A 70,629-nucleotide genomic window follows, 5' to 3' on the forward strand; every position below is an offset into this window, starting at 1 on the left:
TGAAAAGGAGAGAGAAATCCCTGAGACCACACTGATAGCAGCTGTGTTCAGAGTTACTTAGGAAATACCCACTAACTTAATTCCCTTTATCATTTCAAAAAGAAGATAGAATTGAGTGTTGAAAGAGGAGTGCAAGGGCTAATTGTTTTACAGATATAAATAACATGAGGTCCAGACCATTCTGTAAATACGACTTCCAGTTTTGCCTGATTTAATAGCGTTCCTTTACTCGTGGTGGTGTAACAAGATGGTTCAGCACACGGCCAAGGTATTTAGTGAAATGCTGTCACCTCTGTACCACTTTTGAAGGGCTGTGTGCTGAGAAGGAGCCTTCACAAGCTGCTGCACTAACAATGTGCTGAGCTGCTCTCAGAGGAGAGTGCCAGATATCAGTGAAGTCAGCAGGTTGTAGCGTGGCTTCCATTCGTGGTCTTTTTCTTGCCTGCTGTCCCAGCATTTTAATTCAGTACTGGGGACTAATCCTAGCTAGCAGCTAATTATTGCAAGCTTCAGAAAGGTGTAATTTTTCTGATGACCTGCCCTGAGCAAATACTGAACTTCTAACAAGCCAATTAACGAATCATCAGTGCAATTAATGGTTTCCTTTTACTTAGGACCTTTAAAAATCTGGATAAAGAGATATACCTCTCTGTGCTGCAGTGGTTTGTGAAGTGTCATAATTCAGCACTAACTCTTAGCATAAGCAAATCTCTGGCTCCTCTTAAAGCTCTGGAAAATCAGACTGCAGTTACTGCAGCCACCAGCAAAGGATGCATTGGTGCATATATAGCAGAGGTTATTGGTGAGGGAGATGCCTCCTCCCCATAAGAGGAGAAGTTCCTTCATAGCTTGGTTCTTCAAGCTGGGAATGGGATACTACAGTTTTGATGCCCACTTGCCTTTGCTATCCCTTCCTTCTGGCAAAACAAGTGCTCTTCAGGATTTATACAGTCTGAGACTAGGGCCATGAGAGATCTTTAACCTCTCAGACTGATGCAGTGCTCCTGCTGATCAGCCCAGCATTTTAGAGGACAAAATGGAAGCACTTTATTTATCATCCTAAACACATGTATCATCAATATTTACTTCATTATTGATGTTTATTTACCAATATCTTTAAGCACATATTTTCTTTTGTTTTTGTTTATTTTTTAAAAGAGTTTTCTCCCTTCTGGTATTTACTTTGTTGATAATTTTTCAAGCTATTTATGCTTCTTCAGTTTTCAATTTGACAGACTGAGATAGCCAAACTCTCCGGGTGCCCTCCCACTTTCAAGGTGCCTCTTCTCTTCTACTGAAGATTTCCTTTTTATGGGTATTCTTGAATTCAGCTTAACAAGGTCAACCCCATCCCTTGTAGAATGGCACTTGTTCTTCCACCTCTCTGATGTTAATTTCTGTCCTGTTATATATATCCTGTTATCTGTTTGCTTTTTTAATTTATTTTATTTTGACCGTTATATCTGTAGGAGATCAAAATCATCCCATCAGTCTACATGTCTTATATCCACAGCAAAAACTGTTCATATCCCATTGGTAGATGATCTTGCACTGTCTCGTGCCAGATTTCATCTTAGTTCTCTCGCTTCAGTTCTTACCTTTTTTTTGCCCACTGTCCTGGTCCTTTTGCCCACCAGTGATTCTTCCCAGCTTGATGCCAATAGAGTATATTGGCAGGCTCTTCCTAGCTGCTCTAGAAAGGCTTCTGAAGAGTTGTGTCCTTTGCAGTTCTTTGGCCTCCTGGAAGACCCACATGGATACTGTATGTTGTTACTGGCTGCTCAGCAAATCCAGCCTTGAGCTTCATCACAGCCTTTAGATATATACAACACCTGGAACTGGAACTTACCACATTGTAAATTCTATTCCTCACTTTTTAATCTACAAGATGGCCTAATGGTTCTTAAAGGAAGTGACTAATTTCAGTTCAGACACCTTTCCATATTTCCGATGATAAATATAAACGAAAGGAAATCATGTACCTTCTTGTGGCAATTGCGTTGATTTAAAATTTTGTCTTTTATCCTTAGTGACCCAGAAAACCCCATTATCTTTCTTTAAGATCTTCCTTTCAATACAGGTAAAGAATACCTTACTGTTTGCTTTAAACTTTGTTTTTGTGCTTCTCTTTATGAAATCTATGATGACCCTTCCTATTCATTTTCTGCCTAATATTTGCCAGCTGTAATTTATGTTTTCTTTATTAGGATCTCAAAAATCTGAATTCACTGTCTGGCACAGGACCATGACTGTCACACTTGGCCTGTCAGCCATGTGACTACAGACTCCGGGACAGGCTTATTTATATTTATATATATCCATTTATAGATATTAATGTGTATAAAAAACATCTTTTTTGGCAGTATCCTAATCTTGACTGATTACATTCTGCAAAAAACTCCCAAACAAGCCACTGTTGGCAACAAACCCAGGTGTGAAGTGAAAATGTAGATAAATTAGGAAAGTTGATGGATAAAATTATGCTGGCATATATAAGTTCACAGAAGGCTACAATAACAAATTGCTTCTGCATATGGTTTATTCATAATGTTCCCTATATTTTATTGTTTCAGTTCCCTACTCTAGACAGTAATAAAGCTGTTTTTGTCAGTTTCTGTAGTAGTTAGGATACCAAACAATAGATTATTGTAATCTTTCTCTGGAAGAGGTGGCTTATGAAGTCATCTACATTGATCCAGAAATGGAGCAATATCCTTCTCTTCTGAAAATCGCAGTTCTGTGCTAAGAGATGAAAACACAGGAGAAGAATTGCACAACTTTCCCAGTTTATGGGAATATGTCAGGTCATGTAAATAAAACAGCATTCTTGAAATCAAAATGTAAGGTAACATTACCAACTTGAAATTATGCCTGTGCCTGCATATTAGGTAAATATCAAAGTGGCAAATAATATACAGTATACTCAGCAAACTTGGCATAGCTTTTTTCCTTATGAGAGAGCTATTCAATTTTTTTTTTTTTAAATAAAAGGTGCCTTGTGAAAATATAAAACTCAAAGATTAGGAAAACAAACTAATATGAACAAATAATGTGACAAAAATATTTCAAAGGAATTTCAAAAGAGATGCTTGAGATAGCATTTCAAAACTCTGCTAGTGGGACTTGATTTTTTCAAAGGATATCTCCAATAAGAACCATAACAGCCCAATAATGATCAAAGTTTGTAATGAAGCAAATTTAATGCCATGATATAACTTTTTGATCTATGTCACCACACCCTTCAGAAAAAAATGAGTGACCTTTGCACTTCAAAATCCTTTTAATATGAGTATAGGAAATGAAAAATCTTTCTAAAATGCTATTTTATGTTCAAAGCAGTTGTCAAATAAAGTAAAAATTAACCTAATTATCATATACAGTCATATTCTTCTACTTTTTTCTTGTATTAATATTATCTGCATTGCTGAAAGTGCCATATATCTCATTTTCCTGAGGCAGCATGCCAAACGCTTATCAATATTTTCATAAAACTCTGCATTTTTTTTCAACATTTCCTGTCATTTTGTGTACATAGGAACACTTAGGATTGCAATCACCCTGCCTGTTCAAGCCACATCAACCAGATGATGCTGGAGGCAGAAGAGGCTGGAAAGGAACTGTGTGCATTTTTTTGATCCTGTTCCTGTTTTTCATCACTCTCTGTTCTCAAAATTGTTTAGAGAAGCCTTGGCATCCCCGGGTTGACCAAGTCCATCAGAATCTCCTTCCCTCTCAGGTATCTATCTGCTAACTCAGACCAGCACTGCAGTGAGCACCTACTCTGCCTGTGCCACAGGCACAGCTTAAAGCCTTTTTGCCACAAAGGAGCGAGCACTGACCTGTCTTTCCCTTGACCCAATTTTCCTCTGGTGCAATAAATGGGAATGCGCTACTGTCTGAAGACAGACAGATGGAGGAAGAGTCTCAGGATGTGACTGTTGCAATAGCTTGAAAATGAGCCAGAACAACTTCATCATTGCACAAAGGAGTAAACAAGATCAACTGGAGTATGGAGTTGAGATAACCCCAATGTTCAGTGTCAGCTCTCAAGCTGAGGAGAGTCACCATGCTGCAGGGATGTTTCTCGTTTTTCTCTCTCTTATTCTTTTTTTTCCTATATTCTTTGAGGAAAAAAAAAAAAAAAGTAAAAATTAGACTCAAATAAATGTGGAAGATGGGAATCTGGTAGTGCTTTAAATAGTTTTTTTTCTGTACTAGGCTCCTATTTGGATCTTCTTAATTTTGTCTAAAAGGAAGAGATCTCTTGGAGGAAAAAAAAAAAAAGTCTTCCACAAAAGTCTGTTAAAAATTTCCAGCAAAAAGCAGTGGTCTGTTTTGGCTTATTGAAGCTTCTTAATTTATGTTAACAACTGCCTGAAGCCCATTTGGAGCAGTGATTTTTCAGTTTTCCATAGAGGGATTTGGGATGGAAGATATCCTACTTGATGAAACTATGATGATACTACTTGATCTATCCAGTCCTGACAAGCTACATTCAATGTTCTGAGTTTCTTCCATAGTGATGGTGAAAAAGAACCCCTGACATGAGGAGATGTACATATTGGTATAGCTTGTTGAAGTTTTTTAACCACTTTATAGTGAGTTTTAGGAGCCTTGATCTTAACTCAGTCTACAGGTCATATGGCCAAGCAGAAAGACTTTTTATATAAGATATGCAAAGGTATGGGTTTTGACCAAATGTTTATGAAATCCCTAATTAATTCTGATGTAGTTATTACAACTATATATATATATATATATATATAATTATTATTAAAAATATTCTGCTGTATCTAATTAATTATATTTCAAGATTAAAAGCTACTGTACTACCTCTGAGTAATGTCACTCACTACTTAAATCCCTCATCAACTTCAGAAAATATTTAATTTAGTATGCTACAACACATTTTTTATTATTTTTTTAAAATTACCTTACACTAGAGTGGGCACCACTTGGTGAGAGGAGAGGGAAACAGGAGGGTAGTGGTTTACCACTCTGTAGCAGGCATAGACATCCCAACAAATTTAAGACTTTTATTGACCCTGTTGTCCTCAGGATCAGTTGTCTGGTGGCTACAGAAGCCTCTTTATCTGCATCCTCCCTCTACATGATAGCAGCAAATCCAGTGACTCCAGCAGATGCAGTGCACAGCCTCTTTGATGAGTGCCAGATGTTGCTAGTACAACAATGCACTTCAAACTCAGAGAGCATCTGAGCCCAGCTGATCTGCAGGGAGCAAAGAACTGCCTCAGTAATATCTGCCAGTTCAGAATCCAGAGACAGAGAATTTCTGCACGTTTTTGGGAGTATGTGTGCAAAGCAAGCAGGGTACCTGCTGGCTGTGAACAGAAAGTAGAATAATGAAAGACACTATAAAGAGGAAGGAAAGAAGCAAAATCTGAAAGCAGCCCTTACAGGACTATGGAAGGATTTCATAAAGCTCTGAATCTACTTTATGAAATCTACTCCCCTGCAGGGTCATGAGCTGTTGTGCTAGTCTGGTTTCAGACAGGAAAGGATCTCCTGGCTCCATCACTGTGCACTGCCACCAAGGGGCCTCAGGGCAGTTCTGTCCCACCAGCTCCACGAACACTGGAATCCTGTTGTGTTTCTTCCAGAGGCGCCTCTAAATCTCCAGGGGCAGGAGTCAGTTTTGGATGGCATGCAAGAGCGCTTGAAATGCCTGTGTAGAGCCTGCTCCTCTGTTGTGAGAGGCTGAGGAATCTAAGTGAACGGTCAGCTTCTTGAGATTTAGGAAACAGTCTGGTATTTAGGCTAGAGTAAAAACAAATGTTGCCTGCAAGAGCAGATGAGGATGCTGTGTCTCACTTCCTGGAATTTAGGGCTGGCAAAGGCAGAATCCTTTTAATTCATATCATATCAAGGTCTTCTGCACATTCCTTCTGAATGGGAGATGCTGGAAGTGGAAAGTTGGCTCCGGTTCTTATTGTTTCCAAAACAAAGTCCTTTTGGTGATATTCCTAACTGAAACACTAAATACTTTTCTTAGAACCCCACCTTCAGTATACTGATTTTTCTAAGAGATATCTAACAGATCCCTGTAGGTACAGCTTGTTACATATAAAGTTGTCCTTACAGATTTACCATTTCAGTTTTTTAAAAGTGAAAAACATCATGGATGATCACTAGGAGTTCAAAGAGAAAAAACATCCTCTTGGTCCCATTCTTTGCTCGCTGTAGCTTTGTGGATTTCAACCATCATCCCTCATTTACATTAATGTGAATCATGTAATTTAATCGCTGTGAAGTGATTGGTCTTTCTCCCTGCATAGATAGCACTAAACATGAGCTGATCCATTTCATTTACTAGGTTAACCAGTCTTCTGGACCATAACTCCAAAGGGGATTTCATGTGTTGGTATACATGGGCCCAAAGTTTTCCAAGCTAATATGGACAGAAATAGTAGGCAGTCTGAACTTTCACCTTTGTAGCCCTGTAGCTGCTTTAGTGAATGCTAAGTGCATCATTAACATAAATGCCAGCATGAGAGCACGGGCCACTGCCTATGCTTTCTCCACAGGCTTAGCTGCTGTGTCTACCCTGGGTTTTCCCTGCTGCAGAGAAACTTGTGCCCCTAATGTGGACCTAATTATCAGCAAAACCTCTCTCCATTCAAATGGAGGTTTTGAGGACTGGCACCGATGCATTTCAGTATGCCTGGATACCTGTCACCACCAGCCTGAAGACTAGGAAGTACCCTGCCTGTACCTCTGCATGTGGCGTTTCTTGCGCTGGGGTCCTGCTCTGGTTCCAGGTCTCAGCCCAGTCCCTGAACTCAGGAGACCACAGATTGCATCCAGGTCTTTTCCAACAGAAAGCCTGTCCTCCTGTGTGTTACTCTACTGTTCCTCTGGCCACATCTATGGGCTCAGATGTGGGGGGCCGGATCCTTGGTCCTCCCCAGCAAATGGTAGAGACACAAGTCCACAGGAGTTAGTCATTACATTGCCATCCCGATGTGACACATTCAAACTGACATCAGGATGACGTCATACTTCTCAGCACTGACTCTTTACCAGAGTCACAGTGCTGCTGTGTTTTGGATTCATTACCTGCTCTCATAATGAAATGGTTATTTTTTTCACCTGAACAGGTTAAAAACCATCATCCCTGGCACTTTTTAATGTCTGTAGAGATCTGAAAACTTTTCTCCCTGAAGGGCACCTCACCACAGACTACTTTGGGTTTGACTTTTGTGGTGTCTCCTTTCTGTTGTGGTTTCTGGAGATGCTGCAGGAGTTGCAGAGCAGGCAAAGCCATGGAGCTGGGTGGAGGGAGCCCATGGTGCCTGTGCTTACAGACTATGCTTATTTTATTTTTGCTTCTGGGTGGGAAGTCAGCAGTTGGTTTCAATCCCAATTTGAATGTGTCTTTCTCAGAGTCTGGCTCTCTTCTTGTGTAACGCTTGTGATGCTGAGATATTCTGGGACACTTTTACTAACCATGGCAGAGATGCATTCCTGGAGACTGGAGCGAGGGTGTTTTTCAGTGCAGGGCCACATGTTTGAGTGATTCCAGCTGGGAAACCCACTCTCTGGTGGTCTGACGGAGCCGAGGTTTACTGACCTTCATAAAGCTGTGCCACCCACTGCAGTGTGACCGCCTCCCCCCTGTCACACAAATCCCCCTGTCACACTGCACACCCCTGTGACTGGGGCTTCACCCCTGCTGCTCCTGGGTTTGGGCAGGCAGGGCAGTTTAGGAACAATGATGGCAGAGAGAAGGGAGGAAACAAAGCTACCCAAGAATGACAGCAGGCTTTACTCAGGCTCCAGTGGATGCTTTGAGGGATCTAACATGGTTTTTTGAAAGACGGTTTGTTACGTCCTTAATTCCAAATAATCCTCACTGCTGAAATGGGATGCAAACATCCTCCGCTGTGATCCTACTTCTCTCCTGTTCTTCAAAATAATTGAGGAGTGATACTTACACAAGGTGACTGCCTACTCTAGCTCCTCTTGTCCCTTTATCTTCATTCAGATGCTAATGATGGTTTAAACCAATGTTTGTGATTCACAGGCCTAAAGCAAAGCTAGGCAGAAGGTCTGTGGACAGTAGGGGAGCCAGTTATTTTTAACTTTCCTTCTTTCCTAAGTCAATATTAGGATAAGCAGCAATGAAAAAGGCCAACATACGGAGAAGGAATTTGAAGCCAGGAGAGCTGCAGAAGCTGTCAGAACAAGCAGCCTCACAGGGCAAAGGGCAGCAGAGAGACACTGGCAGGTGCTAAGTGGGCTGGGGGACCATTTGTCTCCCACCAAAAAAAAGCACTAGACTCCTCAGATATTTACAATGGCTTCTGTCCACTCAAACTACCTACCTACCTACCTATATATTTTAACCTCCCCTAAACAGAGCTGCGTACCTTCAACATCCCTGCTAATGGCAGGGGCTACGGTTATACTTCTGAGCACTGTTTTGATCAGCCCCCAGCAGTACAGCTGGCAATGTTTCTGGAGTCAAGCATTTCCTCAACCCTTCATCTTGTCAAGTTGACTAAATCCTACAATGTTTTGGAAAAGGATAATCGGGGCAGGCTTCATAGATTCATTCAGACTACCAGACACTCTGCTTGCAGCTTGCTTAGCAAGGGATTCCCAACAAAGTTGCACAGAGGCATGGATTTCAAGAATACCTTTTTACGACAATTGTATATAATGCATTGGGAGAGAAAAAAAAAACCTAAGAAAATAAGAATATAAGATTGGTAGTGGAAATGATGGATAGGAATTGCAAGAATTTATTTGGATTTATGTTGGCTTTACAAATGTTTTATCCCATTGCAAAGAAGGAATATTCTGTATTCTCTTGACAATAAGGAGAGCACGGTTGTATTTCCTTTGGCTATGAAATAAAAAACAGAGATGGAGTGACCTGTGCCTATTCCTCCTTTGCAGTGTCCATGACTGATGGACAAAGAGGACTGTTATGAATTGGGCATCTTTTTGTACCCTTACTGCTATTCCTTCAGCATTTAGCCTGTTAATGAGGGACAAAGGAAGCAAAACATGGATTGTAATAGGGGCCAGGTTGGTGAGGGATTACCCTGCAATTCCTTTTCTCTGAAAGAAATCTCAAATGTGTAAAATCAGAATGGGCTCCATCTTCCTGGCTCTTGCACTACATATTCTTTCAAAGCTGCAGTCTGGGTTCTTTTCCCCTGTTTGCTTCCTGCAGCCTCCCAAGGCACTCATGCAGGACAGAGGAGGGATGGTGGATAAGCTCATTACCACACAAGGTTGGGGTATGATGTGTCTTGGTGATTCCTAATTCTACAAACCTACATAACAGAGAGGTTAAAAGATTGGTCTGTGGAAGAGTCAGCTTTGCCATGGTGTCTTTGTTCACTGATTCACCAAGGAGTCCTCTAGCAAAAAAAAAAGAAGGCTGACAAGGTTTGATACTCATGCACTTTTGACATAACAAAATAGATTTGACTCCTCCTACATGCCAGCCACACTTAAAAAGAGGAAAATGTATTTTCCAAATACACATGCTTCATACACCACAAGGAATCAAGGAATCCCCTTCAACCCTTCTTTTCCTATGCACCCTAAAGAGAGATCTGATTAATCCATGATGGAAATCTGGGCCAGCCAAGGGAATGACAAATGTCCTTGTGATTTCATTGGGGCTGAAAGCCAGGCCTAGCAAAAACTGATCAGCATCTTCTCACCCAATTGTAATAAAATTATGGTGACATGTTTTCTATGATGGACATGGGCCTAACAAATACATTGATAGTGGACACAGAAACTGTTAAATGACATCTCGTTTCCTTATAGAAAATCGTGTAGTAATTTACAGTATTTCAGTGCTCCTCTAGGAACTCTTTGCAGAGTTTGCTTTCCAGGGATACTAAGGAACTTGACAATTGCTCCTTCTCAGTGTGTTGAGTTTAGCAGTCAGATAACAAGATTTGCACCATGAATAAAACCCATGCTGACTAAGGTATAAATTAAGAATTATTTCAGTGCTTGTGCTGTGGCTAGAGCAGTGAAATTCATGACTTTACCAGCAGGCAGAAGCTTGCAACTGCCACAGCAGCAATCGTATCCTTTTAATAGAATTTTGTGTTTGTTTAGACAATGTCCTGCAAAATTAGAAGTTTCTGTTCATAACGTTTTAAGCACAGCTGGTTGTCAAGGGTTAACTTGGTTAGTGGAATCTAAGTGAAAGTTTTAAAATACTGCTGTCATAGAGAACAAATGCCTTCAAAGCGTCTATAGCATATGTTATTTAAAAGAGCACTGAAATAAAGTCCTGGTTTTAATTATTTTTCTTTGCAGAACTTCTCTAACTTTATTGCCAAAGAAAAGACTTCCAGAGCCAATTTTTAATCTTAATTATACCAGATTCAATCTGGAATATTTCCCTTGAAGTTAGAGTTACACCAGGTTTACACAAAGCAGAATCTGGCCCAGTTTCCACATTAGACTCGCTCAAAAGATAATTTAGATTAAGAAGCAAAATATCTGACTAAAAAAAACCAGCAGTCTGAGGATCACAATGTAACTAAATGCTGCTGTATCCTCTGTTCTTGAGCCACATCAGAGCTTTCCTGTCAAAGCCTGAACTGTAGCTTCACATGCATGGCTACAGGAACCTTTACCTGCATTTTCCTATCATCTCACTCTCTCATTTCTCTCTCCACAACCACCTTGCTCAAGAGGAGACCATATATCTGAGTTCTCTAAAGGACTGCCAACAATAAACAGGCAAATGATGGTGTAACTGAGGGAGAAAGTGCTCCCTGCAGATGAAGTACAGACTGAAAACAAGGTGATCTTAGAGAAAAAGGCCAAACAGTCTTTTGGAGAATTAACAAAAAAATAGAGGAATGGTTTCCCCTGACATTTCAGTGTTTCAGTCTCTCCTGTCTCTGAACTAAAGAAAAGAATGAGGACATGGACATTGGCCACTCCTTGGAATGGCTTGAGGTCCGATTGGTGCCTGTTTGATGTCTTCCATCACTGATTAGGGCCAGAGAACCTTGAGTACAGGAGACACACAGTGCTGCAAGAAGAATGACAATGTGATTCATGCCTCCTGCTGACATATGTCCAGCATAATCTTGGTAAATATGAGTAAAATGACTGAAAAAATTAAATGAATAAGGGGAATGGGCTACATTCATTTCCAGGTCTGGAGTTTTTTGCTGACTGTGAGAACATGGATGCTGCCTCTTGAAACTCTTAGTAATGGCTCCACACAAAACCCAATTCTGCAAGCTCTTAAGAAACATTAATGGCTTTCCATCTTCTTAATCCTTAGGATGGGAAGATCCATGTTCAGTAGCACTCCATGTCACAGAAATAGAGGGACAATGTTTTGTTTGCAGGGGTATTTTGGAACATGAAAGATCCAGTGAGGAGAAGGATCCTTTTAGAAACCTAATTACAATTCATAAACCTTGGCTGTAGCTCCAGTATTTCCAAAGCAAATCACCCCAAACCTGTGTGTTAATCACTAAGGATCAGAAGCAAACCTGAATGCAGAAGAAAAATTATATCCCTTGCCTGGAGCATGGGCGGTTCCGGGTACCAAATAAATAGATACGTTTCTCTCCTGAGTGTGACACTTCATGATGCTCATCCTATCTTGGCCCTTCTGTGCCCACGGCAGGAATGTATGGTAGACGTGATCAACCCAGGCATATGTGGGGACCGACACGGACGCAGATGTTGGCACATGCCCACCGTGCCATGGGGACCACGACCACGACATCCAGGGTGGTCTCCACACTGTCCAGCTCCCCAGCAGAACTCAGGGCTGGGTTCCCAAGGACAGTAGCTCGAGGGAAGCAAAGCTGGTACTAACAGTAAATAGCTGCAGAACGAAAGCAGCATGGTCTGGCTGTGGTTTTGTCCTGCTGTAATCCATTAATTGCTTCAGCTCGAAAGAACAAAGGCAGAGATAATGGTATCGGGAGTTACGAACCTCAAACCTGGGCTGAATCAGCGGAGGATCCTTTGATTTCAGAGAGAAAACTTCTCATTTGTGGCACGGGAGGAATTTATCTCTCTGCTTTACTTGCAACATGCCACATCCCCCGAGCTGCTGAGCCCGGCCCTGGCTGGACCTGCAGGGCTGGAGCCATGAGGTTCCCGGGACGGCCCCTCTTCTCCACATTCTCCAGGGCCGGTCGGTCTCTAAAGAGGCGCAGCGGCAGCAGCGGCTGGCGGGGCGCGGTGCCCCTGCCGGGCCCGGCCGGCTGCTCCCGCGGGCTCCGGTGCCCTCTAGTGTCGCGGGTGGCGGTGGCACTGCCCCAGAGCCCTCGGCCGGCACTGAAGGCACCCCGGAGGCGCCCGCAGCCCGGCGGCGCTGCCCCTCGGGGCCGGGGCTCCCCCCGGGGGCCGGAGCGGAGCGCGGAGCCCGGCGGAGGCCGAGGGCCAGGCGGGTAACCAGGCCTTGCCCCCTCGCTTCGGCTCGGCCCTGAACCGCCTTCAGCCTGCTTCTGGACCAGAGCGGGCTGTTTATCCTGTCGCAAGTAAAAAAGTCAGGGCGGGAGCAAAAGGAAAAACAAAGTCTGTTTTTCAAAGAATAAGGCTTCCACGGCTGTTTTGGCGTCTTTTAATGCCGAGGGCCAAACGCAACGATGGAAGCCAAGCAGCTCGACGTCGTGGCAGCAGCGGCCTCGGTGGGAAAACCCCGGGCACGGGGAAGGGAAACGACGGCTACGGGGAACTACCTCAGCCATGTGGGGAATAAAGAAAAGGGCTAGGGAGGGCAGGCTAGGAAAAGTGAAATTCTTTTGTCTGTCGGCCTGTGCTCCCGGTGACACGGGATCCCTGCTATTAAGAGCCAAATTCTGTTGAACAAACAAAATGAGGGAATCTGTACTTGCGGAAAGATTGAAAGAAATAGAAATCTAAAAATCTGGTGGGACTGTAAATGTACACAAGACCCTCCCTCCGCAGAACACATTTCCCGGAGAGGCTCGGGCCCTTGGCTCTCCTTCCTAAGTGAGGCGGCGCTCACCGCTGTGTTCCCCTCCCTAGGCGATAGATGAGAGCACAGACGTGAGGCCGTCTGCTTTCTCCCTCTCCCAGGGGTTTGAGGGGTCTCTGCTCCAGGCCGTAGCCGCTTTTCATGCAGGCGTTCCTTCTCTAAAAGGTAAAAAGGGTGACTGCTGCTCTGTGCATCGCTGAACGTGGGTAACGATAATTAAACCCAGACATGCCTTCCTATCCAGCCAAAAGGCTGCGGCTCCTCAGCGGGTGTTCCCGTGGAGCCCGGGCCAGGACACCCCCTCTCGCCTGCCCAGTCCTGACGGTGGCCACACAAGCCACCTATTAGGTTGTTCAATAGGCTTATCCAGTTAACCGCTCCCCGGCTCACCCTTGGGAGAGAGCCGCAGGAAAGGATTTATTACTTGAAACAAATTGTGACTTCCCCAGGGAGAAGGATGCTGAGCGGGGGAGGGGGAAAAAAGAGGCCTCGAAGGCTCCCAGTCCCTCCTGGAAGCGTCTGAGAGTGGAGAGAGCCGCCCCGCAAGAACTCGAGCCGTCGGTGCTCCCGCTGCCCGCACTGTGACGGCGCCGCCGGCCCGGGGAGGGGGACACACACCCCCGCCCACCCCGGGGGACAGGTTGGGAGCATAAACAGGCGAGAGCGGCTCTAGCCACTTTGTTTGAGACGTGCAGCTTCCATCTGTTACCACATAAACACACGCTAACGGGATGCTTTATGGTCCAGCCCTTCAGGGGAGGGGAAGGGGGTAGGACAGGGGAGAGGAGAGGTAAAAAAATCCCCCCACCCCCAGCCTGTCCTCTCGCTAACCCCACGACCCCCTCGCCTCCCTGGACGGGACCCCCCTGCACCACACGGGGCGGGAGGCAGAGCTCAGCAGCCGTCTCGGAGGCTTTATTTTAACTACCACCTCCTCTCCGCGGGACCAGCCCATCGGCACCGCCGGCACTGCGGACAGGGACCGGCCCAGCCACCAGGGCGGCTCGGTGCTCCTCGGCAGGCCCTAAGGGAAGGGAAAGCTACGTCGGGGAAAGTGTCACCGTTCCCCAGAAGGGTCCCGGGGCGACGGGACACCTCCGTCCCTATCTCCGCAAAGCCGTCGGGCCCCCACCCGAGGGGCCAGACTGGCCTAGCAGGCAGCCTTGCCAGTCCCCCAGTTTGCAATTTTTATTTTTCGCTGGGTCTTGTGAGATCCCACATGGATGCCGTTAACGACCTCTCGATAATGATCATGACAAAGGCATTATTCAAATGAGGCAGGTAATTGCAACCAGAAGGCGCCTCCTCCCCTTTCATTTTGCTCCTTTCTTTTCGAAATAGTAACTCTCGCATTACATCCCATCCTGAACCTATTTCGCCAGGAATCGGCCCGAATGTTAAACCAGATACGCTCACGCCGGTACATCTTGCCCGAGCCCTGCAGGATCGCCCCGGCACATAGGCGGCTGACGTTCATCTTCGAGGGGCTTAAATTTGCTAGAGCCCGCAGCTCTAATCCAAGTCATGATAAAGCATTTCCCTCCACAAATTAAGGGTTTCAGGATGCTGGGTGCACTCGCCCTCTCAGATGGAGAGTTCCAGGGTGCGGTATGGGTTTTTTTCTCCTGTGTTGTTTGTTTGGTTTGGATTTATTTTTTTTTTTTCTCCGTGCTTTTTGACTCACTGGGAGCCTGTTGTTTATTCACAAGCATTACGGTATCCTGTTAGCATTCCGACCAGGGGCTGCTCATAGATGTGACTCCGATGATTTCCTGGAGGAACATGTGGAAGCAATAGCGGGGTTGTGCACTCACCCGAGCCGAGGATGCACTAGTGGAGGGTGTGCAAAGGGCCGGGAGCGCCGCCGGGAACCCTGAGAGCCCAGACAGGGGTACCTCAGCCTGAGCGCGCATCCTTGGGAGTTGCCTCTGTTCTCTTCGGGGCATCTTCGTTTCAGAGGCTTAACTCTCCCTTGCTTAGGAAAGAGAATAACCACCGGCTCCTGGCTCTTGACTTCGAGAACAAACTTTTGTTTAATACTAAATGAGAGAAAGAGGTGCGGGTGGTGATGCTGCTGGACTGGGGAGGCAAAGAAACGGGAGAAGCCCCGGCACGCAGCCGTGGCGCCGGTGCCCTCCCCAGAAGGCAGGCGGCGGGCAGGGACCCGCTCCGCTCCGTTCCTGGGGCTGCACTGCCCCCTCTCCCGCGGCCGCCGCATCGCCGCGCCCCGCCGGCCCCGCTCGCCTCGCTCCGCACGAAGCCTGCAGCAAAAGGGCGGCGAGGGCAGCTCCCCGGCAGCTCCCTCGGCCACCCCTTATCGCCAGCGATAGTGACGGCCAACAAAGCAGAGATACGCAGCGCAGGTTCCCCGGCGGGGATCAAAGCTCCGTCTGGAGCGTGTTCAAACAGGACGGGCTCGGACGTGCGCTGCCCGCGCCTCCGCCGCACCTCCGGCCCTTGCCGTGTCCCTGCCTTGGTTATTACTGGGGGCTGTTTGCGCTGGGCAAAGCGAAGGCAGAGACGAAGAGAAGAGTGTTCTCGGTCCCGTCGGAGCTGCGGGCTTTTGGGGGGCTGGCTCCTGGCGAAGGTTACCTTTCGTTGTGTCTTTCATTCATAAATGTTAGTGATTCGTCTCTCCTCCTTTTTCTCTGTGCCTCCTGGTCCTGGCTGGCTCACGGCCGTCCATGCAGCTTTCTAGCCCAAACCCGAGCTCAGCGGTGTACAAAGGACAGGAGGAAGCCGTGAATTCGTTTCCAAATCAAACTCCCCATCCATAAACTCGCACTGTAAGCGTGGACATCGAGTCCGGCGCCCAGCCCACCGTCCTGGAGGGTCTGAGGAAGGAAGGCTCATTCATGAAATTTGGGAGCACTCTGAGTTTTCATGAAAGTTTTTTGGGTCTTTTCTTTTTTTTATTTTTTTTTTTTTTTATTTTCTCCCCCTGCAGTGCAAAACTCCCCGCTTCCCCCTTTCCTCCCCCTCGCCCCTGCCATATGGCCAGCCTCCCCCTCCCCTGCAAGGCTGCTGAATCTGGAGGCAGAGACTGGCCCCCCTGCCTGCGTAAGAGCCTCCCGCCGGCGCGCCCGCCTCCGGCCGCGGGGCTGGGGGCGCCGGGCGAGCCAGCACGCTCTTATTCTGAAGGGGCCTGAGGGGGGCTTCATTTCCTGACAGCTATTTACTTAAAGCAAATGATTAGTTTTGGAAGGATGGTCTATAACATTGAATCAATTACGGGACGCGGTTTGTGAGACCATTACAGTCGGATCGGGAGGGAGGGCGAGCGAGAGGGAAAGAGCGCGGCTGAGCAGGGAAAGTCACAAAAAGACGTGGACATATTTTGGATGTTTTACAATCTGCAGGATTGGGGCTGCGGATTGTAAAGGGGAAGGTAAGAGGTGCGGGACATTTTCCCCACCTTTTTCTTTTTTTTCTTTTAAGTACCTTTTCTGCCGCGGCTTTTTTCTCGTTGATTTTATTAGTTTTTCTTTATTTTTTTCCCCTTTTCTTTTTCTCTTTTTTTTTTGGGGGGGTGGGGTTTTTTTTGTTGTTTTTCCCTTTTCCCCGATGCTGTGAGCCGAGAGGAGGGCTTCTTTCCGCGGGGCGCAGGCAGTGACCCCGCGGAGGGCAATGGGGGTGCAGCGCTGCGCAGCGCCGGCCGTCGGGGTGCGGCGGCGAGCAGCGCTAATGACAAACACATTGGGACGGCGGGGCCACCGCGCCGCATTCCTGCCGCGGGGGCGGGAGCGACCCGCCGGGGCTCGGCGGGCAGCGGCGGTGCCCTCCCCAGGGGGGAAAGCGGGGACGCGCACCGACCAAGTAAGCGGCTCTCTCTCTTCTCGCATCCCTCGCTTCCTTCACCCCGCCGCTCTCCCGTCCCTTCCCCCACCCTTTGTTTTTCACCACCTTCCCTCCTTTAGATCCCTTTTCTCACCTCGCTCCCCCTGACCCGGTAGCCTAAAATGCCCCGAGATCCTGAGCGGAGGCACGCATACAACCCCCGAAAGGCGACCCCATCTCCATCCCTGCGCGCCCCGTCTTTTTTTTTTTAAAGCGTCTCGGTGAAAGGGAAGATGCTGAATTTAAACAGGGCTGGTACCTGGAGTCTTTCCAGCCTGCAGCCCCTCTCTCAACGGGAATGCCAGCCCTGCCGTATGTCCTGCCGGACTTGTGGACCCCACCGCTTCCTACCCCGGGAAGAGCAAAGTCGTCGCGGCCACCTTTTGGATTTTGTCAAGCGCGGAGTTGCAAACTTGCCAGCCTCTGCCAGGCTGGAGTCCCCTGGAAAAGTCCTAGGAGCAAGTAGGAAATGGCTTTTTGGCTGTCCGCGGCATTGCTCAACATTTTTGGACGCGGATCCCATAGCTCAGGAACCGTTCCAGAGAACAGGACTTGGACAGCTTTTTCTGGAGCCAGCAGCGACAGATCTAGCGAGGCAGCAGCAGTCCCAGGGCACAGCCGCCAGCCCCCGGGGCTCGTCCGCACCCCGTCGGGGAGGCAGCTGCGGACCAGAGGCAGGAGCGCTGCCCTGGCCCCCACCAGTGCCCGGGGCACGTTTCCAGCGCCCCTCGACGGTATTTTCGGCGCGTCTCTGGCCAATGTTCGAGCTCCCTAGCGCTCCTTCGGGGCCTAAGTCTGCAAGGCCGGAGAGGGCAGCGCATCGCCTCGGCTCTTACGGGAACCGACGGACCCGTTCCCGGCGCTGCGGGCGCGTCGCTCCCTCTTGGTCCCGCAGCTCCCAGGCGGGCACAACCCCTGTCCCCGCCGGGACCCCCGGCCCTCTCCAGACCCCCCGCCCTGCGGCTTCGTGCTTCGCCTGCCGGAGAGGGCTGGAGAAGAAGCGTCGGGTCGTAGGGGAACACGTCTGTGCTCTGCTCCTCTTCGTCTGCCCTACCCCGCTTTTTCTTTTTCGCGGCTACCTCGCATTAAGAAAAAAAAAAGTCGTCTCTCCGGCTTGGCAAAGGCTTTCCTATTGTTTCCCAGACGAACAGTGAAGTGGCTGGGAGCTGCCATCTCTGCTAGGTTTGCTCGGTGTCCGGGGCATCTTTTGATCTGTAGCGGCTCCCGCCGTCGGGCTGCGCCGAGGGTGGGCGGACCGAGGGGAGCCGCGGCAGCGCCTCTGTCCCGCTCCCCGGGGGCTGCAGGCCGGGCTCCCCACGGCCCGCAGGCTCTGTCAAGCGCCTGCAGCCTGATGGGGCTGGAGAGTGTGAACGGAGCTTCCCACCACCACCCACACCCCAGTCCCGACTGGCTGCAGGCGGCCGCTGTCTCCCCGACGGGACGCACCGGGGGAAGCGGGATGGCTTGTTATGCTCTGGGCATCTCCCAGGGCCGATGCAGAGCTCAGCTGGAGTCCCAGGTCGGCTGACTGAGCTCTGTGTCCTTAGATGGGACAAGACACAGGATCAAAGCAAGGAGACAGGCATCAAAGGTTCCTCTGTCATCGTCTCATCAAAATCTGAGCTGTGGAGACCCGACTTTTAACTTTGTGTGTAGAAACTAGGGAAGGACTTCCCAGCAAGGGACTTCGGGTTTAGCTTCTAGTTAAAAATGAGTATTTTAGAACGCCCCTCAACTAAACAGCAGTTCAGCCAACCTCAAAGTCTGGTGAAAAAAAGTTTGCACAAAAATGAGACCTCACAAAACACTGGGATTTAGGAGTCTACAAGCAAACCAGCTCTTTCAGCCTGCAGGCACTCTCCTGCTGCTTTTAAATGAGATCTCTTGTTCTGGTACTCCTCTCCAGGCACTGAGGGGTAGGAGGGATGCCAGTCCAGTTGCCATTGGGTACTGGGGCCATCTTTGCTGCTGCTAGTGTGTTGATGTATGGGAAATCTTCATGTGGCTGTGAGGGCAATATATAGGTATTAGGTTTCAAGAAAGCAGGAAGTAATAAATATTTTTTAAAAATGCCTCTCTTCTGTACTACAGCATTGGGCTAGGATTGAAGTATGCGTAGACAGAAAGTCTTGTGTAGCCCAGACCTTGCAGATTATTTCCAGCTATACCAGTTGGTCTAAAAAGGAGGCTGAAATGTATAACTTTGTATAATCCTTGCCTTGCTTGCTTCTTTATTTCATCATGACTACAGTGGTACCTACTTTTGCATGTGAACTCTAAAATTTTTAATAGAAGATGTTTCCATTTTTTTCTTTTGAAGACTTAAAGGCAAAGGAATGACTTTCGAGAGGCGATTTTTCGTAATGGTGGCGAGAATTACTGTTAATTTAAAAAAGAACAAGCAAGAAAGCAAGTGATCCTTTCTCTCCCTCTTGCCTTGCTCTCCTGCTTGACTCATCTCTTTCAAGCCTATAAAGCTTTGCATGGGCACCCAAGGGAAAAGTTTGCAATAGCTAGTCTTCCTAGTTCTTGTGGTCAACGGAGATGGATATTTTAATGCTTCTTCTGGTGTTTGTTTGTTTGTTTTTTTGTTTTGTTTTGTTTTTTCTTCCCTGTTTTCTAGGACAGTCTGGAAAACCCTCCTTGGATTATGTTGGAAAATTTAAGTTTTGCAATTCCCCCACCACCTTTAGCTCCTAGACTAAGGGACTCTGTCCTGGAGGGTTAGGCTAAAGAATTGTGACTGACTAGAAGGCTCTTTGGGAGGTAGCCTCACTGTGTGTCCTGCAGAGCCCAAAGGACTCAGCAGGAGCCCAGCACTGGGCTGTCCTTGATGAAAGGTTATTCCTTGGGCTTTTCTTGATGCATAGTTTTTCTATGTACAGGCTATACTGGATTCAAATATTTGTAAAGGGACATGGAACAAGCCTCATTTTGGGAGAATATTTATGCCAGTCTTTTTCATTGAAGAGCTTTGAGCCCTTCCCCAGCAAAACCATCAGACCCACATGTTAGCGCTGCAGGGCAGTGCTGCTTTTGTGGAGAGTTGAGTTTGCAGTTTGGGAACTGAGGACCAAGAAATGTTTCAGGAGGTCCTGTCTGAACATTTACATCCAGCTGGTGACATATACCACAAGAAAGAAATATCTTTTCTTGGGCTGGCCTTAGCTCTTCCTGGAAAAGATCAGCTTTCCCAGAAGGACAGACTGCCACTCTGACAAAATCACGACTGAAATTACCCAGCCCTCTAATAACAAGGATAATCATATCATTATGTGCCAAGATTTACAATCCAAATACTGTCCTATCACTTATGTAAATACAGAGAAAATGGGACCAGGGTTGGTGTGTTGTTGGGTTTTTTTTGGTTATTGCTTTTTTGTTTGTTTGTTTCTTTGTTTGTTTGTTTGGGGTTTTGGGGGGGTTGGTTAGTTTTTTGGTTTTGTGTTGCATTTTTGTTGGTTTTGTTTTGGTTTTTTTTTAATCACATGAAATTAAAAATATAGGGATTTTGAATTTTAAGTTGATCCGGGAGACCCAGTTTGGGCTGCCGCGCTGGAGACCAGTGCTGCCTTTTGCAGGACCAGGACTGTGGCTCGTAATGTGGATCAACATTGCCATCCTGTGGCCATGAGTACCAACTGCGGTGGCTGGGCGGCTGCTAGGAAATCAGCCCAGCAGTCTCCCGTGTTCCGAGAGATGGGCTGGTTTTCTGTCTTGAAAGAGGTCTTCGGTTGATTCCCAGTAGTATGAAAATAACATATACCCTGGACTCTTCTTGGTCCCCCTCCGCTCTTTCGCTTTAGAGCACTCCTCTACGAATATCATAATTTTCTAAATATATATTTCCATTGAACATTGATTATACCTTGTCTTTTGTAATACAATGAAACCTTTCTTTTTGGAAGCCAGTGCTTACCAGTTAGTGTTTAAAAAATCGACTTCTGAATGATAACAATATTCCAGAATTAGTTTTTTGTTGTTTTTTTTTTAAACCACAAAAATGCACAAGAGAGATACCAGGATTTCAGTCAGAACCTTTCAAAATCTATGTAAATTCTATGACTGCTCAACCCAGGGAAAACCCCTGAAAATAGTTTGGCAAATCCTGCAGCACATTACCTAGCTTTTACTATATACACCCGTGTTGGTGTTTTAGCTAGCAGTGTCCTAAGTATGCAAAAAGTTTAGGTTTGCTTGGACTCATATAGCATGTGTCATGTAAATACTGGGTTTCAGCTTGCATAACCTACTGGCTTCAGCAGGGCTACACCAAGTTATGGACTGATAGACCAGTGTTAGGAACTGAACCTGACATATTTATCCAGGCCTGAGATTTGGGTAGCTGGAGACAGACAACTGCTCTGCCATAAGGGAGGTAAAGGAGCTAAAAAGGTGCATACAAAGGTGTATGTGATTGTAAATAAAGAAAACCAGGATAGGTGTACCTGCTTGGTGTTGTGGGAATGAGTAAGCTCTCTTGCCCACAAGTGTGAAATGGTGCTTGTGATAAACCCTGAGTCTGGCATGGATTTGTGAGGGTATGCTGGTGATGGCACTAGCATTCTTAAATCAGATGCGTGATGTAGCTAAATTCAGTTCAAATAGGTTTTGAATACAAGTGATGGTGAATCCTTAGTACATTATTCTGTCTTTCACATTGAGGAAGTGTTGCACTGGGTCTTGATGAGATTAACGGGTCATTGAGGAAAGATCAAAGCTCTGGGTTGTGAAAGAAGAGCCAGATGGAGAAAGCAAATTTAGTTAAGTCCTTGTGTTTTTAAACTGCAATGCTACATTGAGACACTCATTGATTTCAGTGTCAGCCCAACCAGGTCAGCAAGTTCAAAGCAGCACTTTGGAAATGCCATCACTTCTATTTACATCATTTGGCTTCAGTCCTCACTTACACACACAGCTCTGCAGTAAGTCTGCTTCAGCAGAGCTTCTGGTATGCAAGAGATGAGCTAGCTTTGTTTTTTCTCCTTCTGTGCTGCATCACTTGCACTGAATAGTCTGGCAAAACAACGCAAGAGGGGGAGAGATTTGCCTTTTCAGTCAGGAAAAGGAGGGAACTTGGCAGAAGTGGCATAACATTGTCATGTGGATCTTGGGAGATTAGGAGTCAGATCAATAAAGCAGACCATGGCAAATCTTTAAAGAGTTACAGAGAGTTGCTTTCTTAGAAAAAAAATGGAGGATACAAATGTGAGAAAAATGAGTAAGGAGGCTGAAGCTGAGGGAACTATTTGATGTCCAAGAGTCTGTTACCGATGGGAGACAGATACATAAACACATAGCAATTATTGCTAACTGAAGAATCAGACAAGATGCCTTGTCTCTGCTGGAATATTGTTAGCTGGATTTCTGAAGGTGTTTGTACATGCTTTTGAGTCAGGCAGTCTTCTAATCCTGCTTCTAAGACCTTTGAGTATAAAATTCTTTTGCTCGGCAAAGGGGTGCTATCTGCTCCACCCATTGCATGAGGAAAGCAGGGCTAGATCAGAAACACTCCTTGGCATATTGTAAGCATTTAGCCCCCATATGGCACTGCTACAGTTGTAATAACTAGACGTACCTATGTGCTTTCATATCTCAGCATCAGGAACTGAATACCAGAGGATAAATAGAAACTCTCCAGAACCTTTGAAAAGTAGTCCCTGTCTTGGCACATCATCCTTTATTTTACTCTTTAGTCAGTGTTTCAAATTAGGGGCTCTTCTGTGAAGTGTTTTTTTAATCTATATTGGATTTGGGCCTAATCCAGTTCTATTAGAAGTCACCAACAAAACAAACTTTGTTGTCACCAACAAAACAACAAATTTGTTGGTTTCAATGAGAGCAGGGATTGTAGGATCTTCCCCTTTAGAAATGATCTAGCATGCTGCTTCAGGGTTTTATGTAGAAACATCATTACATGGCACAAAAATTACATAGATGCTGATTGCTATTGTTGCCTCTATAAGACTGTTGCTTTAGGATTATATGTTTGAAAGCTGAAATAATTACATGTGATCTATGACTCTCTGCACTTTTGGGGGAGAATAGGTGCTCTATGAATGGCACTGCTGGCCTACAGTCTGTCATGGATTTATTTCATTAGAAAATTTCAGCATGTGTTTTAAATAACGTGTCTCTCGATCAAGGGAATTCTTGCTAAAAAAGCAATAAGCACTATTGTATTACATTGTATTCTGTAAGCTATATATACACACATATATACAATGGCAAAACAAAAATATCACTCAGGGTTGTACTATTTGTAATAAGAGTAGCTTTAAAACATGCTTTTTCTCCCATAAAAGCTGCTTGCAGCTGAAAAGTCAGAACTTACAGCATGAAGATGTTACATCTTCATCGATGCTTGTGAGGATGCTTGAGGCAGTAAGTGGCATGAGTCTCACTCAGCTGTGGCTGTGAATTGGGGTCCCTGGGCCATTCCTCTTTGTGGAACTGTGTGGAGCAATGGGAGGTTGCACTTGGGTGCTGCAGAAGAGGAATCCTCCTAAGTGTTGTGCAGTAGTCAGTCCATTAACTGTGTCTCTCTTGCCTTCTTTCTGTTTCAGCGGTTGGTAGCTATGGGTACTTCCCCACAGACCTTCCTGATCCTGGGATGTTTTCTCACAGGTAATGTTCCTCAATCCTCTATGGTTTTCCACCCCTAATTCTTCATAAATCTGTATTTAAACTCTCTCGTTCTGCCCACAGTAACAAATGCCACAGGGTTGCCAGCTGGTCACAGACCTGGTTCTTCTGCTTTTCCCTCTAGGGAAAAAAAGCCTGCCATAGGCTAGGCTACGCCATGGCCTACTGAGATGGCAGTGCTTTTGCTGGCCCATATCGGCCGCTTTGGCTGTGCTGTGCTGCTCTAACCTCCCAGCAGACCTGTGTGAGTGTGCAGGGGAAGCGGGCCTGCCCTCCTCCGGCCGCCGGCCGCCCGCCCCGCTGGGGATGCCCGGGCGCGCGGCGCGGTGCAGGCCGGGCCGCCTGTGTGGGCTCCCCGCCATGCCGCACCGCAGCCGGCCTCACAACATCTGCTGGGCTAATGGCCCTGGGAGGGCAGGACAGCCTCTGCCACCGGCTGACAAATATAGAAAGGGCCTGTAGAGAGACTCAGCTCTGGGCAGGAATGGAAATTGATTTCAGAGACAATCTGGATTCCTGGTGCTGGTTTATTGCAGACTGCCAATTTCACTCGGTGGGCCTAGGTGCTTGTTTATTGTACAGACCATTTGGTAGACTGAAACCACAAACATACTTCCTTGGCAAATTCCTCATTTTGTAGGGTTTGGATCCTCTAATTTTCCTTCTGACAGTTGGACCTGCACCAACCCACCTGCAAATTACCTAGACTTACAAATCTGAGCCTGTAACTGGAGACTGCATCTGAAAACCAGTGCCATCTACAACATCTAGTTCAGTGAATTCCAGTTTTATTTGGCTACAACCCTTTTGTACATTTTGTCTAGAAAGCAGATCTGATGTACAAGCTTCTGCTCCAGCCCTTTGCAGAAACTGAAGTCAGATGTAAAATGCAGGTTTTAGTCTCGGGAAGTGGTTTCCAAATGTCAGCTGTGAGCTTACTTGAAGGCTGACAGGACTGCTGGTTTCTTGACCATGGCTATAAGAAGGTGTGAGATGCCTGTGAGCCAGCAGTCAGGGTGTGGAATTCACTGGTCTGCAGTAGAGTTGTGTACACCTTTGGGGCTGGAAAGCTGTGGTGTGGATTGGGAGCTATCTCTAACTTCACCTCTGTCTTTCACCTCTTGATTTCACAAAGAGAAGTCAGCAAGCAAACACTTAACATTTCAAAGGAAAGCCATTTGCTATTCCTGGGGCAAAGCTTTGGCTTTTAACAAGGGTAAATTTCCTGGGACATCAGCAGGTCTGAAACAGTCAAAAAATAAAGCTGCTCTGGATCGTCTTTGCTTCCTTTCACATCCCCGTGATGAGGCTGTGTTGTGTATTCACATGCTATTTATTTGTGTCTTTTTGCAGGACCATTCCTAACATTTTGCCAGCTTCCTCTGCCAACCATTGTTCCCAATAGGAATGAAATGGTGGTACAGCTGAATTCCAATTTCACACTCAAATGCTCTGGAGACAGTGAAGTGAGCTGGCAGTACCCAGTGACCGAGGGAAACCACAGGATAGACATTAGACACGAAGAAAACAACAGTGGCCTCTTCGTGACAGTGCTCGAAGTAGGAAATGCCTCGGCCGCCCATACAGGCTTGTATGTTTGCTATTATAACCACACACAAGTGGAGGACGGGGAAGTGGAAGGGAAGGACATCTACATCTACGTGCCTGGTAAGTGGGGGATGTCACAGCTGTACCTGGAGGTTTGGGTGAAAGAGGTGAACCATGGATGTTCAGAAGAGATATGTTGCTGGTGACAGTTTTCTGTCAGAGGAAGAGAAATAACCCCAGGGACATTTCCTCATGTGTAAATCAAGACCAACCCCAGTGAATCTATGGACATATTCTTATTTCTTTCTATTGGTTTTCACTTTTTGATAAGAGTTTTAATTCTCAAGAAGAGTAATGAGCTCAGAACTTTAGAGCTGAGGTCTTCTGACCACCAGGGGCTGGAGAGTAGATCTTGGTGCCCAGGCCAGCTCATCTGCAGGAGTATGTGCAGCCTGCAGGTTTGCCTGGCTCCCAGGTGGCAATTAACAGAAATGTCAGTCTTTTCAGGGGATACTTGGGTGGATATTTTGGTATGTGTACTGACCAAACCAGTGCAGTGTATGATACTAAAGCTGCTGCCAGATGAGGGAGGCCATATCTTTTTCTTAACCTGAATTAGGCTTGAACTAAAATCTGGAAGAAGTTCATGTGTACACTGGGAAGCAAAAAGCAATGGAGATGTCTTCAAGGTGGCTGTCAGAAGGAGGGGAAAGAAATGCTCTTGCTGGCTAGTCTGATGCAAGATTAAACACATGGGGGCTAAGTGGTGTGCCCTGTAATTTTCAAAGCAAACATAGCCTTTCCCAGGCCTTGTGTTGCATTTCTTTTTAGTGGTGGAAAACTGCTGGACTCAGAAGAAATGGTATCCTTCTTTCTGAAAGTGCCTATTTCCAACTTTGCCTTCCCACCCCCTTGTTCTGACTGGAAATCTGCTTAAAGGCTTTCCACAATCTCTATGGGATGAAAATCTTCATTTTCATAGCTGAGATAGGTACCAAAGGCTGAGCCACTACTGGCTGCTTTTGTAAAGCCCTGTCTGGATGTTTCCTTGGCATTGGCTGGGCTTCAGGGGGTGAGGGTCACAACTGCGGGGCCAGAAGAGATCAAGCCACTGGATTTGCAATAAATATTTGGAACAGGGAATAAAAGAGAGAAGAAGAGATTGCAAATAGTCCTGCAAAAGTGCATCATGTTCTGAAAGAGATAATGTGTGCAATGGCAGGGAAGATTCTGTAAGGGCAAAAAACCAGGAAGCAATAACAGGACTTGTTTTAAAGGCTATTTTGCAGTTGCATTAAGTTTTTGCTGTTGACAGCGTGTGATTCAAGGACAGTGATTCTTCCAAAACTTTCTCTCCATTTGCCAGAACAAATGTGAAGTGTTTGTGTTCGTTCTTGAAGCAAGATGTTTCAGCAGAGGCTGCCAATTTTGGCACATATATCTCACTATCCAAGCAGCTCTAACCAAATTACCAGAAGACGTTGTTTATGTTAAGCAGTCTTGCAACTCATCCAGTGGAGGAATATAAAAGCAAGAGATGGAAGATTTCTTCAACAGGACTTTTTGGTTTGGTTTTCAAAAGCCTCTAGACACCAGCCTACCAGATTTGCAGGGCAGAGACACCCTGTAATTTTTTCCACTTGCTAACCATCTAGATGTCATAAATGCAGAAACATATCCTTTTCTCCAAATTATAGAGAATGTCTCTGTTTCCACTATAAACTTTGTCTTTACAATTGTTTTTCCTGCAATGAATTAGGAGGGCAATGGGTGGCAGCAACCCACTTTAGCCAGGGAGGATTACGTTGGGACTTCACACAATATCCTATTTTCATTAACAGCACAGAAAACCAAACTAGGTGAATCTTGTTTCTGTTTTAAATTACAGTGGGAAAATGAGTACATGGAGTTGGCAGCATTTTTGGGACGGAGCGCTGTGTTTGGAATACTGCTACAAAGAGCCTGCCAGTGCAGCAGAAAGTCTATTGTTGGAGGGATTTGGATTGCTATTTATTAAATTTTATTATAAAGCTTTGCACAGAAGCTCCAGGCTAGCAGGGATTATTTGTTTATTCTGAATGGCGAAATGGAGACGATTTGAGGGCTATGCTTTTTATGCATAATGTTATGCAATTATGTTTTAAACTCAGTCTTTGGATTGGCTGGGTAGGAAAGTTGGCATGTTTTTTGTTGACTTTAAAAGAAATAAAACTACCAGGTCCTTGTTTGCTTTTTTTCCTAGTTGAATACCATATTTTGAAAACCACATGCTGTGACCATAATTAACTATGTCTCATAACTGTAATGTTGGACATGTTAGAAATACATGAAGATAAATACCTTGAACTATTTTTGATGAAATGTGGCTTTAGTGGTGTTCAACATATACAACATGAAGCTGACTTCTACTTTTTGTTTTAACTTGGAGAGTGTTTGGATTTTTTCATTATTTTTCCCCCCGGTTCTATATTGGATAGGAGACAGCTACTAATAAAAAAGGGGAAAAACATCTAACTTAAAATCATGTGAGCTGTGATTGATAACACTTAACATTTTGTGGGGAGAATCTTTTGTCTTTTTCATTTTGCATCTTGAATTGTCACAAAGGAACCTAAGCCATTTCCTGCTTTGTGCTTAGGAGAAATGTTTCATTACATGTCACATCAAATAGCTAAAATGAGATACCACATGAAATTAGCAAACCTTACCTGCAATATCTGAAACATGGGGAGAATGAACGGTGCAAGTTTCACTTATGGCCTGTAAGTGGTCATTGATACTCAGTTCTTGTACATGGACTTGCAACAAACAAGACAGTGTAAGATTGCCTCTTGTTTTTTACAGACCCAGACATGCCTTTTGTTCCTTCTATACCAGAAGACCAGTTCATCCTAGTAGAAGAAGGTGATCCTGCAGTTATTCCTTGTCGGACAAGTGACCCAGATGCTCAAGTGACTTTAGTTAACAGTTTAGACAAGCCTGTGTATGCTTTATATGACGCCAAACAAGGCTTCATAGGCAATTTTCCTGCGGGCTCATACACATGCAAAACAATGGTTAAAGGCGTGGAGTTCAAATCTGATGAGTTCCTCATCTATATTATAAGAGGTATTTATTTCTGTTCATTTAAAAAAAAAAAGTGATTGTGTTCTTTCTTCACACTGTAAGAGCACCAGCATCATGGGGTTATATCAGATATTTCTCCAATGATGAGCTTCTTGCTCCTCTGGCAGTACTGCCAGTTACTTAGTTTCAAGTTTACTTACAATTTTGATGAGAATTTCGTGTCCCTAACTTTATCTTCTCTCCAAAATTTTTGCAAGAAAAATGTTTTATAATCCATGTATTTTCATCATATTTGCTGAAACACAACTTAAAAAGCTGGTCTTTCACAGTGGCTTTGAGTTGTAGAACTCTGGGCAGCCTGAAAAACATAATGATTTAATTATTTTAAAAACATTTTTCCTGGCTATCAAGGAATTCTCAAAGACAGTCACTGATTAGCAAAATGGGAAATTGCTCTTACATCTAATGCCTTTTTACATGGGCATTTGAGATAGGAACCTCTAATTGAAATTTTATTTGTGGATAATTTCTTTGTGGGATTGAACTCAATGCCTATGCAGTTCATGTTTTAAATACAAATTATTTCTATTAGTATAGATCAGCAGTGCTTTCACTGAATTTTTAAGGGGATGCTTCAGGAGAGGAAGTGAGGTGGAAATTTTCCTCTGAAACTGCACCATGTGAAAGTTGCAATCTTTTGAAAACTAAATGAGATCTCTCTTTCTCTCTCTTCTCTTAGCTACTTCACAGCTGCCTGTTGAAATTGAAGCTCTTAAAACTGTCTACAAAACAGGCGAGACGATCGTAGTAACTTGTGTGGTCTTTGACAATGAGGTGGTTAATTTACAGTGGAATTATCCTGGGAAAGTGGTAAATCTCTTTTTTTTTCTCTCAATGTTTGTAGTTACTTATTAGGCAAGCAAGTGGGGCTGGAAAATACTCTTATCTGAATTAGTTCAGCTGAGGAGAGAAAACCAAGTAAGTTCTTTTAATTTAAGGTTACCATAAAAAAGTCAGTCCCAAAAGGTGAATTTTCTGTTAGTAACTAAGTAAAGCATGAGAAGAAGGTGAGGAATGGCTGAGGAAGGAATGTTGTCTCTCAGGTCTTGTGCTGCTGCAAAAAAGAAATGTGAGAACAGAAAGATCTAGGTACGTGGAATATCTGAGTAGAGCTCTGCTGCTGAAGGTCTGAACCTCTAAAACAGCTCGCCTAAATCCTGGTTCTTGGGAATAATAAAGGACAATGAAGAATCAATTCTATAATCTTAAGTGCTCTTCATTATGCAGATGTAAACTGAAATGATTCTTAAGGTCACTGAATCTACTAATAAGAAACATCTAGTAAGAAAATATTGAAACTTCTGTATAACCCTGAAATTTCTCAAACTGGTTTAATATCCTTTTGCAGTGAAAGCTTTTATTGAGTGAAACTTGGCTAGGGCCAGTACCTGGCAATTTCAGAGTACCCCATGTAAAAAGTCTGGTTGCTGAAGGAATGATGTAATTGAAGTGTACCTAGTCGTTACTCCACATCTCACCTTTTATCTAAGTTAAGAGCCCAAGTGGAAAAATTATTTGAGAAAGTTTTGTTTTGTTTTCCCTCTTACACATCAGTACAGTCTCTGCTATATGCCACCTTTCAAAACTAGCTCCAGCATATTTTTGTACCAGCCCCTCATGACAACATAGTCTGTCATTTTCACCATCCTTTTACTCTCTGGATTTTTCTCTTTGTCTAGAAATTATTATTGTTTTAAGAGGAGGTGGAACACAGCATCTATTAACTGGTTACTTTTTGTCTGATGAAGGGGATAAAAATTAATCTTCCTTCATGGACACTGGACAAAGGGGACTCAAGTGGCTTTTACATCTGAGGAAAAGGTGGTGCATAAAGAGTGAATTGATCTATCAAGTTGCTTACCCAAATTTTCAAAGGTATTTGCTTCTTGTAAACAAAATATGGGATCTCAACCTCAACCTTTTGTGCCTGCCCCAAAAAGGGTGCATTTTTCATAGGCACAGCTTTTCTGTTGTGGCTGAAAAAGGCATCCTTAACCGAGTAAACAAGTCTTCTGCCGTACAGGATTTAGATGTTTGCTCTCACTTCAGGGATATCAAAGATCCTCAGTGATGTGCTTTCAGCTCAGTTACTTAAGCAAGGTTTTTTTTTTCCTTCTCCAAACTACAGAAAGAAAAAGGTCTGATAAAACTTGATGATATCAAAGTCCCATCGCAGAAGCTGGTTTACACCTTGACCATTCCTGAGGCATCAGTGAAAGACACAGGGGATTATGAATGTACTGCTCGGCATGCAACCAAGGAGGTTAAGGAAAATAAGAAAGTAGTCATTACAGTTCATGGTATAGTCTGATTTTAGTGTCCAAAATTATTAACACATTGGAAAACACCATTCTTGAAAGATGTTTCATAGTTTTTTTTTACACAAGGCTTTTTCATTTACAGACAAAGGCTTTGTTCACCTGGAGCCCCAGTTTAGCCCTCTGGAAGCTGTCAACCTGCATGAAGTCAAAAACTTTGTTGTTGATGTGCAGGCTTACCCAGCACCAAAAATGTACTGGTTGAAAGATAATGTGACTCTGATTGAAAATCTTACGGAGATTGTTACTAGTTCCAACAGAGTCCAGGAAACAAGGTAAAAAACCTTCTGACCCTTACTTACCATGCTGACTTGAGTTCCTCCCCCAGAAACCTGGGCACTGCTCCTGCTCACTCTTTACGCCTCAGTTTGTTGCTTCTTCCTCAGTGGCATTTAAAAATAGCTTATTTGTTTTCTGTTCTAAAGGGCAATGCCTAATTTCCTTTCCTACCTTCATCACATCAACCTCTTCAAGGTTCCTGAGCAAGAAACCTCTTCGCTCCCTTTAACATGTCTCCACACCAGTAATTTCCAGCTATTTCCAGTAAAATCAGGGCTTTGTCAGGTCCTTGCAGAAAGTAACTAGGGCCACTTCTTTCTCAGTTGTATGTTGATAGTTATTTACCACTTGAGTAATGACTCAGCTAAGGGCATGCCAGAAATGCTAAATATCACTATGTTGTAATCTCAACATACCCAGATTACGTGTTGCACTTAAACTACTTTCTTATGTCTGCTTTAAAAGTACTAACAAAGGCTTGCATTTCTGCAGGTTTCAGAGTATTTTAAAATTGATACGGGCCAAGGAGGAAGACAGTGGATACTATACTTTGGTTGCTGAAAATGAAGATGAAATTAAAAGATACACCTTCTCATTGCTAATACAAGGTAAGCAGCCCAAAGCCTTGCCCCCCAGAACTCATGGCACACAGCAAAGTCTTGATCCACTTACACACTGCATTGCCTGGAGTATGGATATATGAAAGGCATGAACCAGGGTGAGCGGAGGCATGTGTGCGTGTTAGTCTCGGGAGCTTTTCTAGCCCCATCCTGGCTTTCACTTCTGCACTGGCCTTGAGCCAAAGAGAAACTTTATCCACCCAGCTAAGTTATTCCAGCTGACAGTAGGACGATAGCTCATTTAACATGACATGAAGACGTGGCACAACTGCAGCACTTCCTTCTCATTGCTCTAGCCTAGAATCCTCTCTGAGCTACGGGAGATAAGCACCTCCTGGTTGAGTAGCTCTTGCTAAGGTGTTGGCCAAACAACACCTGCCCTGCTTTGAAATTTGAAGCTGTTTTTTTTGTAGGCACTGACAAACATTGTAACAAACTCCTGACTCCTTCCCAGTTCCAGCTCTGATCTCAGCTCTCGTGGATGATCACCATGGCTCTGCAGGTGGGCAGACAGTGAGATGTTTGGCAGAGGGGACCCCACTTCCTGATGTTGAATGGCTGGTTTGCAAGGACATTAAAAAGTAAGAGGAATGGCTGATTTCTTACCTGGAATATAACTTGTATCCTCAATTATCTTTACAAAATTAGTTACTGTACCATGTTTTCCTCATCAAGACCCAGTAAGTTTCAGAAAATTCTTACTTGTTTTTAGAGGCATGTTGCTTATATTTCAGGAGAGGTTATCAGTGCCCTTCTTTTTCCTTCTATAGAACACAAAACAATACATCAATTCACATTTCTCTCATAAAGGCTTTCTGTTCAGTAAGCCAGCTCCAAGGATTCCACAGTTTAGGTTTGAGTGAGGATTTTGAGAAGTAGCTGTCCTTCCATTCAGGGAGTATTTTTATCTTGAAGGAAGAAAGGTTCAGGTTTTTCAAAGATGCAGTCTAAAGACCATTCTGGCCCTTAAATGTCTTGTTGTCAGAAGAAATTTGCAGGGAAAGGTGATCCTTGTTCTGTTCACTCTTATTTATCCATACCTACACCAAATGCCCATTTCCCCCATTATTCTTCTCTACAGGTGCAGCAATGACACCTCATGGACCCTTTTGACTAACAATATCTCTGATATACATATGGAAGCCCACCTGGATGAGAAAAATATGGTGGAAAGCCAGGTGACCTTCCAGAAGGTAGAGGAAACCCTGGTTGTGCGATGTGTGGCAAGGAATGACCTCGGTGCTGTTACTCGAGAACTGAAGCTTGTGGCTCCCAGTGAGTTTGCTTCGTCCTTCTATGCAATTACAACAGCCAGTTTGAACCTGCTCTCACTCATCCCAGTTCAGTCCTAATGGATAAAAACATGGATTGTTGTAGACAATAGATTAAAGTGGATTTTTTTTCCACCCTGGTATTTCTCAGGATGAGGCATTTTATAGCTCTTTATGGTGCACCTGCTTTTTGCTGATTATGTGGTTCCATAATTCATTTTAGCATTTTATTCATACTGGCTATGGGACATTCTTCTAGACAATCTGCATTTGGTTTTGAAACAAGATGGCAGAGCAGCATTGGGCTTTACAGTCACCAGCCTCAGGAACTGCTCCTGCCACTTCTGCAGGACACGGGAACTGCAATGATAGGGGAGGTGGTTTTCTTATGTGTGTGATGTTCCTCATGGCTCATGAGGAAAATATGGTTCTCTTTTACTCCACAGCCTTGAGATCAGAGCTGACGGTGGCTGCTGCTGTCTTAGTGCTGTTAGTGATTGTGATAATTTCACTGATTGTCCTAGTCATCATATGGAAACAGGTATGTAGAAAAGTATTTTGGTTTGGGTACTGAGTCCTGCTGGGCTTTGATCTGCTCTAAAGTCAGGTCCAGGACTAATGCTTGGTTTTGCATTCAATGTGCTCTGCAGAAGCCAAGGTATGAGATTAGATGGAGAGTCATTGAGTCTATCAGCCCTGATGGCCACGAGTACATTTATGTGGACCCAATGCAACTGCCTTATGACTCCAGATGGGAATTTCCACGAGATGGGTTAGTGCTTGGTAAGTTTTCTGTAAGGGACTAGCCTCACCCTTCTTTGAGAAGAAAGACATTCAATGGCCACTCTAAGGTCTCTGCAGGATTAGCAATGGAAGTTATGGCCACAAAGTCCGGAGTCTCTCTGTCTGTTCTCCTCAGTTCTCCTTCCTGATCCTCTTCTACAGTGGCATCAGCCCTGAGGTCCTTGTGTTAGTGTTTCCTGGGCCTTCGTTCCAGTTCTCCTCCATATTCCCTGTGTGCAGTGTCCACCCCTTTGTGGCTTAGGGAACATTCAGTGTTAAACGCCCTTTTCAACCCTCACTTCTGCTAAGGCATCCAAAAGAAGGATGTTAGTATATTTTTATCTGCAGGACATTTATATACTTATGTACAGAGGCCAATAAAATCTGCAACTAATTATGTGGTTTTATTAAAAATATTTTTTTAAATTATTAATCCATGCCATGCACATATCAGTGGTGAGTAACTGCATATTTTTGTGGCTACTGTCCTTCTTTCTTCTTCCTTCCCCTTCTTCTTTCTTGCTTTGCTATTTCTCATTGTAATTCATGCAGAATTCGGTTGTAATTATTTCCTCAAGGCTGGCCCAATCTCTCATTTATATCAATTTAAAGTGTAATGACTATTGAAAATTTTAATGTTCTATCCAGATAGTGCTTTAAACATACAAGGCTTTCCTCTCTTGGAGATATCTGTGGACCAAATTGTATTGCAAAACACGGGAGAAGATAAAATGTGTACTTTGTTTGATATATTTTAAGAAACATACTCCCCTGGTGTAGTTCTTCACCATCACTGAGAAAGAGTTAATTCTTGAAAGAAGCAAGAGAAAAAATTTCTGGTTCAGGAACAATATCCTTTAATTAAATTCATGTTGCTAATTGAAGACTAGAGGAGGGTGAATGTTTTATAGAATTATTTTATTACAACCCAGACTTTAATTATATGCCTAAATAGGATTTGTCAGATCTGACTTGTTAAAGACCACCACTGTGACTTTGTCTCCCTCTGACTCATGAGCACCAGCGTGCTTCAACGCCTTCTTATTTACAAGTGTATTCAGAATAGTCAGTAACTTTAAAACCCAATGCTCCATATTCTTTTGGCAATCTGGATTGCACAACTGCTCTACTTGACACATTCACCCGCTGGCACTTCTGCCATATTAAATGCTTGCTGGTGAGGGGGGGGACCTCTTTTGTTTCTGCATCTGACAATTATGGTTTGTGTGGATTTTCTCTTATCTAAGTGGGAGATGACAGCAAAGCAATAACACCTTTAGTTCAGGGAGGCTCTGAAGCAGGTTAGATACCCATTTTGGCTCCACCAGATGAGTATTTCCCATCCTAGCTGTGTGAGCCAGATGGCATTTGTTTGTTTTTTCTAGCCAGTAGTGCCTGGAGTGCAGTACTGTGTTAAATGCCAGCTCTGAACATCGGCTGGATGGAGCTTCAGTTGATTAATTTGGGTTATACTGCAAATTTCCCTTTGCAATCACTGATCCACAGTATGTGCAGTGCACTGCTATTTAAAGGGCTCACAAAGCAGTGCAAGTCCAGAAGGTGCATACCAGAAGGAACAGTGCAGTAATGGCATGAGCTGTTTGAATACCACTGCCTTCTCCTGACTCTGCTGAGCATTAGTGAGGTGCCAGCAGGACATGGACCTCCTCATCTGTCTGACAGAACTGAGAGCAGTGCCTTTTGAGGCATGGGGTCCGAGTGCTGCTGCTCAGGATACCAAGGTGGCTGTACAGAGACAGCAGAATTGCTCTCATTGCTTCCCTGAAAGCCACTGATTTGTCCCAGTGACTTTAATAAAATTAAATGCTGATCTGACACAGGATCAGACCTGTGCCCATTTGAAAAAGGCAAGTTAAGATTCAGCAGTCAGAGATGTGGTACCTAGTTTCATAAGTCTAGAAACTGGGTGTAGATTATAAAGCCTGACACTTGTTTGGTTTTTAATATAGACCAAGAGACTTATGGTTTCATTTGGGGTGGGTTGATTATCCCAGGCCAATTCCAGCAAAAGAAACGTCCAGCTGAGCTGGTTGCATCTGGAACAAATTCACACACTTCACCCATGTGTCCTCTGAGCAGAAAAGCAGCACCTCTCTGGCAGGCACAGCAGATAAACTCTGTGGATGGGTACAGAGGCTGAATTAGCTGCTCTTCCTCCACTAGTCTGAGGGGTCTGGAGCTGCTGCTGTGTCTGCACAGTCCCTCTGTGGTGGTGAAGCAGCGCTGCTCCTTAAGCCAGCAGATCACAGCAGTGCCTTTATACTAAGTAAGCTTGCAGTATTATTTTGAGCTTCAATGAAGCAGCCATCAAGAATTTGACAGCATTACAGATGCTTCCAGTTCTTGGGCAGTTAGCTCCCACCTGGCTCTGAATTTCAAATGCGAAAGACGTGGGGCTTGGGCTACATCTGCAGAGAGGGTTGAAAAGGGGAAATAGCGGTGATGGCTCCCTGCCATTCCGGAAGTGCTCTCATTGTCTCCACATGCACCCCAGGCCAGCAGAGGTGATGGAGAGGGAGATGTGTGCCTCGTGCTCAGCTGACAATATGGTTTTGGGGAGGAATTGGCTTGTGAAGACAAGAAGATCAAGGAGCATCAGCAAATGCCATCATATTCTGAAGGGCTGCATCCTGCCATATGGCTCCCAGATCTTCAGTCTGAAAAGCTTCAGGGTCCAAATTTCAAACTCAGGTTGTTTGAATTAGTCTGAAATTTAGTGTGAAGCTTTCTCACATCCTGATTGGGAAGGATAACCTTTGGAGCATGGGAATCTTGAAAGGAAATCACATAGCTTCTGTGGGCATGACAAACTATGCTGTCACAATCTTGGAGAAGTTTGCCAGTGTTAACTCAGCTAAGCATTCTTTAACCACTTCTTGTGCTTGCTAATGATGTAGATATTGTTTGGCTGGAAATTTTCTTTCAAAAGCATGTGTACAATGAAAGTGTGGGGGCAGTAGCTAGAGGATAAGGGAAACATATGGCATTGCATGCCAGATAACACCTTCAGAAGTGTAAAAGGTGACAAGTTCAAACTGCAAACGAACCTCAAAGACAAAATGCCATATATCTCCATAGTAAAAGTCACTGCTTGTTCTTTCTGTGCTCAAGGTTAAAAAGTAACATAAAATCAGAGCAACAGCTTGTCAGGCATGTGACTGTATTCTGGCATCTGGACCTCATATACAGGTTTGTTCACTAAGTGTTCCCTTGATGAACTTGGTTTTCAATGCAGAAGCTATGAAATACAGTATTTTGGAGTATGTCTGTGCAGTTTCTATTTCTCTGAAATCTCAATCAACCTATACAAAATTCTTCTGGAGACTGTATTCATATTAGAAGACAGGATATATTAATACCAAATTTTTGTCTAAATTGATTTGTGAGAGGAGTAAAGAAAGGGTCTATAAACATTAGCTGTTTCATTACAGCACTTGGAAATTTGCAATACAATTTATTCCAGCAGATGAAGCACACTTGTACATTAAACTTCAGAGAAGTTTCCCCTCATATGTGATCAATATGTATTTCAGCTTCTTGCAGATCTGAAATGGTGCTGCCTGTCTGTTTCTGAATGTGCTATCGATGTGCTTTAGACCATTTTACTGCTGGATGTATCCAGCATTATATAATAGACATAAACTACAGCTGAGGGACCCAATTCAGATTTGCAAGTCAGGAACATGCCTGTATTTTAATCAGGCGCTGGCTGAGGCAAAGAGGTCAGCCTAAGCCTAGGACAACCCATGATGTGAGAGGATAAAGTGAAGATGGCAGAGCACAGGAAGGGATGAACTGGAATGATCTGAACTTCCAGGTGTAGGTATGCTCTTGATGTTCGCTTGCATCTTTTTAAGAATTGTGCTTAATGACAGCATTTCATATTTGCTTTTTCTACTTAAAAATGACCAGATATAATAAGAGCAATATCAGTGGTCTGGCTAAGGGAATGTGCCCTTTCCACACAAGAATCAACTTGTAGAGGAATAGAGACAGGAAAAGAGCTGAATTGCTGTTACTTTCTGAAATAAATAATGCTCTCCCTTGTGTTCAGGTCGGATCCTTGGTTCTGGTGCATTTGGAAAAGTAGTTGAAGGGACTGCATATGGATTGAGTCGCTCTCAACCGGTGATGAAAGTAGCTGTGAAAATGCTGAAACGTAAGTTGTCATGGCTCCATTTCCCAAGCTAGGTAGTGCAAGTTCCCATGGGGTTATTCAAACATTGCTTGTTATAAATGAATTCTTCATATCTAAAGTTGAAAATGAATGGTGAAATGATGGGATTTTAAAATTATATGTTAGATTGCTTTATAGCATTTCAAGCCTGAAGGTACCCAGGCTTTTGAGAACATCCAAAGTTTAAGTTTAGCTGAACAGCTACAATAACTCAACAAATATTGGGAAAGATCAAGTACTGTGAACAAATGAGTGCTATACAAAAAGGGAAATAGACAGGTCTTTTACAAGAATTTTAAGTTCACTGAGGATTTCCTGGTTCATGAGGACTGAGAATCAGATGCAGTGATTCTGTAGGAACCATGGGGAGCTTGCTTGTGTTGAGTGAGCAGCTTGTAGAGTGCTTCTGTGCCACATGAGCAACCCACTACAACCCTGGAGAGGGACAAACAGACTGGGTCAGCCACTGAGCCACATCAAGTAAGTCCTTCACTAATAATTTGTTTCTTCTCTCCAAGTCTTAAGAAAGACACATATCAAGTAAAGGACACAGTGGCAGCAATGCTACGATGAGGCAAGCAAGGAGAAATTTGTTGTTAGTATGAAAAAGGTGACTTGCTCCCACTGAGTGGCTAATGTGTTTTTTCTACAGCTACAGCTAGATCCAGTGAAAAACAGGCACTCATGTCTGAACTGAAGATAATGACACATCTTGGCCCCCACCTGAATATTGTGAATCTGCTTGGAGCTTGTACAAAATCAGGTGGGTTTTGCTGACAAAATAAAGGCTTGCTGTGGAGTCATCATTCAATATTTAACAAGCACATTGATGCCTAAAGATTTCTAGCTTTTTATGCAATCTTCATGTATTTGTAGCTTTTTAGACTGTTAAATGCTTAGGTATAACTTCTAGTACTTTTCCAGCTTTCTTTCCCGCAGCGAACAAATGCTTATTGATGTGTTCTTTAAATTTTATCTAGTCTTGCCTGTTAGCTTACTAAGGACCTTTTATTTTGCACCATGTAATCATAGACACCATAAAGGTAGAGTAGGAGATCTGGAGGTGAACTCCAATAGGGCAGAATCCAGGGTGGAGGTTACCTAACCAGCTGCTCCTCTAATTGGACAATATTGGCTAGATATTCTAATTGCCAAATTTTATATAACTGTCCAAATTTAATTTGGAGCATGTTTTTGGTTTTGTTTTTTTTGTCATATTGTGAACCTGAAGGCTTTTATATTATCATTCTAATGTTTCTTGGAAAAGTTTGTGTTCTATTTCCAGGCATCAACACAGGTTTCAAGTAAAGGATTTACCAACAAATATAAACAAATATAAGTTTTTCAGAAAAGTTCTTGATATTTGGTAATAGCTGCAATCATAATTTAGTAGATAGAAATGTAGTAAGTCACAACTCCATTTTCTACTACTTTTGGAGTCTTTTTGTATTTGTTTCTGTTTTTCAAAAACCCCACACATCAATGCATAATTTTGCTTTATTTTAACAGGTCCTATTTACATCATTACTGAATACTGTTTTTATGGGGATTTGGTGAACTACCTGCATAAGAATAGGGACAATTTCCTGAACCGACACCCAGAAAAGCCTAAAAAAGATTTGGATATCTTTGGGATGAACCCCGCTGATGAAAGCACAAGAAGGTGGGGAAAAAAATGAAAAAATTAAACACATGACCTTAAGGACTTGAGTCATTATTAACCCTTATTGAATTTACTCTCATTTATTGGTTTAAACTCCCCCCTAATTTTTCTTGTCAGACTTTTGTCAGGTTTAGGTCTGGGAAAGACCAGATAGTTTTTATTCAGTCTCCCTGACATGTGTCCCAGATTTCTGTTTCCTGCATGTAGATATGCCTGCAGTCTGAGAACCCCTGCGGTTTCTCCATAGATATCCTGATGTCCTAGAGATTTTGAATAATAAATCACAGCCCAGTGTTTCTTTTTGTTTTTTTTAAACAAACAAACAAACATCCTTTCAGCTCTACATGCCAGAAACTTTTAAAAGTAAAGTGCATCTACCTGTTTCCTTGTTCCTATGCTTGGGGAATTTCCACTGTCTAAAACTCCTTCCCTTCAACACTGTGGCAGAGCTTGCTCTCCAAGCTCAAGTCCTTTCCTTTATCTACCCATGGCTTAGCCAGTCTCAATAGTGTCCTAATGGTTAATGTTCATCCCAGAACTTTTTCCAGATGGTGGTTGAGGAAGTTTGTCATCATACATTCAACAATGTAATGCCATAAAATGAGCCAGAATTTAACTAGTGAACAGAGGTTCATTCAAAAAATCACTCAGACAAACAGATCAACTGACTGGGTTGCTGAGTAAAGCCAGTACTATTCATCTGGGCATGGGTTTGTTCAGCAGGACTGGGTTTGATGCAAACTGTCTGGGTGAATAAATTACTCCTATCATTTGTAATATCTCGAGCTAACAGCCCTAGGTAGTAATGCTTGACTTCAGTGGGACTTTGGGAAATAAGGCATGGTTGCATACCTGACTGATGGCAAAAGGCTAAGATCGAAGTGCTTGTGTTTGAGTACAGTAATACACAGTAACATGTATTAATAAATGATGATTATGTTATATATATGATATATGGTAATGATCTTTATATATGTATATATTGCCTAGGAAAAAGCCAGGTGTTGAATTTCATATCAGTACAATGGTACACCTTAAGTCAATGGTTAGATATGCACATGCTGTGACAGGGGAGTCACTAGCTGATACACTTGTATTTTTTTCCAATTTCAGTTATGTGATACTATCATTTGAAAACACTGGAGACTACATGGACATGAAACAAGCTGATACCACTCAGTATGTGCCAATGCTGGAAAGGAAGGAGGGCTCTAAATACTCTGATATTCAGAGATCTGTGTATGATCGGCCTGCTTCATATAAGAAGAAATCCATGTCAGGTAATGTAGAACTGTCCCTTCTGCATATATCACTAATACAAATGACTCTTGTGAAAACATGTATGTTATTTTTGTCCTCTAAATGTGCACAAACTGTTTAGCTCTGTTCAGCAAGAGTGTGAGCATAAGCTGTAAGCTAAAAGCTTGTGGTTTTGTTCTTCCATTCTGCTCTGGGGGTAGGAGCGCATGTTGCTAGAGCAGAAGGGTTCCAGTTGTGTATTTGTTTCTGTGCTGAAACACTGTTTGCTTGTGTTCTGCAGTGGGGCTGTAGGCAGTGATTTTATCAGTCTTGTAGTCTGAAGGATTTTGAGTAATAGCAATGACCAAAAATAATAGTAGTTTGTATTGTACATTTTCCACTTACATTTTGCATTAACTGACACTTAGCAAATGCAGAACACTCCCAAATACTTTCCTGGATTATGTAATGAAGATAATGAATGCATCCTATTCCCTTTCCCTGTTCTCAGAAACCAAATATGCTTTTGTTTAAAAACAGACACCATCACTTCTGCCTGCAGGCCTCAGAAACTGAACCATATCCAGTCCCAGATTTACATGGCAGACTTATGTACTCATGCTCCAGGACAGTCAGAGAAAATGAATCACTGAATTTTGACTGGGTTTTTTTCTGGCATTTTTTCATAAAAGAAATAAGAACTGTTGCCATAGAATTACTGACCCTTTTTGCTGGTATTGGATTAGTCCCAGTGAATACTTCCTGGGAACAACAGTGTTCAGCAAAAGTAAACGGATAAAAATGTACATGCATGCACAAAACCCTAATGAAGGCATCACCTCTAAACAAATACTTTTGTACCACACACTGAGTAAACAACATATGTGACAGTCCAGTAATGTCCAGTAACACTCCTTTTTAATTTTACTTTTTCCTACTCTTCCCAGGGGAAAAAATTACAGACAGAAGAAAACCCAAACACATTATTTAATAGTGGCTGTTTTTAAAAATGCAGTGTGTGTCAGTGACAGATGCAAACATTAAAACTGGTAATAGTTGCTATGAAAAGACTGTTTTGGTCATGGTACTCTGCTAAAGTTATCGGCTCAGAATTATGATAGGTAGGGGAAGATGGATGCTACTTTCACACTCCCCAGCAAACCCACATTTTTTTTCTTTTTTCAATAGAATCAGAAGTCAAAAACCTTCTTTCAGATGACAGTTCAGAGGGCCTCAGCCTACTGGATTTGCTGAGCTTCACCTACCAGGTTGCACGGGGAATGGAATTCTTGGCTTCTAAAAATGTAAGTAAATTAAAAAATAAGCAAAATGGAATAAGGTGTAAAAATGTCTTCTGCAGCTATGGTTTTAAATTTAGATTTTGAGCATGTGACACAATATAGTATTCTTTTTGGAGATAGAGTCAGCTTTCTCACTTACCTGGAAATAGAGATCACCATGATGGGAAAAAATCAAAGCAGCAGTCACTCGTCTTCCCTGCTGTATTCTGTGACATTCCCAGAGTCAGGCTGCCAGAGACGGTGGAGGATCAAAGTAGGGTCTGGGTGAAGGGCCCATGCAGTCACAAACCAGCATGGTCAGAAGAACAGGCATATCATTAATACATGATGGGTAGAATGGGAAAGGGTGACCTCACTTTTGCCTCCTCCCCCCTCAAATGCATCCATGTGAGAACTGGCTGGTCCTCAGGTGTGATGCATCTCTGCCCCTGTTAGCAGGTGTTTATTCAGTAGAAGGTCTTGTTAGGACTGTACCTAGAAAGTCAACCCTTTTGTAAAGGCAGAGGCCTGCTTGCAAAAAACATGTCCTTGAACAACTTCATTTTTCTCCATACAGTGTGTGCACCGTGACTTGGCTGCTCGTAATGTCCTCCTGGCTCAAGGAAAAATTGTGAAGATCTGTGACTTTGGGCTGGCTAGAGACATCATGCATGATTCCAACTATGTCTCCAAGGGCAGTGTATGTACTTACTCTCTGGAGCTCTGCTTTAACTGAAATGAAAATTGTCAGTTTTAAATGTTCTTGCCATTCAAGATGGTTGCAGTAATTGACCATTGGGATGAATGTTCCTCAGAGCAATTTATCTTCAGTTCATTAATTCCTGTAACTTTTCTAACTCTGTTTTAAAGCCAGAAGGTACACATTTAGTACTTCACGGTCTGACATTTTTAACTGACAGGTTTTGTGACTGGATAAACTATTGACAAACTGTCAGACAGTGACATAGCAGACCTAGTTCAGCAGTGCCAGATTTTGCATCATACCTTAATCTGCTACCTGGTCATTTGATAGTAATGAAATTAATATGGTTTGACTAGTTTTTGTGGGGAGCAACAAGTAGCATTGCTTATAATTCTGGTACCTCTGTATTAAATTGAATTAAAATGAACATTAGCAAGGTTATCATAACTTATAGAGAGATGTTATTCCTGGCTATCAAACAACAATTGCAATGGAAAGCATTTACTTAATGACTAATCGGTGTGTTTGGGCTTTCTTTCTTTTTATTACAGACTTTTCTCCCAGTAAAATGGATGGCACCTGAAAGTATTTTTGACAACCTGTACACAACATTAAGTGATGTCTGGTCTTATGGCATTCTGCTGTGGGAAATATTTTCTCTTGGTATGTACTATTAATATTTTCCTTTGTGTAGTGATTTTTTTTTTTTCCAATTCAAACTGTTCTACATTAAGTATTTAAAATTCTGCATATAAAAATACATGTGTGACTGAATGCTTTTAGCTGTATGGGATTTCAGATTCCAGTGTTAGGTGCAAAGTGAAATGTCCATATTCTCCCAAAGTTCTTTCGGTTTTGGTACAGATTTTTTTGTTTGTTTGCTTGGGCATTTTGGTTTTGGGTTTTTTGCTTGTTTTTGCAATATACTTTTTTTTTCTGTAAATCTAAAAGAACCGTGTAAAAATCTTTTGTGGAAAGGTATTGGTGTGCCACAACAGGATTGATTTTCTGTCTAATATGAGAAAGAACATATTTCACCCTTGCAATGGGGTGCCTGGGGCTGCAGCCCAGCTCAGCAGCTGCTTTGGAACAGTCTCTTCATACACATTTCAAAAGAGCCTGTCTTAGTCCCATTAGAGAATGAAAATAAATGTCAATCTTCTGGGACACTGATTTCTCATTTCCAGGTCAGCACTGTTCACACAGTTGGTTTATGGCAGAGTAAAGTGGTTATGACAATATATAGCAGTTACAGACAATGTACAGTTCCCAGCTGGGAACAGCCTGGCTCTCTCCTTAGCCTCATTAATTAGCCTCCTGGACGGGTGGATGGCCTGCTTCAGTGGGCATGCATTGCCCAGATTTACTGCCAGCAGAATTACTCCTGCCTGTATGGTATCTACTGCTGCCCCACAGCAACCCCAAGCCTAATGCTATTTGCTAGAGTAAGTTGTCACATAACTGCTTCTCAGAAAACAACAGTTGCACCACTATTTATGGTATTGATTCCTGAAATCTCTGGGCATCATAGGATCCTGTAAATAGCCATTCCTCTGTATCCCTGGGAGGCATTGGAGAGCTCAGGAACTGAAGCACTACACTTCACTGCTCTGTGTGTAAAGAAGGCTCAGTTTTAGGTGAAAATCCTGCTTTTGAAAGGGCAGATGTTTCTGAAGTAACATTATAGTATGTCTTCTCCATCTAAGAAAGTTGTTCCTTTTTGGAAAGCAAAACATATCCTCAGCAGTGTGTGTTAAGAAGGTCAGCAGCAGCTGAGACTGAGTGCAGTGATGTCTCTGTGTTGCAGCCCCAAATTACCAATTAACTGTGTCAGATTGGGCCAGGTCCAAACTTCTTGAGAACCCATGCATGTGACATGTTAGCTATTGTCTAAAGCCAGCTGCCCAGCTGGGATGAGTGGGGTATGGAGAGGACTTACCAAGGCTTTGGCCTTGCAGGCAGGATGAGGTGTGTTACTCAGACCACGTCACTCTCAGCTGTCCTACAGGTGCCAAAGGCAATAATGCACACAGAGCAAGTATCCGAGCTAAGTCCTCACAGAAAGGCAGTGGCAGAGCAGAGCCGTGACCTCAGCCATGCCAAATGCAGGCTGATGACCTGATCCAGGTATCATCCAATCTCTGTCCCCTATACATTCTATAAACACCATAAACATACTTTTTCCTAACTGGTGTCGACTTTAATCTTTCCTAGCCAGCGTTTTACATTAGGGTTTAATGTCATCAAGACAATAGCTCTGATGTGAAATGCTGGCTAGGAAATAACCATTCATAGTGTTAACATGTCATGACATGAACAAGGAAGACAGTATTTAGGAACTCTGCATGGATGGTCAAGCACAGAGTAGTACTTTTGCTTCTCTTTTATCCGCAGGTGGCACACCATATCCTGGCATGATGGTCGATTCTACTTTCTACAATAAGATCAAGAGTGGATACCGAATGGCCAAACCCGATCACGCTACCAATGAAGTGTATGTGTGCATTTGGCTTTTCCCACCTGCCCAGTCTCCAGAGAACTTTTGCTTTAATTTCTGTTTGATCAGTTATGTTCCTCTACCACCTGGATAAACTGGTTGGTCTCCTTCTTATCTGCAGGTATGAGATTATGGTGAAGTGCTGGAACAGTGAACCAGAGAAAAGACCGTCTTTCTACCACTTGAGTGAAATTGTGGAGAGCCTGCTGCCTGGAGAGTACAAAAAGGTTTGCATTTTGTAATTTTGTCTGTGTTTTCTGTATACTGCTTCAGAGGGTATTATCAGCATTGTTCCAGCCATGAGAGCCATGAGCACTGAACTGCCACACTCTAACCTGTGTGAATTATGTGATTAACAAGGGGACACTGCATGTTCGGTTTCTTCATTTGAACTTGCTGAGAGAAGCAGTTCTGTAGTATTAACTGGGAAGCAGGACTCTTCATGTCTAATTAAAGCCTAACAACTTAATTTTTCTACTGGAGAACTAGTTCTATATATTTTCATGGGATTTTGTATAAATGTATAATAATTCTATAAAAGGGACTTCTTGGCACATGTGTATAATCTCCGTGTCTCCTTCTTTGGACTCTGACACCTGCAAGTTTTCCCATCACACTTCCTATATCTCTGGACAAGTTGTGCCTGCCCCATCATTCAGTGTTTCATTTTTCCCACCTAACTTAGCTCCTTTCTCCCTACCCGTCTTTCACATCTATTTGCCTGCTTTGTGCTGCCACAAAGCTTTGCTCTTGCATCATCTAAAACTTACATGCCACTTCTCCTTTCAAAGCAATTCTGGACTTCTCTATCCTGTGTTGCTGGCTCATAGGGCAGAGTGTTTGCTAGGCTAAAGAATCACAGCTGCCCATCTGGAGAAAGGCAGCCTTAGTAAATAACATCTAATGAAGGGGTTAAAATGAATGTTTTCAGAGCTATGAGAAGATTCATCTGGACTTCCTGAAAAGTGACCACCCAGCTGTCACACGCATGAGAGGGGACTGTGACAATGCTTACATTGGTGTAACTTACAAGAACGAAGACAAGCTAAAGGACAGGGAGAGTGGATTTGATGAGCAGAGGCTGAGTGCTGACAGTGGATACATCATTCCCCTGCCTGACATTGACCCTGTTTCTGAAGATGAGCTTGGCAAAAGAAACAGACACAGGTAGGTGCAGTTTACAGATCCCTTAGCCCATAGTCCCAATTTGGGGTCATGTTTGGCAATGTCCATTTATGCTTTTCAGCATCATACTCTGCAAATGGTTTCCTTAGCTCTGTTGAAACTACTTATTGGGGGAGTTGCATACAACTATGGTAGTATGACTGGCCACAGTGTTTTCAATAGGAAAAAAATAATTTTGCCTTTTTGTGGTTGCCAGGGTTAGGTCACTGCTGGTAGGGTGCTTCCGTGTGTTTTTGGGGCTCCTTTAATAGCTTGGTCAAGTCACAGTGGTTGTCTGGCGGATTTGTAGGGATATTTGGCAACATCTTGCCTCCTTGGAGCTTCATATGAGATCTCAAATGATTGATTTGTTTGTATGAGACAAATTCCAAAATCTGTGAGAAGTTGTTTGACCTGAGCCCAGCAATAGTTGTTGATAATATCTTCTATGATAAAATTTTCTGTGAAAGCAAGGGTGTCCAGAACTTTTTACTTCTCTCTTGTCAATTTTCATGACCAACGGCACTACAACACAGCACTGCCTGACCCTAATTGTGAATGGTGCAGATTTAAGTCATCCCTTAATTCATAGTATATAGATTCAGCAACCTAGAAATGTCTCTTTTTTGATTTTTTATTTTTTTTACATTTTTTTTGTGATTTATTCAAGTAAGGAAAGAAAGGAGTCCCTAAAAGTACTATCAAAATTAAGACATATTATCTCTCTTTAGTTATCTTACTGTCTGTTATTGCTCTTACTTTCACCTGACCTCCCTAGATTTATGTAAGTGACCTCTTGTCACAGTAGTGTCATAAAACTATTTCTCCAACAAGTGTCTGGCTGAGAGTGCTTGGAGGAACATAAGAAGAGCATGCTCCTTTGAATTCCAAGGTGGTTCACTACTTTTGATATACAAGATATATCATGTCCTACGAAACTGGTGGTCACAGTCACCTAAGATTGCACAGAAATTGGATGAGAAAGCATCCGGGGTGGTAGCATTCAGTTCCACTAGAGACTGGAGTATTTACCCAGCCATAGTCACCACGTACTTTATCTCTGAGATATTTGTCTCTTCCAGTTCGCAGACATCTGAAGAAAGTGCCATTGAAACTGGTTCCAGTAGCTCTACCTTCATCAAGAGAGAGGACGAGACCATTGAGGACATTGACATGATGGATGACATTGGGATCGACTCCTCAGACTTGGTGGAGGACAGCTTCCTGTAACCCCACCGACACCTGCCAGCTCTGCACACAGGGAAGCTTCCCGTGTTGCCTACAGACTTCTGCTCCACAGAGAAAACCACTTTAATGTAACGACAAGGATGTGAAGAGGAGGTGGATTTGTAGAAAGGAATTCCCAGAAATGGACAGAGGAGTCAGCCTGAGAATAAATGAAAGAGATATGTTGAAGATGGATTTTTTTTAGTGTTGCTTCTTGCAGTACTTCAGTAGCATCTCAGTGTTGCTTGCCATTCCAACTGGTAGGAGGATGAAGGGAAAGGCCACAAACTGACCAGTTTTGTGTTTCAAGGGCATTCATATGACTTTGATGGACCAATTTTCCACTGCAGCAATACTTCACCATTGTAATTATGTAAATAACTGTCTACTCAAGGATCTTTTGAGGTGCACATTGAACACATGCCATGGATTTTAGAAGAGGTCATTCATGAATTTTGTGTACTCCTCCCTCAATCTCAATGTCAGCTGCTGTTGAACTATCATGTGAATTGAAGAACATGCAAAAACCACTTTTGGACCATAAAGGTCTAAAACCACAAGGGACTGACTGGTACTATAAAGCACGTTACTTTCTACCATTAATGCAAGTAAAGGGGAATAATAACGATAATAATAATGATAATTAAAAGTCAGTCTATAAATAGGTGTTAGAAACCTAGTAAGTCTTTATTAACTATAGAAGGTAGCTATTTTCAAGATAATACTACTACTGTTTTCAGTAACACTAAATGTATATTTTACAATCCATTGTCCTTCAGTAAAAGCACAGTATTGAAACACTTTTTTAAGTGCAGGGGAGAAATTTCCAGCCCAAAATATTTTTTTTTTTTTTTTTGTATCTACACAGAATGGTAATAGTAACATGGAGAAAAAAATTAAAATTATTTTCTTTCATGAGCTGAGTAGCTTTTCTAATCAGATATACTAGAAGCAATTACTTTTTCTCTGATTAAGTGAGGTTTTCAAAATTTAAATTAAAAAAAGCAACAAAAAACAACACCAGAAATATCCCATTATTAGTTTTTCATGGGTACTCAAAAGAAATCTTATCCTGAGGTTAGCTGTGAAGAATTGATTTGATATTTGAACTGTTCAAGGAATAAAGACATTTCTCCCATCCTGAAACATGAGTTCAAATAAGCAGAAATAAATATGCAGAAAATATTCTTGTCTTAGTTTTCAAGTTTAAACAGGAGCAGAAATCTCTACTATCTTTGCAGACTAACTACAAAAGGTAAATGCTTCTATGAATGTTTTTTGGAAGAAGGTGCATGAAAATGAACCTGCTCTCAGCCTGCAATTGTTTTTTGACACCAGTTATATGAACAAAGTATTATAATTACTGTTATCACTGTACAATGTGTTATTGAGATATGATGCTTCAGAAGACTTACACGTGAAAAAAAGTTCATCACTGCCAAGGGCCCCATCCTTTCTGGTACTCAACTTTCAAACTTTGCCTTAATTCAGTGCAATGAGCACCTAGTAGGATATGCCCAGCCTCTGTTACGACATAACCAATGCAAATGCGGTGCAAACTCATTCCTGTGTTACAGTATTTTCCTAGGAAGTGTGAAAGAGTGACTGACAGAACATGCTGCCATGTTAAACTACAGTTTACCTTCAAATGGCCCTACAAAAAGCTTCATAAGTCCCCTTGACTTCACTTGTGGACAGATCAAATAAAAGCAAATGCAATATTGGCAATGTTACAGTGTGGGATGCTGCACAGGCAAATAATTTTGGGTCTGGGTTTCAAGCTGTCACCTGGCTGAGGCCATGCACAAGATCACAGCAAATGTGAAAACAGGACCTGAAGCAAGCCCCTGCATTTTCAACCGCGATGGAAGCTGACAATCAGAAGGAATGGTGAATGATGGTGCATCCTCTGCTTCCTGCATTCGACAGACCAAGAACAAGTGTCTTCCTGGGACCATGCTTTTGCCAAACACGTCACTGAGCTCTGTATGGGGACAACTGTGAAACATAGACTCTTGATACAGCCAGGACAGATGAGATGGTGTGAAATCTCCCTCCAGTTATGAACTACGAATTGAGGAAACACAAATTGTCTATGGATATCCCAGATATCTGAATGGCCACTTGAGATGACATGTGCCTTAATTTGCACGTGTAGTCTTTACAACTACACATTCAAATTAGGCAAGTAATTTCACCTGCATTTTTGCACATGGCCTAGTGTTCTTTAGGGTTTGAAAATCAGCCCCAGCATGTTTTATGATATCAGTTACTGGAATCTAAGGACATTTTTATGCAGATTTGCCTTCCCCTCACCAGCCTCATTCTGTATCTCACAGTACATCTCAGGCTAGACTCAAACAGTGAACCAGAGCTGGCTCACTTTCTGGTACACAGTAGTGTTAACTCCCCATCTTGTCATGAGTATTGTGCAGATCAGTTGCATCCGTGGCAGGGGTCTAGCCAAACCCAGCTCACTGCAGGCTTGTCATCAGACAAGCTGGCCTGGAAACTGGAATGAGAAGGAGAGGAAGAGAGAGGATTTACTAGACAGGGAGAAGTGTGAGAGGATGAATTGTTTAGTTTCACAATATTATCAGTATTACAGACTTTTTTCTTTTTATGGCTTACTTTTTGAGAAGCCACTGGAAGAGATATTCCCAAACCTTTTTCTACAGTAATTGTATAATGACAATCAGTGTTATCCTACGAAATGCAGCTTTTGATTTGGAATGGCCAACATATTCCTTACAGCGTGGTCTGCAACTTGTACAAAATGGTCCTATTACATGATGAAGGACGTGAGATATGATGATGTTATACATCAATATGTATATAAGTATTTTTATATAGACTTCTAGAATACTGCCAAAACATTTATGACAGCTATATCACTGCCTTTGTTTATATTTTTTTTACTGTGATATATTCCACAGGCACGTTAACTGTTGCACTTTGAATGTCCAAAAGCTATATTTTAGAATAATAAAAAAGGAAGTGTTTCCAAAATGATGGCTGTTGTGAAATGTTTGAAGAAGGGCAAACTGGCCTGAGCGACGGTAGGCACAAAATGTATTTCAAAAATGCCCCTGTTGATATTTTGTCTTTGAAAAAAATCTTGTAAATTAAGATCTCTATATTTCAATAAATGATATATAATTTAAAGATATGTGAGGGGTCTATACTCACTTATTGAAAGATGGTTGTAAAGAATCAGTCTTGCTCAGGGGTTTTTCCCCTCAAGAAAGAGCTCTTTGAGCTCTCTGCAAAGCCATCAGGCAGTAATGACAAGCATGCATCCGAGCCCTTCCAGTGGGCATAGTGAGGAAGTGCTGGCAGCGAAAGACCGGGATACCGAGTGACATCTGTGGGGAGTCACATTATCTCCCAAAACATAGCAGGTAAGGTGCTCCAGCACTGGGTGGGTGAGTGGGTGGGCACTGGGCTCCCTGCACAAGATAAAACCCTTGGCCTTGGCACCATGTGTGCTGGGGCATTGATGCCTGCTGGTCTGCACACACCCGGGAAAGGCCCCTGGCAGCAGGGGAACAAGAACTTGTGCTGAACTCACCTCCTTTGTGAAACAAACCAGATTATTACTATGGTTCTGGGCTCCCACAGTGATCAGTTTTACAGTGTATGTAACTGAATGGGAATTTGAGGAGATTTGCAAGATTTCAACCTGAAATCTGAGTTAAACTTGACAGCTGCCCTTCCTGCACAAAAGCCTGTCGGTTTTTCAGTGGGAGCCAGGCAAGGCTGACTGTGGGAATGCCCTGTGAATGGTAGGTTAGCAGCCTTCCATCCTTGGCGTGGTCACTGTTCTTGCTGGGAACTTGCTGGGAAATGAATTCTCCATCTAACATCTCCCCCTCCTCATTCAAATGGGGTGCAGCATCCTGAGCCCTTTAGATAAGAGTTACAGTAGGTTGTCTCTCCTTTGTGTGTCCTTGCTGAAAGGAGTCTTTATCCTGTAACACTGCACAGACACACCACTTCCTGTCACCACAGGGGGACAGGAAAGAGTTCTGGAAGTGATTGTGTCCCTGCATCCTGCTCAGCTGTGCACCTGCTCTTCTGGAAGCCCAGCAGCTGTGTGAGACACAAGGACTGATGGACTGGTTATTTCTGCTGTGTGGGGTAAAGGGTGGGGGTACCCAAATCTCTCTCTATGAAAGAGCCTGGGTACAGAGCATTCACCCAAGCACAGGGCATGACTGTGTGTGCCTGTGAGCACATCTATCCATGCTGGGGAACACGGACAGTGAGTTTCTCACCTTCTTGCTGAAGTACACCCATTTTGGGCAAAATTCTAGCCCCTTGCTGCACCAGACTGGGGTTCCACACATCATCTTGCTCCCTGTCTCAAGGCCTCAGCAAGTATTTGGCTGGAAAAGTGCTGAGGGCATGCACTGGCACACGGCAGAGGCAGTCTGCCCAGGAAACAGGAGCTGTGAGAGAGCAGCACTGTGCCAGGAGCAGAGAAGGGCAGGCTTCTGGCAAGGAGGATAGGAAGACCAACCCCAGTTCATTTCCATCCAAGCGACTGGAGGATGAAACAACTAAGGATTAGAACCACCTCTAAAAATTCCAGCATTTCCTTTCATTTGTTAATAATAACGTTACTGAAATAATGACCCAAATTTTTCTTTTCCAAGTTGGCCACAAGATGGAAGCAACAGACAAAAATATGTGAAATTGGTTTTTTCCTCATCCTTCCTCTGTTTTTGCTCGCACAGCAACACAGATGTACTGCCACTGCAGAGGCAGAGCTGGAGCTCTTAAAACAATAGGAAGAACACACAGTGTCCATCAGCTCCAGCTGTTTTGTTTGGAAGAACTTTGAACCTATTATGATAACCATAGGGTTTTTACAGAATGAGACTGGCAACCACCTTGCTATCCCTGATAGGGCTGAAGGGCACTCTGCTTTTTGCCTCAAAAAACTATCACTTGTGGAGAGAGAGGGAGGAATTTAAAACAAAATATGATTTAAAATGTGGCAAGAAGTGAGACATTAGATATCCTGATATCACTTGAGACAATGTCTGTTTCTCTGCATTAATTCTTTTGTCACTTTAGTGTTGTGATGGTGCTAGATGGGGAGCTAAAAGCACTGCTGAGCTGAGGGCCAGGTTCATGTGCCTTCTTGAGACTCAAAAAAAGAGTTGGGACCAGCCTAATGTATGTACCAAGACCCTCAAAATGTAACCCTCAGGGGGCACGGGGGTTGGAGGTAAGCTCGAGTTTGCAAGCTCTTCCCTGCAGCAATCTGATGTATCAGACTTTGCTGTACCCACCCTGCCATTAGCTCTGCTGCATTCTGCCAGCAGGAGCATTGCCTGCTCCATCATTTCTCCATAAAAGTGATACAAGCTTTGTCAGAAGGGGGATGTAACTTATTAGACCACCTGATAAATCTAAAAAAAATGAGAAGAAACTCACATCAGGTACTCAAGCCCTTGACATAGGGCTTGGGTAGCTAAAACCTGGGTTGTGTTTTCCGTCTCTACTAATTGGCCTCATAAAAGCCGTCTTTCGCATATTACTTCTGTGTGGCTGAGACAACAGCCCTTGTGTTGCCAGCAGAAGCATGTGCCAGTTGATATCCAAGTCTAAGAAAAGCCTATTTAAAGGCAGCTCTAAGCTTTGAAATTGCAGCCACCTTGTCTAAGGTAAGCCAAGCATGTGTGGGTTCCAAGCTCTGAAAAAAAGTGGCTCCCGCCAGCAAGCGTATATAGGTGTAATTGTATTTATTCCAAGTGTATTTGTGATCTCATTGATTGAGTGCTTTTAAAGGCAGAGTTCTACTTTTCTCACAATCTATTTGATATGCAAACTGATGGGTGCTTTGGTAGGTAAAAATGCTGCTATACTGATGTGGGAACGATGTCAATGCTCTAAAGCTAATCTTCAATTATACAGTAAATAGAGTCTACTCTAGTCATTTAACCTGGCATGCTGTATGATACAAACCAGAGGGTTTTCCCAAATTAATTCCCATTTGAACCAGAGCCTGCCATCTAGAAAAGAAAAAAAGAAAAAGCAGGCTTTTCTCATCTCTGTGAATCCTTGTGTAAATATCAGGTTTTGCAGCTGCTTACATATGAGACAAGTGTTATTAGTTCAACACTCTGGGCATGCACCAAACCAAGACTTATATTTTCACACTGTTTGCTCAGAGGAGCTCAGAAACCCCATCATCTAGACTAGAGTTTGATGGGCTGGATGAGCAGGGAAGTGGGATTTCATGAGCATATTTTAATTGTTTTTAGTGTAGTTTCTGGTGTCTGCCTGTGGCAGTTCTGGTCATGTGTGTGCAACACTCTGATGCTCTGCGTAGGAAGCTCCTCTGGCTAAAAGTTAGTGAAGGTGGACTGGTCTGAAGGAGAAAAGATGCCTGTAGGGAAAAAAAAATGCCATAACACTTCTATTCAGTAAAAACATGCAGATGAATTTAGTTAAATGTGTTTTCTCACGCTGTCACAAGACCTTCCCTTGCTTCTTTGAGCTGTATCTCCCTGCTGGTTGGCTCAGAGAGACTGCTCTTTGAAGAGCAGGAGGGGCACCACTGCCAACCCCTCCTGGGCTGGATCAGAGCTGCTTGCACATGTATGGAAAAGCAGGAATGTATAGAGGACCCTCCATAGCATTTCCAACCACAGTGCAGTGTAGCAACACGGAGGCTTTGGCACAGCCTTTGGTTGCAAGTACAGGGGAGTGCCCATGCTTCTCTTACAGCTGTGGGCTGGTCAGGAGATGCTCTCTCTTGTCTGCAAGGCTTGGCACAAGTAGAGAGACAATGCTGAGGCATGACACAGTCTGGTTTTTTTGCTGTCTTTGCACCCTTTGATCAAAGGTACATTTGACTTGGCTCTTTTCTCCTGTGCCTACCCTTTTCAGCTTCCCCCCAGAGGTGGGCTGGGAGCTCAGCTGCATCTCTGCCCCACTTCAAACTTGGGCAACACCAGCTGCTGCCAAGGGCCAGAATCGAAGGGGCCCAGTGCCACTTCAAGCTGCTCTTGAGAGCTGGCATATCTCATGCATTTCCATGGCTCCTCCCTGGATCCTTGGCTGTTCCCCTGGCAGTGAGAATCCCTGAGAATTAAATACCGTGGAAAAGCGTTGTTGAAAATGTTCAAGACAAACTGCATTTCATGAGAAAATGCATTTGAAAATGTCAGCATACTGTAAAAGAAGATGAAAAAAATGGTGCGAATATATGTTGCTTTACTGTCAAAAACTGAGCAGCCCAAACCTGTCCTGAGCTGCCAAAAATTAAAAGCTTTATTTTTTGGCTTGAATATTTTGGTATTTAGACTTTTTCCTGAAAATTCCATTTTTGCCATGGACAAAAAAGCAAGCTACTGGTTTTTTTTTGACCCAATTGAAATCCACTTTTACCTCCTCCCTCCTGAGATTCCAAATAAATGCTGTGACAGGGTAGGGACACGAAAGCTGTGTCTGCTTGGTTGCTGCTCAGACTGCATGCCCAGGCACGAAAAATACATTTTGTTCCCCTACTCTGCCCTGCAGCAGTCGGATCTGGGAGCCGGTGAGAGCCCCATTTCCCTGGGTCCCTGACACAAGGGCTCAAACATGCTAGCAGAACGCAGTGGTGCTTGTGTGTGGGCACATCTGCCCACTGGCTGCTCCCTGCCCACGGGCTCCTCACCTTTATGGCTCAGGAGTAATGTGAAAGAGGGCTCTGAGCCCCACCACAGCCTTACAACTTCACACCCATCAGAGATCCTGCCAGTGCTGCCTGGGTTTTGCCAGCCATGTGGGTTCATAAAAGACATTGCCAACCTGCCACATATTAATTCTGAGACCATCTCATCCAGGGGAGCTCTGCTGTGCCAGCACTGAATTTTGTCACAATACTGCTCAGGTTATCTTCTTCTCCCTCAGCAGGGAGTGAGCAGGAGGCTCATGAGAGTCCTGAGTCAGTAGAAAAGAAGAATTTTCTTACTCGTCTGCTGAGCAGTGATGATGGAGCTCATGGCAGACCTGCCTCCCTCCCTCCATCACTATATATCTGATTCCAGCAGCCTGTCTATCATGCTGTCCCCAGGCTCCAGTCGAGGTCCTTCAGCCACACACAGACTGCTGTCCCTACTGCTGAGACCTGTCTGACTCATGGTGTGGGGGGAACAGTAGCTCTGCTCTGGGAGACCTCTCCAATAACAGGATCTGCTGCTGGTGAGGGAGGTAGAAGGACCCCTGTAAGTGATAGGAGAGGGAGCATACCATACTATGTAAGCACTAGACAGGATAAACATCATAATATGGCATATCCTAGAGTGCTAGCAGGGATTAAACTCTGTCACCTTGCATAGGACAAAGCACCTCAGTTCTCACTCCCACAGGAGCATTGGGTAAGACTTTGGTCAAGACCAGTAAGTCAAATGTGTGACACTCCTGGATTACCAAGAGGGACAATTAAAGATTTAGCCTTGAGGTTATCACCAGCACACCTTCACAAAACCTTAAAAGAAGCTGCTGGATTGAAGGAGGCTCCTTTAGGGCTCAGAGGATACTGTGATTCTGGCTTGAAGTTTCTTACTTCCAGATGTGCTTACCATCACTCGAGACATCCTCACCAAGTTTTGTGCATTGACACCTCTCTTCTAGGGAGTAGCCTGAGAGCCTTTTTGGCACTGTCTAGAGAACAGAGGGATGGGTAATGTAAAACAAAGGGAGTAGGCCACTGTCTCATTTTACTCCAGTCAAACAGCTACCAGAAAATAATGGCAGTGATAGTTCCATTACTACCCCTACTGCTATCAGCAGCCTGGGCTAGATTTGAGCAGCTGACAACTGACCCTCCTGTCAACTCCCCAAATCACCCATTCTTCATTTTACCCAGACTTTTACATCAAGTAGCCATGCAGCAGCTAAAGTACTGTCAGATTATTATTTTTATATCATTATATTGTTGAACCTGACAATATTGAGGTTGGATTGTCTATATTTATATATATTTAACTGTACCTTCTCTCTGTTTGAATAGACAAGCACTCCAAATATTGGGAATGTTTGCAAGTTCCTAGTTTTTTAATGAATCTGGAAAAAAGAAGATAGTAGAAAAATAATTAAAAATATATAAACCATTTAAAACATATCAGTAAATAAAACAAATAATAAAATCAATTATTATCTGTCTCATATGAACCACAGCCTAGGCTGAGATCAAATCTTTTTAATACAGCAGGCACATCTTGAAGACCATTTTGCTAACCATCTGAATTCTTCTGGCTTTAATAGCTCTGTGATTGGAAGCACTCAAAGTCTAGACACAAGTACTAATATTTCAGAACAAAAGTGAATATTCATTTATTACAGAAATTGTACATCTTTCAAACTTTTCATTACATTGTCATGACTACATCAAAAACAGCTTGTTGAAATGCAGTTTTAGCTCATTAACCTTTGCATGTGATCTTATTTGTCAGTAATTCTGTATAATAAATTCTGCTAAATATGTGAATACAAAGCTATATATCTGCTATAATCTGCAAAGCTGTAAGTTTCTCAGCAGAGAACATTTTGCATGAAAACACAGTTATTGTTTTGGACAGAGTAGTGAAAGCAAAGGATGTTAGGTAATGAGATGGTCTTGGGAAACCTGGAGGAGCAGGGTATGCCTGTGCAGTGTCTGGGTTTGCCCACGTCCTGCCCCAATATAATCCCCCACCTTATATTTCAGCAAGCTCAGCTCTTTTAGCAGAGAAATTATCAGAAATGTTCCTTAGCATGCAACAAGAAGTAAGTGGCAACTGATAAATACTTGTTGCAGTATTGAAGCAGCCTGCTTCCCTCCCGCCCTAATTCTGCAAACATATAATTATGGAAGTCAGAAACTAGCAACACTATTGTCCTTTCCTGTCGTCCCTCTCCCTTAAGGCCACATCACCCCCATGATATGTCCGTGGTCAGTACTTTGGAAAATCACTTTGACTCCTTCTTCCCTCCCTGCAGGTGCTGTGAATCACTTGCCTGAGCATTGGAGCTCTGGAGAACAAAAATACTTTGCTCCATGCTCACTGCATATCACATGTTAAAACCTATAGTTTATGAAGGGCTGTACATGTAAGCAACTCTGCAGAAACTCAGTGGGACTGTATCTTTAAAAATATGTATTTTGATGCAAAATGTGCCAATTGGAGAAGAGACAAACAAAGCAGAGAAACCGTATTATCAAAACGATAAATGGACAATATGCACCTGTGTCCCAATATCTTCTCCAGTTCCTCAGCTCATGACTCTTCAATCCTTTGTAAATGAAGGCACATTTTCATCTCTGTTTCCAAAATATTATCAAAGGGTTATTAAAGAAATCCTCATATGCTGTTTTATCTTCTAGTTCATCTTCTAGTTTCATCTTTATGTTCATCTTCTAGTACAAGTCTGGAAATATTCCTACTGGCATAGAAGGATTTTGACTCAAAATCTGTCTTGATTACGTAGTGGGCAATCTGCTCCTTGCCAACTGGCCTTATTAACCCTGATTGATGCCTAGGAGGCAAAGTGATTATGGTGCTCAGGAAAAAAACATGAAGCACTGCTGTACCATATAACAGGAGTCATAAGCAGATCCTCCAAGGCCAGATTTGAAATCAAGACAAAACAAGGTTCTTTCAGTTCCACTTGATGGACTTTCAAGTTGTGCTTGCTTTCATGTGATGTTTCTTTAATGATGAGAGCTAGCAATGCACAAATGAAAGTGAACAATCTGCGATTCCAGTATCTGGGACTCCACCACCCATCACAAAGAGATGGCAAAGGAATCTGATACAGCCCATCACCAGTCCCACTCTCCTGCCAGAATTTCACAGGAAGTCACAGAATACAGGGCTTCTCCAGAAATTCACTCTGTGGGGAAAACCCACCAGCATTCAGCTGATAAAGTAGAGTTGTATACTTGGTTACATATTTTATGAGGGAAAATAATATTCTTTCTCTTGTTTTTTTTCAATTTTCAAGTAACTTTTAAAAAATGAGAATCCCAGAATCAGTTGCTAAATAGTTCTAGAATTTGCCTGTTGAGCTTTAATAACTAGCAGCACTCTGAATAAAACTGAAAGTAAGTTCAGGAGATATATTCAGGCACTGCCTTCACTCTCAGATATTCACACTCATAAAGCAGAATTGTAAGAAAGCCATGATTAATTTCTATTTATCTCTCCCATTTCCAAAAAGTCAGGTTTATACTCAGTCCTATGTGCAGTCTTTAGCATGTAATAACATAAATAGCTATAGTCCCATATCAAATTGAATTGTCATCTGTTTTTCATCTTCTGCAGGTTCAGATGGCTGTGTGTACACAGTCACAGGTGTGTGTGCAGGGTCTGGTTTGGATTTGACACTTCCTCTTTCATCTCACCCATTCCAAGCGCGGCAGTGATGAGCGTTTTGTATCTCCGAAGCCCGTTTCCTTTAGCTGCTCCTTGTCATTTCCTAGCAGGATTTGTCTGTGTATGGGAAAGCACAGCTGGAGAGGGGTGATGTTTGTCCTTTTTCTCCCTACAGCTGCTCTCTCTCTCTGTGTTGAAGCTGTCAAGGAGGCTTCTTGGTCACAATGAGGAGCAGTAGAGGACTGTGACCTTGGAGTCTTCTCAGGACACAAATCAGCTCCCTGGTTTTAATTTGGTACTTCCTGGGGTTTTCGTTGTATACTTATTTTCACTTTTTGCTTCTTGGAAAATAAATTAATGAGAATTGGGGAACTGAGAAGGAAAAGCTGAGTGTCTTGGGCTAATGAGAAGAGGCAGGAAAAGAGCAGGGCAAAGTCCATGGCTAGGGAAGGTGCTAGAGATTAAATGAACCAAAGTTAAACCTGGCTCAAAGTTTGCAGCAAAGGAGCAGATGAGGAAAGGCCAATATCAGAGGCAAAGGTGGTGTTTTTATAGAGGCTGTGAAACCAAGGGCAGGTACTAATAGACTAACTTCAATCTCTATCACACCGTAGCTGTCATTCAACAACAGCATTAAAAGGCACTGAAAGCTGAATTTAAAATGTCCTTTTCTAGACTGAGTTCACAAAAACTCATGTCGCAGCTATGACTGGTAGTCAATTTACCAACAGAATGAGGGCTAGGTCTAAGAAGAGCACATCTTACCATGTAAATCTTTACCTTTTTTTTTGTTAGAAGCGTGCTGTCAAAATGATACCTGCGTGTTTCCTAAAATGAGCTAAATGTAGCATGAGGATTACACCTGTCTTTGCCAATTTCTATCATTAAACAATTTCCTGTCTCCAGTTTTGTGCTTTATTTCCTGCTGATGTCTAAAGGATGCACACTGACAGCTGAAGAAAGCGACTGTTGTGAAACACTGGCACTGCCTGTGGGGCCGTGATCAGCAGCAAGACTGACTGGTGAGCCTGGGTGAGATGTTTTCTTTTGTTTTGATCAATCGTTTAGCGTGAGAAAAATGTGGCTTTGGCAGATCTGGCACTATTCACTAATTGGGCTGAATGTACAGATTGACTAAAGCACATGCTTATGGTTTGGGTGATCCAAGTTCAACTCTGCCATCTGCTTCAAGCCTCATCTTCCTGCAGCCCTTGATGAGCAGGCTCTGGGCTGAGCAGAGCTGGCAGGTGCAGCATCTCTCTCAATCTTTGCATACAAAGATTAAATATTTATTAGTGCTGATGGTCCTCTGTGTCCCAGCTCCCACCTGGGTGCCCCAATCACCACACTGTAATGCTCCCTCTGGAGCAATCCTTGTTCAATTTAATGTGCAAAGTGAGACCGCCAAGGGCAGAGGCGGCTAAAGCCTTTCAGTGCTGTGTAACAGTTTGCAAGGATGAGACTGTCTCCTGGGGAAGGGTTGCAGCTATGAACCTCCTTATACAGAGGAAAGCAGGGCAGAATTGGGTTTTCCTTCACTCTGAATATGTGCCAAGACTCTGTGGTGTTCCCCTTTGGGTGTGGAAACTTCTCCAGTCTCTGAGCTGTGCAAAGGATCATGAAAAGTGCTCAAGAAGCTTAAGCCTGCGGGGGGTATTTTAAATCCTTTGTACTAGCATCCTCACCTGGCAAGTTTGGGGAAATTCAGTTAACCAGAAGAGCTGGAAACAAGTGGATAAAGGATAAACAAGTGGAGCTGGGGTAAAGGGCTGTAACACTCTGTAGAAGAATTAAAACTAAGACTAGCTGCATTCTCTTTTGGCTTTTATCAGTTCAGGTGAGATGCATTCAAGTACTTCTGAGGTCTAAAGATTGTCCCAATCAACAACACAACTGCAGAACTGATTCTTTCCTTTAAAATTTCACAGGCCATAGTAGGTAAATATAGTTCAATCACAAATAGATGAAGAGTGTTCTTTCAAATCTTTTTTTCTGTCTTCTAAGAGTGCCAAGTAGTACCAGTTTGGAAGTAATTTCTGAAATGTGGACATCTGTCTTCTAGGATCTGTACTGAAAACACCATCTTTTTTCATATGGCTTACCAAACAAGTCATTCATTAGTAACTAGTTTCAATTCTAATGACTTTGGGTCTGACTTTTGGTTGTAACTCTTGAACTTCGTGCCTCTGTCTGTGGGGTTTGCATGAGGATACATCTGAGTGCAGAATTGAATCTGTCCCTCTTTCTGGTCAGATTAATTATTTTCATGTGATGTTTTACAGGTCTTCATTGATCTCCAGAGAACTTCTAATGTCTGAGAAAGAAAAAATTGCAGAAGAACAAATATGCCATAAAATTACTCTAAAAGTAACGTTAATCTCCTGTTTGAGATGTTAATTTTTAGAAGGAGATGCTTTGGAATATACCCTGAATCTTGTAATTAAGTGACTGGCTTTATTATTGAGGCACTTAAGCAATCTTCTGAGCTGAGAAAGTATGTGTTCTACACCCAGATCTTTTAGCAGTAATTGAAAGGTATTTCACATCAGTCCACATGCAAGAAAAAGTATTTCATCAGTCTGAAGTAAGGTATAAACAACCTCAGGAAGTTTGGAATATGTTATTAAAACTGTTCTCTAGTATCCTCGTTACAGGGTGTTTTGGCTTCTCATCCTTCAATGTAAACTTATTATGTAAGTCATTTGCTGGCTCACCTCTGGTCTGTCCCATGATCTCTCATCAGAAAATCACACTGTTTTGTAAGTGTGGTATGAAAAGAGAGACTGCTGTATGCTGCTATTCATTCATTTAATGATTCATCTTGCTTTTCTCCTCTTTTAAACCCCTTCTGTATCTGAATTTCAATCTACCTGTGCCCTGGGCATTTCTTCTGACTTGCTCTTTCCCATGTCTTGGGCACACCTGCACTCAAAGACGTCCAGCTTGGCTTTGGTCACTGCCCTGGGCAGGTGTCAGGCATGTGCTGGCCCTCAGGCCCTGCTGCAGCCAGGGGAGACACCCTGTGCACACAGCACTGAAATGTAAAGGACACTGAAGAGGAGCCCCTTTGCTCCCCTCTGCTGAGCCTCCCCAGAAACTGGCCCTCTCTAAGGTCTGTACACTGTCCCACGGCAGGCATGCAGCCACACTCAGGCTTTGCAGAGAGAAGTGATGTGTCCCTAAACCTCTGCAGAAACCAAGAGGTGTTTAAACCTCTTTAAAAAGGGAAATGGGACACACAGATATTTGTGTTTCCTGTTTCCAGTCAGTGCCTTTGCCTCTTACCTCACATTTGATGTATTAAACTAAAGGATGCCACAGACAGATGCCATACCTAAAGGATTTGAAGTTCAACCAAAATATCACTCTTTGAAAAAGCTTTAAAGCTTTGAGGCCCTGTAGCTGTGGATGCAACAAGTGCTGTTCATTAGTGCTAAGGAGGTACATGTGTATGTGGCCACAGAAAAATATGAAACATGAATATGAAATATTTACAGCACTGAACAAATACCAGGTAGTTAATTTTCTTTCACAGCATCTCTTGAAATGAGTAGGTCATTGTGTTCCTAGGATGATATCTGATATCTCAGAATCTTCAAAAGTCTTCAGACTTTTGCCACTTCTTAAAGAGACATCTATCTCTTTAGAAGACCCTTGACCCCATCCTTTTATTAGCCACGCACCTCATGCTGAATAGAACAATGTTGGTAAATCACCCTGTAAATCAACTAACAGAACTGAAAACATCTGAGCAATGGAGACTGCTCAGCACCACCACCACCAAAGGAAAGTCAGCTGGAACTTGTGGTGAGGTTATCTGAAGTGTCCAGAAGCCCCAGAACCAGTATGAGCTCAGCTTCCCTCAGGGCTTCCTGCACTGCCTATCTGACCATCAGGAATTGCTGGCACTGAGACCACAGGTGGGTGGCTGCAGGAGGAAGAGGGTGAAGACAGGGGCTAAGCAAACCTTCAGAAATATTCCTGCCTTGCCAAGATTTGACATGCTCATGCAGGAGTAACTGGAAGAAATGCATTTGTGGCAGAGTCCAAAAAGAAACCCATTAAGTGGGCATTGCCAGTGTTTGTAGATACTTTTTCCGAAATTGCTTTGGAGCTGGAACCAACCCTGAATATTTCTTTTCTTTTTACAAAGGTATATTTAAGACACCATTTTGAAAAGGTTATTAAGTGGCTGCAAGGTGATATATTGGGGACTTAATTAACAGAGCTGTGAGGTGAGGGGTGAGCAGCAGGATTAGAGAAACCCAGAGCTGGCGGTGGCAGGGGTGGCGAGGCTGGGGAGGAGAGTGGGTGGCTGCAGTGGCCAGGAGGGAGGGCAGCAGCCTGCATCACTGTGGGGAGAGCAGAAAGCTTGTGCTTGCAGAGGGAGAGAATACACGGCAGCTGTCCTAGTCTGTCCTCGTGGCAAGTTGAAGCCCATCAGTAAAAACTGCTATGGTTGATATACACTGTAGTTATGATATATAACAATAGTTACACACTATTGTCCCTCAGGAATTAATAATGTGTTAATGATACCTTACCTATTAATAAGTGCTATAATTTAGGTAACACAGAATTTTTCTGTTCTTTCTCTTGCTCTACATTTTACTCCCTCTAAAAAAGGCAGGTCTTATTTGCTTACCTGAATTGCTTTTGCTGTTTTTGCTACCACTGCTATAAATTTCCTAGGAAACCACCCTGCAAAGCCACGGTAGGAATTCAAAATTTCTTCAAGGTCACTCACATCAGAAGTGTTGTTCAAAGCTTTTAAAATAGCTAGCCTGGTGCTGAGTCAAACATATTTTTCTTGACTTGATTTGTATTAAAGGCCTGAGCTACAAACCTTACTCAGGCAAAACTTTATTTTAACCAGAGCTTTGGCTCCTGTTGTGGCCTGGCTTTGCTTGCTTCAGTAGAAATCAACTTGCACGATACCCTGACCTACACATAGAGTCTGACATTAACTTTCTTTGACCAAAGCATCCTTGCTCATCCTGTGCAGGCAGATATGGTTATCACAACAGATATGGTTACCAGATATGGTAACAGAGAGGGAGGGTTTGGACAAACCACTGGGACACAGCCATTTCCTGAACCTCAGGCACAGCTGGGTTAGGTCATCGTGAAGATCAGTCCATTCTTCTGGGACAGCAATCAGATCTTTGCAAAATATTCCCCCTCAACTCCAACTCCATTTTCCAGCTAATTCGTTTGATGCTAATGAATCTTCCAAGACCCCACTTTTTTTTTCACTAGAGCAGAAGTAGACTTATTAGCTTGAGCTGTTACTTCAGGGAGCAGGAGAGTGAGGTGGGGCAGTAGTAACTGAGTAGAAAATGAAGGTGGGCTGTACACGCAGCACAGATGCTCCCAGGTGGTGCACTAGCTCCTGGAGCTGCTCTGGGTGCAGGGCTGGGCTCTGCAACTGCATGGAAAGAGCAGAGTATCTGGCTTGACTCTGAGGTTGGTGTTTACAAGGCAGGCAAAGGAAAAATGGATGTTTTACTTGAAATGTTATGGAAATCGTTCAGAAATAATGCCTGCAGAAGGCAGTTCTCAGAGTCTATTTCTGTTCATGAAAGGCGTGCACCAGAATCAAAAATTCTGCAAATCCATTTCCTTTTGTTTTATCACTGCTAAGTTCATGAACTAAAAGAGGGGTCTGAGCAGTTTGACTCAGTTTCCAAGGGGAATTATTAGGTGTAACTTTTTTTTATATATATATATACTCAAACCTATTGTTTTCTTAAGATAAGCTTGGATTTTTCCCTCTATACAACAATAGTTAAATCTGATACTCAGTTGCTTGGCTAAGACACTGATAGGATTAAAACCTAAAAATACAAAAGATAGAAACCAGATTGCGTTATCTAAAATATACATCCTCTCCTGTCATGCTGGTAACTTAAGTTCACACAGTGTAAACAGAGAACTAACAAGCTCTGGTATTGTCATTTGGGCTAGGGATTTTTTCTTTTTTTAACATAAACTAGCTCCAAGCAGCTCACAGAGCTCTGTGAGAGAGCAGGTACATAGGTTTCAATGTGCCTTCAGTCCACAAGTGTTTGATTGATATAGCGCAGTACTCCTGTTCGTATAAATATTTGAAAAACCTTCTGGTTTTAATTCCGTTAGGAAAACCCAAGAGTTTAAGCCAATTTCCCATGGCAGAATGGTACTTTCACACACACTCACATATCTGTGTGCAGCTCTGTTTCTTGTGTATAGATCCCCACCAAAAAGGATGGGTTTCATGTAACCACTTGGCCCTTGCTGTTTCTTACAAACCAAGAGGAAGGTTCCAGGGGCCTGATCCAAAGCCAGCTGATTTTTCGTATTCCTCATGGAATTTGGAGGACACTGGATTAAACAGAGCTGTAGTGCTACTTGCTTTCTGGGTTTCACATGTTTCTAGAGATTCCAACCCTTCTTCTCACCTCTCATGCAAGGTGCAGTCCCAGCACAGCAGTTAGAGAGTGCTCACAATAAAAGGCTTGGAGACCTCACAGAATCTACTAGTCTGGATGTTCAATTGATATGGAAGCCTTTTTGTTGCAATCACAGCTTTCTGAAAAAAAAAACAAACAAACATCTTGCTGTTATGAGAAAAAGTGTTACCAACTAGAAAGATCCCTCATAAATGAGTATCTGAGAGAAGAGAAATGAGAACACTGTGGATTCTTGTCATCCTGGGGCACGGGAAACCCAGAAGAGAATTGTCAACAAAGAAGAAATTGCAACAGACATTAAAAAAGATTTCTGAGATGCTTTGCTTGACAAGCTCAGAACTGGAAACCATGTGTAAGAAGCCTCAAACAAGGAAAATAACAACTAAATGTCAGAAAAATCAAGAGGGTGATTCCATAATCAATGAAGGTAAAAGACACAGCAAAGTCAAAGGCACAAGACAAAACCAGACTTCTGTGCTCTGGGATTTGCCTGTTCTCAAGTTTTTATGTTTTCTTCTTCTAGCTTCTCGGTTTCTCTACTAGGAATTCTCCTTGCCTACAGTCTAAGAGTGAAAATACCATTCTCCTGGTTACCAGTGTGGATCACAGCATTGACGAGCTCGGTTATCACAGATGGGGAAGAGATGTCTGACATACTCCAGTTCCAGCCTTGGAAGGACTTTCAATTCAACACTAATAAACCCAAGCACCAGCAGAAGTCAGAAGCAATCTTTCAGATGCTGCTCATGTGTAACTGGATGTCTGCAGCAGCTGGTGACAAGTGTGACTCAGCGAGCACAGCGTTGCTCCCAGCACAGCAGGGAAAGGCTTGGAGATGTGTCCATCACGTGATGCCCATCCTCCAGATTCTGCCAAGCGTGTTGGGAGCCACAGTTTGGCTTTGCCACTTCACCAGCCTAGTTCCTCCACGTGTTGGAGTGGCTTTGTTCATAGTTTTTTCAGGGAATTAGAGATTGGATTGCAATGGCAGTATTTTTCATTTTAGGCAGGAATGTTGGCTTTTTTTACACTAAGTATCTACCCACCTGGGAAGTAGGAGCCTCCAAGCACAGCCAAGATAATGAGAGGTGTTTGCACTGGTTTCATTGTCAGGGTGGCCTTTGTCCTTCATCCTACATAGAATCGTGGAATAGTTTGGTTTGGAAAGAATCTTAAATCATCCAGTCCAACTCCCTGCCATGGACAGGAACACCTTCCACAAGACCAGGTTGCTCAAAGCCCCATTCTGCCTGGCCTTGAACATTTACAGGGATAGGGCATCCACAATTTCTCTGGGAAATTTACTCCAGTGTCTCACCACCCCCATTGTCAAATTTTCTTCCTTATATCCAATCAAAACTTCCCCTCTTTTAGTTTAAAGCTGTTGTCCCTTGTCCTGTGGCTGCAGACTCTAACAAAAAGTCTTTCTCTGCCTTCTTATCTGCTTGTGCCCACACAATGTCTGTGATGCATAGAGGAGCTAACAAATGCATGTCAGCAGGGGAAGAGGTAAAGACACCTCGTTGTGGAAACTGGGGTGAAGCAAGGTCACTTGTAGTGTTTATTCAAAGCTGTCCAGACCAGGTCAGTTCTATATCCCTGCACATTGCTGCCCTAGAGCAGCCTGGTAACCTGCAATTAGCTGCTTCCCTCAGACCTGCACCCTGGTCACCACTTTTCTGGGAGAAGTTATTTCAGAGTAAGGAAGCCTGTGCAAGGAATAAAAGGCTGCCTCTAGTAAGGTGTGAGCTCAAAAGCCTGTACAGTGTATTGTCCTGTGCTTCTCAATACTTGGAACTGAATACAATTGTAAAGTTTAAGAAGGTAGGCTGTTTGATTTAACTTCACCTCTGTACTTTTTAATTTGTTTGCTGGTTTGGTTTTTGTTGGTTTTTTTTTGGTTTTTTTTTAAATTCTGGCTTATACAGGTGGAGCCAATCTATGCATTAGCTTGTTCCTGTCTTCCTGTGGCTTAGCCATGTATTTTAAGACTGTTTTCCTTTACAGGAAATGGGAAGCTGTGGAATGCAAAGTATCATTTCAGTAAAAATAATACTGCCTAACAAACCCCAAATGATTTAGTGTGTGCAAAAAAGCCAGATACAACAGAGAGACTCACTTGGAAAGTGTATTTGGTGTTTAACTTTTTTTCCATGCTGCACTTTTTAAAGTTAATTGGATACATCTAGAGAGGCTGACTTGAGTAGGTGGTTTGTTATTCATCACTTATTTTTCAGCCATTTCTCCAAGCATACACAAAATAAACATATTCATTCTGTACCACTGTCCCCAGCAACATTTCTGCCTCTAACACCGTCAACCTGAAGCCATTATCCTATACAACACAGAACTGTCACTGACAACATGAAGTGCAAGAAAAGAGGGCAGCTAGTTATCCTTTGGGATGAGTTACTGGTTAAGAAGCAAATGTGAATGTGTCAGACATTCCTTATTCACTGGTGAAAAATCCCCAATGGTGATTCACCAGTCACCATTTCACCATTCCTTCACTGGTGAAAAATCTTTCTGCTTAAAATAATAGAGCGCTACTACTTTTAATGTTATACTGAGGACTGAGAACTTAATCAAAAAGGTGATAGGGAGTGTTTCTAATTACCTAGAAGACAGATTAGTGCTGGGGTGGTCAGTGGCCGCAGTACATGGCTATGGTCTGCAAGTGCAGATATGTCCCTTGTAGGGATTTGCAGGGACAAATTTGCTTTCAATAATTTCACCTCCTCAGTGGTCTGGCTGCCATTCCTTTCGTCCCTGTCTCCCCAGACGTGCACAGGTGAAGCAGATCAGCTAGTCAAGTAGAATATGAGCCAATTTGTGAATATTCTCCTTGGACAGAGGTGAAAATTGGGACAGTCCCTTCAGTTTGACCTTGGGTGTGGGGCACAGGTACAGCCCCCAAATCCTTTGCACTTGCAGGTGCCGAAGGTTCATGATTATGGCTGTAGTTTGCCATTTGCAGCTTTCACACTCCAGGCACCAGGAGCTGAGGTGCTGGTAGCTTGGCAGAGCTGCTGGGAGTTGGAAGGGGTCAGTGGCTTAGGTGCCCACCAGGCAAGATGCTTTGCCCAGCAAACCCTCATGTGCCAGAATGTCTTCAAAAAAAGCAAGGAATCAGTTTGCAAGCTATTAATTTATTTAAGCTGCAAGTTGTTGCACACACTAATTTTATTTGCACTGAATAATTCCATCCTCAGCAGTGAATGGTTAGTTTTGTTTGTGGATGGACTGCAGGAATGAACACAGACTTTTCAGCATCTGTAACTCAGTTTTGACCATGCAGAATAATTAAAGAAAATATATTAAATAAAGTATGCTTTAGCTTGTGTGTTGCAGAGGCTTCCCTTGGCAGATCCAATTACTTTCAAATGCAGTGATAGGGTGACATTGTTCTGGCAGAAACTCTCCACAGCATTCTGATAACATTATCAGAACAACTTTCAGCCGGCACACATGGACAAGAAAGTCAGCCCAGGTTCCATGGAACTGGGACCACCCCTAAGAGCCTAGGGCTCTGTTTTGCTTGCCAGGAAAATGAGAGAGGATGTGCATGGTGCCACAGCAGAAAACAAATTAAAAAGAAGCTGTGAATCCACTGACAAGCAAGGTAACCATACCAAGCATATCTCTGCCATGCAGCTGTGTCAATTTGGTTAAAATATTTACATTTTATACATGTCAAAAATACAAAGCATGCTACTGTGTCTTTCTTAGAAACAGATAGTAAGTTTAATAGTGTAAGTAAGAGAGAGAAACTCTTATTTTATCAAAAATTTTGCTACAGGTATTTTTCTTCTTGTGCATGACTGCTTATAACAAAACATCAGTGGGAAAACATAGGCCATTGCTTCAGCAGGTCACCCTTTGTGCTGACCACAGCATCAGGCAAGTACAGCTTCCTGAGACACCATTTGGCATCATGATTTTGTTTCTCCTGGACATCATCTGTTTGCTTTGAAAGAGGGGAGAAGTAAACAACATTCACCTGCTGTTGTTTCATGGATGCCTCATGCCTATTCATTTCATTTAGTTGTTTTTCATATTCCAAGATAAACACATTTTTCCTCACAGTGTTTGGTGTTTTCCATGTGCTGAAAAATAGATTACTGCTGTCTGATACCTTCTTTTCTGTTGAAAAGGAGTCCAAAACAGCAAGGTCTTCCACCTCTGAGTAATGCTTACTCAAAGTCAGTTTTGCTCCTATGAAAACACTTCTGAACATGAACATAAAAAGGCAGAAATACAAGCTGAGAGAAAGAAAAGACACAATAACAAAACTAATGACAAAAACCTGAAGGCCAGATCTTCAAGTCCTAGAATATACCTCCTGCACAGTATTTGCAGGTAAACAAGTTGCAGGCAAAAATGTTATGTCCACAATTAAGAGTTAGGGAGTTAATTCCATTTAGGTCCTTCAGTGCTTGATATGTGGGTACCACCAGATGATCAATGGTTACTTATATCAGTCACACCTGGTCTTAAATACTGGCTGTGAAAATTACACCTCGGTGCTTAAAATCCCAAAAGCAAATCAGATGCTAACATCAGGGCAGCCCAAATAGCATGCCTCATTTCTTTAAAAGAATTACAAGTAAGAAAAAAACTCCATCAGTGCCAGTGTTTCTTGGTCAGTTCAGCACCAAGAAGAATATACAGTGTAAATGGAAGCATCTGAATGTGAGCTGGAGTTTTAAAGTGGTATCTACTGCCAAAAACGTCCCATAAGGCCTGACACTTCCCCTGTGGTGTGGTTAAAACTCACACCAACTTGACTGAGGGAAGGTTAAGATCCAAAAAATGTGGCCACAGGTAGTGACGGCAATTGGAATGTTGTAAAGAGTGAGCTCTTAGATCTAGGGATGCTCTCCAAATCCTCTAAGTGCCCCTCCCAGCCAGGAGCACTGCCCAGAGGGCTGGCTCTGATTACCAGGGAAGCTTTTGCCCACCTGCTGGACTAGTCCTATTTTCATGAGACTGCCTGTGCAATACTAGTTTAAATAACTGGCCTTTTCATTTTGTTCTCAAACAAAATGAGGCTTTTTAAAAACCAGAACCACTGGATTAGACGTAGGCTTTCCAATATACTGTATTAGCACTAGTAAACTATTCAGATTTGATTTCCATCACTTTGCAATGTCCTTGTAGTTATTAAACGCAAAATAACTTTGTTTAAGGCAAAGTGAGAAAAACAAAAAATTGCTTTTGCCCTCTTGTGCCTCAGCTGTTAGGCCATGGTGCCATTTCAGTGGTCCAGTGTGCTGGAAATAGGTGAAGATATGGCCATGTCTAGAGTAAATCTGGGTTCCTCACACCCTGTTACCTCGTCGTGAGATTGGTGAAAGTTTTTTTACGAAGTTGCTGTAGGTCCAGAAGTTGAAATGCTGCATTAAGATGTATTTCAGAGCTGTGCTGCTGGGCCCAGCTGTCCTCA

The 70,629-nt window shown here is 43.1% G+C and overlaps 1 protein-coding gene and 4 long non-coding RNA genes across 10 annotated transcripts; 2 read left to right on the forward strand and 3 right to left on the reverse strand.

The window, feature by feature from the left end:
- Positions 1–1,426: 1,426 nt before the first annotated feature.
- LOC147652998 (uncharacterized) lies at positions 1,427–23,770 on the reverse strand. 3 transcript variants are annotated; one of them, XR_015286525.1, is made up of 3 exons: positions 5,419–9,589; positions 3,840–4,121; positions 1,427–2,742 (listed from the first exon to the last, which is right to left on the reverse strand). It is a non-coding gene; the product is annotated as an uncharacterized LOC147652998 (long non-coding RNA). The 3 variants fall into 3 exon arrangements; XR_015286526.1 differs by lacking the exons at positions 3,840–4,121; positions 5,419–9,589 and adding an exon at positions 23,148–23,760; XR_015286527.1 differs by lacking the exons at positions 1,427–2,742; positions 3,840–4,121; positions 5,419–9,589 and adding exons at positions 16,447–18,818; positions 23,148–23,770.
- LOC111928023 (uncharacterized) lies at positions 13,651–14,525 on the forward strand. The gene is made up of 2 exons (XR_002863877.2): positions 13,651–14,257; positions 14,359–14,525. It is a non-coding gene; the product is annotated as an uncharacterized LOC111928023 (long non-coding RNA).
- Positions 16,022–50,543, forward strand: PDGFRA (platelet derived growth factor receptor alpha). 3 transcript variants are annotated; one of them, XM_086887910.1, is made up of 23 exons: positions 16,022–16,364; positions 23,380–23,440; positions 24,812–25,126; positions 27,851–28,114; positions 28,812–28,942; positions 30,261–30,432; positions 30,536–30,725; positions 31,222–31,337; positions 31,804–31,930; positions 32,431–32,624; positions 33,067–33,161; positions 33,271–33,403; positions 37,479–37,583; positions 38,254–38,364; positions 39,111–39,264; positions 40,378–40,544; positions 41,692–41,807; positions 42,361–42,483; positions 43,038–43,149; positions 44,881–44,980; positions 45,105–45,210; positions 45,915–46,150; positions 47,230–50,543. In XM_086887910.1, exons 2-23 carry the CDS (start codon positions 23,392–23,394, stop codon positions 47,375–47,377), a joined length of 3,264 nt encoding a protein of 1,087 aa, XP_086744036.1. In that variant the 5' UTR covers positions 16,022–16,364; positions 23,380–23,391; the 3' UTR covers positions 47,378–50,543. The 3 variants fall into 3 exon arrangements, with proteins under 3 accessions (XP_086744036.1, XP_023780988.2, XP_023780986.2); XM_023925220.2 differs by lacking the exons at positions 16,022–16,364; positions 23,380–23,440 and adding an exon at positions 23,699–24,011; XM_023925218.2 differs by lacking the exons at positions 16,022–16,364; positions 23,380–23,440 and adding an exon at positions 23,767–24,021.
- LOC111928025 (uncharacterized) lies at positions 34,237–42,152 on the reverse strand. The gene is made up of 2 exons (XR_002863879.2): positions 41,944–42,152; positions 34,237–38,036 (listed from the first exon to the last, which is right to left on the reverse strand). It is a non-coding gene; the product is annotated as an uncharacterized LOC111928025 (long non-coding RNA).
- Positions 50,544–53,548: 3,005 nt separating the features above from the next.
- LOC111928382 (uncharacterized) lies at positions 53,549–58,900 on the reverse strand. Of its 2 annotated transcripts, XR_002864076.2 has the most exons (6): positions 58,761–58,900; positions 57,602–57,677; positions 56,369–56,440; positions 55,957–56,038; positions 54,269–54,472; positions 53,549–53,774 (listed from the first exon to the last, which is right to left on the reverse strand). It is a non-coding gene; the product is annotated as an uncharacterized LOC111928382 (long non-coding RNA). The 2 variants fall into 2 exon arrangements; XR_002864075.2 differs by lacking the exon at positions 54,269–54,472.
- Positions 58,901–70,629: the final 11,729 nt, after the last annotated feature.

The sequence above is a fragment of the Cyanistes caeruleus genome, chromosome 5, assembly GCF_971803275.1.
Source record: "Cyanistes caeruleus chromosome 5, bCyaCae1.hap1.1, whole genome shotgun sequence".
Lineage (NCBI taxonomy): Eukaryota > Metazoa > Chordata > Aves > Passeriformes > Paridae > Cyanistes > Cyanistes caeruleus.

Bases quoted from the DNA above. Each gene is read 5' to 3' on its own strand.
- PDGFRA (XM_023925218.2), top strand. From the start codon at position 23,859: ATGGCCCTGGGAGGGCAGGACAGCCTCTGCCACCGGCTGACAAATATA. The intron at 25,127-27,850 runs GTAAGTGGGGGA...TGTTTTTTACAG, and splicing joins CATCTACATCTACGTGCCTG to ACCCAGACATGCCTTTTGTT. The intron at 38,365-39,110 runs GTGGGTTTTGCT...TTATTTTAACAG, and splicing joins TGGAGCTTGTACAAAATCAG to GTCCTATTTACATCATTACT.